At 43.3% G+C, this 72,089-nt stretch overlaps 1 protein-coding gene across 1 annotated transcript; it reads right to left on the reverse strand.

Annotated features, from left to right (window-relative positions):
• Positions 1 to 21,436: 21,436 nt before the first annotated feature.
• Positions 21,437 to 54,112, reverse strand: VLDLR (very low density lipoprotein receptor). Its single transcript, XM_088476589.1, has 19 exons — positions 53,707 to 54,112; positions 43,834 to 43,953; positions 42,700 to 42,822; positions 39,952 to 40,074; positions 38,936 to 39,307; positions 37,661 to 37,783; positions 37,445 to 37,567; positions 36,817 to 36,936; positions 36,589 to 36,714; positions 34,215 to 34,386; positions 28,912 to 29,136; positions 28,395 to 28,513; positions 27,517 to 27,656; positions 27,257 to 27,398; positions 26,972 to 27,115; positions 24,568 to 24,636; positions 23,480 to 23,557; positions 23,119 to 23,288; positions 21,437 to 22,192 (listed from the first exon to the last, which is right to left on the reverse strand). The coding sequence occupies exons 1-19, from the start codon at positions 53,786 to 53,788 to the stop codon at positions 22,157 to 22,159; spliced, it is 2,607 nt and encodes an 868-aa protein (XP_088332715.1). The 5' UTR covers positions 53,789 to 54,112; the 3' UTR covers positions 21,437 to 22,156.
• Positions 54,113 to 72,089: the final 17,977 nt, after the last annotated feature.

Raw genomic sequence — 72,089 nt, forward strand, 5'->3', positions numbered from 1 at the left:
AGCAAGCCATCATTAGGCTGAAAAATCAAAACAAACCCATCAGAGAGATAGCAAAAACATTAGGTGTGGCCAAATCAACTGTTTGGAACATTCTTAAAAAGAAAGAAGGCACCGGAGAGCTCAGCAACACCAAAGGACCCGGAAGACCACGGAAAACAACTGTGGTGGATGACAGAAGAATTATTTCCCTGGTGAAGAAAAACCCCTTCACAACAGTTGGCCAAATCAAGAACACTCTCCAGGAGGTAGGTGTATATGTGTCAAAGTCAACAATCAAGAGAAGACTTCACAAGAGTGAATATAGAGGGTTCACCACAAGATGTAAACCATTGGTGAGCCTCAAAAACAGGAAGACCAGATTAGAGTTTGCCAAACAACATCTAAAAAAGCCATTACAGTTCTGGAACAACATCCTATGGACAGATGAGACAAAGATCAACTTGTACCAGAGTGATGGGAAGAGAAGAGTATGGAGAAGGAAAGGAACTGCTCATGATCCAAAACATACCACCTCATCAGTGAAGCATGGTGGTGGTAGTGCCATGGCGTGGGCATGTATGGCTGCCAATGTAGCTGGTTCCCTTGCATTTATTGATGATGTGACTGCTGACAAAAGCAGCAGAATGAATTCTGAAGTGTTTTGGGCAATATTATATGCTTATATTCAGTCAAATGCTTCAGAACTCATTGGACGACGCTTCACAGTGTACAATGACCCGAAGCATACTGCAAAAGCAACCAAAGAGTTTTTTAAGGCTAAAAAGTGGAATGTTATGCAATGGCCAAGTCAATCCCCTGACCTGAATCCGATTGAGCATGCATTTCACTTGATGAAGACAAAACTGAAGGGAAAATGTCCCAAGAACAAGCAGAAACTGAAGACATTTGCAGTAGAGGCCTGGCAGAGCATCACCAGGGATGAAACCCAGCGTATGGTGATGTCTATGCGTTCCAGACTTCAGGCTGTAATTGCCTGCAAAGGATTTGCAACAAAGTATTAAAAAGTGAAACTTAGATTTAGGATTGTTTAGTTTGTCCCATTACTTTTGGCCCCTTAAAAAGTGGGAGGCACATATAGAAACCGTGGTAATTCCTACACTGTTCACCTGATTTGGATGTAATTACCCTCAAATTAAATCTGAAAGTCTGCAGTTAAAGCACATCTTGTTTGTTTCATTTCAAAGCCATTGTGGTGGTGAATAGAGGCCAAAATATGAAAATTCTGTCAATGTCCCAATATTTATGCACCTGACTGTATGTCTTTAAAGGAATTATCAGTAATAGCTAAATAATAGTCTGAGTTCAGCAAGTTGCTTAAGGATAAATATCCATTGGCATTTGAGATGCATTTTTTAAAGTTAGTAAGAACAAATATCAAATGCATAGGTATTTGATATGTTTTTTTTACCTGTGAATCAAGTAGTGATGAGCGGGTTCAGTTCTTAGAGAACCGAACCCACCCGAATTTATCACATCCGAGTCCGATCCGAGCCGGGACTCAAATCTCCTCACCAACTCCGGACTCCAAAACGAGGGAAAACATCAAAGTCTCATTGATTTCAATTTGCTAACCGCTGAATGGCTGAGAGCGGTCTCTCAGCCAATCATCGTTCAGCTTATTGATTTCAAAAGGCTGACCACTGACTGGCTGAGAGAGCCGTCTCTCATAGCTCTCAGTAAATGGATCCCTGCATTCTCATCCATTGAGAAGCTGCTGTTGCGCTGACACAAGGCAAGGCAGGCATGATAGCCACTGAGAGAGTGTCGTGTACACTGCAGTGCTCAGATCATCATCACCCTCACAGACACCACTGGGGGCATTTACCATCGGGGGTCTCTCTTACCTACAGTCACAGTAAGTGCACTATTGGTGTATCCAACGCACATTGTGGGCCTGATTCAGACCCGCTCGCAAGCAGATCGATGGTCGGGCAGTGTGCATGCGCGAGCGAGAAATCACTCGCTACGGGGCTCGCAACAAAACGGGGTGGCTGTCGATGTTGTAGGCGGGGAGGGGGGGTGGCTGACCAAACGGAGGCGTTCCCGAAGGAACGCCTGCTGTTTGAGGGTGGCCCTACTGACATCACTCGTGATGTCAGTAGTAGAGCTGCCTGCTCTATTAGAGCAGGAAGCTCACTGGGGCTTGCGGGAACGAGACCCTACCACAAGGGCCTCGTCGCAAGCCCGATGGTCACGACCATCACATGGCCGCTCGCAAAAGCTGTGGGTGGTCACCCACAGCTTAGCGAGCGGCCAGCTTAAAAAAAAAAAAAAAAAACACCGTGATTCAGAGCAAGCGCTCGGCTCTGAATCAGGGCCTGTATTCACTATCCGTACTGAACTGTATCTGACCCACACTGTATCCACTATCCGACCTGAACTGTATCTAACCCGCACTGTAACCTGTACTGTATCCCACACTGTATCCGACCCGCACTCTAACCAGCACTGTATCCAATCCGCACTGTAACCTGCACCATATCCGACCCACACTGTATCAGACTTGCACTGTGTGTTCTGCATTGTAACCGGCTCAATATTTACCTTTGTGTCCCAAAGTATTCTGCACTGTACCCCGCAGGTACGGAATGCTGTTTTTATGGTTAGGAGATTTTGGGGAGCTGCTCAACAAAAAGGCTGATTGATCGGGGCTTTACATGGGCACAGAGTGCCAGTCATCCATGGCCCAGGGCCCCCAGGAGGGAGGTACAGATTGGGCACTGAGAATAGGCATGTGCTGGGGGCATGTGCACTTGTGTAGGGGGCATCCACATCTGATGTTGCTATTTTACTCATGGTTTAGGTTTTTTTTTTTTGCTTTTTATTAACTACTACTGTACTACTTTTGAGCAATGATATTGCACACAGGATTCTTAGTAAATTTCTGTGTTGGATTGTTTGCTATTGAAATTACTTGTGAGTTGGTTTGATTGGTTATTGCTGTTACATTGCTAATTTGCAAAACATTTTTAACAGAAATAACTGCCGTGTGTTTGTGCCACTGCTCTGTCACTTAGTGTAGCCAGCCAGCCTTTGGCCTATGATGGTGAACAATATTATGAGCTGTGAGGTGGTCAAAATTGACTGGAAAATACTGGAAATTGATGTTATTGAGGTTAATAATACTATAGGAGCGAAAATAGTCCCAAATTATGTGATTTTAGCTGTTTTTATTATTTTTTGGGAAAATATACAGATCCAAAACCAAAACCTGTGAGTTCAGTTTTGGCAAAACCAAAACACGGGGGTCGGTGCACATCTCTAGTTTCTACTAGTGTTGCTCTAGAGCAAACTGTGCGCCACGGCACCCTGGAGTGCCTCACGACACTTGCATGGGTGCCTTAGGTTGGTGGTCCACCACCAAATCAAATTCTTTATGTAATTTAAATATGTGCACAAAAAGAAGCACAAACCTGTCCGACACTATATAACCAAACCTAAGGATGACAGATAAGCACAATTTACTTCACTGTACTACTTCACTACATTTCTTTCTGAATTTCTCAATGACAAACTTTTGGCCTAGGGGTGACATGAAGACATTGCTGATACTCTATGGTGCTGTGATACAAAAGAGTTTGGGAAACTCTACTCTAGAGATAACTGCATAGTTTCAAATGCAATGATACAAGGAGGTTGCATGCTGCATCCTGCAGTAATTTTCAAGATCAGATGAGACTAGCTACATCTCAGCATCAGGATCAGAAGATAATTATGAGTATTGCAGATTTTGAAAGAGAGATAGGGGCATATTCAGTTAGGTGCGAAAAGTCCCGTACTTTTTGCATGCCGGACTTTTCCATGCCGAAAAGTATCGCGCTCGTCCCCTCTTATCCCTGTATTCAATTAGAAATTGGCGAAAACGGGACCCGGCAAATTCGGACCTGGTGAAAAGTACTGACACATTTGGGGTAATCAGCCTGACACCCCCCAAAAGATGCAGTGACATTGGGGATCACTATAGAAACCTCCGAATAGCCCTGCTGAAGGTATTGGGGTACTTAAATGATCTCAATAGCTGCTAATTAGCATCTTTGCATAAGTGGTGAAGAATAGCATTTAGCACTTTTTTGCAGAAAATAACTAGTCCCAGCAAATTTGGGGTACACAAAAATGGGTGCTAGCATATTTTAAAGTTGCTAAAGTGAAGTTTAAAAAAAATGTAAAAAAAATCCACCTTCCGCAAGCACCTGCAATTTTAAAAACACCTGGGGCAAACTTGGGGACCCCCCTGGAGTCTATTTTACTAGTTTTTAAGTTTGTCCACCAACTTTGTACTTTTTCGCCCCCTTTTTCAGAGTAATTTTTTGGGGAGTTAAGTATTTTTAAACTTTTTTTGACACAGTTTACCTTTGGGGGGGCTGTCCCAAGGGTGCAGGGTGGTTTCTGCAAGTTTGCACCCCAAAACCCCAAATCTGCACTTTTGTTCGACCGTTTCATAGGTGAATCTTTTTCGCCTATTCCAGTGCATTGACTTTCCGCACCAGCAAAAAGTCTTTGGAACTGAATACGGGGATAAGTTTTCGCCTGGCGAAATGATGTCACTGGCGCTACTTTTCCGCAAAAACTGACTTTTTACACCTATTTGAATATGCCACTTAGAGGTACATGTCTCTACATTTGTGGGTTTCTGGTTGTCCTTGTTCTGGGGAGCTTGTTCAGATATGACATGTTGTTTAAGTCAAGTCCAAGCCCATTAATGTAGCCTAGTATCCTTTACTTATAAAGTTCTAACATATAACTGAGTGATGTAAACTGAGGAGATCATAACTCAAACAAAGGAATATAGTAGCATGAAACAGAAAGTATGCATGGCCCTGCCCAAATGAAAATACTTGATACATAGGGGGTGATTGATTCAGAGGTAGACGCAGGGAAACAATCGGGCATAAGTGGAGATCCATGCACTTAAGATGGGTATTTCTGGGTGGTAAGTGGGGGGTGGTGGCTACCAGTTGTAGGCATGTCAATGTCTGCGACTAGAAACGCAGTGCCACTGACACCGGTTCAACTTTGTACACACATCATCAGAATCACACCACTGCCATTGGGCATTTCAATAGGACGCCCATCGGCCACAGCATTAGCATAAAAACACCATTGTGGCTTCATCAAAAAATGCAGATGCTAATGCAACTGCATCCACCTCTGAAACGCCCCCAGTATGTAACATAACCATTGTAGCTGATGGTGATAAAAGTGTATGTCTATTGCAAGGCCACAGGATTATCAGCCACTAATAATAAATCAGCTGTGGCATCTGGCATTTCTGTGCAGCTACATAAGGTGTGGCACACTTGTAATGAGGAGGCATAGTGTGAGGTGGAGGCATAACACATTAGTTAGTAACTATAGAGACTGTAGTAATTGCAGCTGTTGGCAACTATCACTGTTCTTAGAAGGCTGACACTTCTGCTGCACAGACACTGGACGCAAATGTTGCTGCTGCTTTATCTTTGTATGCAGCGGCTGGCTGAAAATATGCAAAAGTCGCATGAGATGTTTCGTTTTGTGTACAAAGGTGCCCACTGCCGGCTTCTCTAATCCGCTCCATGTCCGAAGAATCAGCATTGCGATCATCGGTCACAGCATTGGATCGCTGAGTAACCCTCGTGTTACTTAGGATGCCCGGAAAAAACTATGCTGCCAGGGCTAGAGGTATAGGCAGTGAAGACTGGAGTCTAAAGCCTGATACCTGTATTGTGCAATATTCTTACCTCTATTGAGAGGGCCAAGGAAAAGTAAGCTGCAGAGGATGATAGCTTAGAGGTCAAGAGAAAGTGACAATCATCCTCTTGGTGAGTGTCAGCTGTCATGCAGCACTAGATTACTGTTGTGTATTTAGGAGGCAGTTGAATAAAATTCCACACAGCGATGTCTGTTTAGGCAAAAATGTGAATTTCCCTGGTATTTCCTTTTAAGCAGGAAAAACACTCACATTTATAGCAGACACAAATCCCCTTCCCAGACAGCACATCTGCTTGTAGCAGGTACCATGAGGACACCTATTCCCAGTGTAAGGGGCAGTACCAGTTCTATAATTACGCATGGTACGCAGCCGAGTAGGGTGTCGCATAGTGGAGTGCACCCTGGCTGCAAAAATGCTAATTTATTATTTAACACAAGGCAGCGGACCGCCGACAGACTATCACTGTGACACAGCTGCACTGTGCTTGTAATGGGAGGCCCCGGCCCTTGCTTGTAAGGAGCGGTGTAACGTCATGACGTCACGTCACAGGCGCAGATAGGACTGGGGATGGACAATGCGGTGAGAGGAGAGTGGGAGTCGTGGCCCGCGTTTGAGGTAGAATTAAGAATCGACTGGCATATTCCTGCTGTGGTGTGTGAGAGAGAGAACGGGTGACTGGTGTGTGTGTGAGAGAATGGGTGACGTGTGTGTGTGAGAGAGAATGCGTGACTGCTGTGCAGGGTCATCATCAGGGGGGGGGGGACTGTCTGGACTGGAGGTGGGGGAGGCCCGCTCCTACCCCTGTAGTTTCTGGGTGGAAACACAAAGAAGGGGGTTTTGCTGCCTGGCTGGACATAAGGGGGCTGGCTGGACACACAAGGGGGCTAAGCTACATACATACATCCCGACACGAGCTGCACAGTGCACTCCGCAGCTGTCTCGGGCAAGTCTGCTGGCAGACTCCCAACATTTCGGGGCACTCTAGGATCGCTACATGGACCAAGAGAAGGATCACACCAGAAGAAAAAGGTATTTGCACACCGGGGAAGGGGACTCTGGAGGATAGACTCTCCTATCACACAGGACCGGAACCCTTACCATCTCGGCAGTTGATACATACCACACGCATAGGATAAACATCCTGTGTGCAGTGGGGATCACAGGTTCACAGTGATATCAGCCATACAATCCCAGTCCGTTCAGGATACAAAAGAGCATTGACTATTTACATATCCATAATACCACCAGGCAGAGGGAGTAAAACACTTCCAGCGTATCACTCTGCACACCACTTTATTGTGGTTTTTTTACCATTATTTATATGTAACGTTTAAATGTTGTCCTAAGTGTTGTATACCAGTATTAGCCTCCCCTTACATTTATTGAACATCTAATGCACATTCATTATGAGGCAATTCTATTGATATTGTAATTTTGACATTCCGTTTTATTCTGAACACTTTTAATAAATTCATTTGTACCTACAATGCTATGCATGTTTACATTATTTTAATGCCCTCATAAGATTTTGGCTATCCACCATACAATTGGTCCTATATTTAAATCCTCTCATTATATAGCACATGCATCATTTCAAGTCTATTGTATTGACTTTGGCTCCTTAATTGTCTATATTTATTTAACACAACATCCAGTCCTCCAGTTAGAGGTCTAAGGTAATTATATGCGCTTGGTGTCCAATTCCATTGTTTACACAGAGAAGGGGGGCTGGCTGGAAACACAAGGGGAGATAATAAGTTAAATAGTAGTATCCAGCGCTAACCTACTCTAATGGTGTATGGGAAAGTTTTATGTCCAGTGGTGTAGTAGTCAATACAAGAAATATCAATGACTATATAATTAATGATTTATTAAAATGAGTATAAAGAGTTCAAGGAGTCGCTATTACTCCTATATAGTCTTAAAATATGTGATATTAGGCAGGTATCCAATTGCAACACAATAAGTGGGGATCAAAGTTCCTGAGCAGTGACACTAGTAGATGGATAAGAGAGCTCCTTTAGGGTGCCTCTTTCCGTAGACCACCAATGGGTGTCTACGTGTTCCTAGGCAAAAACTGCAGGGTCCTTAATATGAAAAGATGTCAAGGTGCAGGTAACATAAGGTAACTCCTGTATAGGGTCCCTTTCCGTATAGCTCCCCGTGCCTACGTTTCCCTGATATCACCTCTCTGGTAGTCTGTGGTAAAAATGATGGTGCTTATATGCACTGACGATACTGGATCAGAACCTCTATATACCCCTGCCTATACCTTCTAATATCCTACCTATAATCCTCTAAGGATTATGCTAATTTGCGTACGCAGTCATACAGTAAATAAAGACTTAAGACCTGAAATCTGTGGTTCCAAAGCAGAAGTATTATTCAGGTAAAAGTACAGTCAGTTACACGCTATTGATCCAGACACAATTCGGCGCAAAGGAATTATACAGACCCAAGTACAGTATACATACGCAGCGCTTTCTGGTCCAGATGTTAGGCATCAGCAAGAAACCCCTCGTCCCTCAGCGTTCAGCAAGAAGACTAAGAATCCAGTGTTGGAGCACCCATATTTATACCCCCCAGAATAGACAGGACAATAGAGAAGTTTGTTGCTGATGCTATTGGGTCCCAGGGGGGAAGCATCTGTTACAGAGCGTTTAACAGAGGCTGGGTTGAGTCTATGTGAACCAGCCTAACAACTGGGGGTCTCTGCCCTCCCACCCCCTGCAATATCCTAACAGTTGTTCATATTATACATTTTGTTGCTTGAAGTCTCTGCGGTCCATAAGTTGAGAATGCATGATGCGATCTCCACACCGACAATACCGGAATTCTGTTGAAAGAGTACGCATCAGTACGAACCCAAACACGGCTTTAGCATGTATAAAACCTTAGTTATCAAATATCTTTATTTCACAGCATTTATACTAACTGAACCAACTTAAATCTTATACTTTAAAGCTTATTAAACCTTATGTGTAAATATGTAATGTGTGAGTATGCGGGTGTGATGTAAAGACGCTAGTTAGCTTCATGCGCATGCATCTGCCCCAAGTTAACAACCAGCGTTTTCATACAGGATCTTATGCATTCGCTAATATGCGATTAGTTACCAGCGCAATTGTGCGTATTAATGTGTGTATGAGGAATGGTGCACTTAAATCTCACTTACTAAGTGAATACCTAGCAGTGTTGAATGCTGAGCCTTATAGTTCCACATGCCCCCTCTCTCAGCAGCCCCCACCTTTCCCAGGCTCAAAACAAAAGCCCTTTATTCTCCCAGACACTTGTGTGGATGCAAATTAGCCCAGCTACAAGACCCAAACCTAAGATAACCCTCTTGGCTTTGAAGTTATTTCATTGCAGGAAGCCTGCTAATGTAAGGTGTGTATTCTAGCCGGGCCACCTGGAGTGAGAGCAGACGTTATCCAGGAAGCTTCTCTACACAGGCTTGTTATCACGTGGCCATTTGCTCTGTTCTAGCTAAATGCAATATATAATAATATGCACTTTATCCAGAACACCCAAACTACGTAAAGTCATGAAATGGGCTTTTGGTGAATCGCCGTAACTTATGGCGATGGTCATGGATGCAATCGCATGATGCTAATAGTATTATCGCCATATGTACTAAAGTGTGAGTTTATCTAAAATGGCGCTTAGGCGGCCATTCGTAAAATGGCGTCTTGCGGCCAGTCGCAAGATGGTGTCGCTGCGATTCAATTTTAAACTGATCTTGTCTCAGCCAATAATCCAGTTTCGACAGCACATATGACGTGTCACATAGTTACTGTTATATCCCCAAGGGGTTAATGATGGTGTAGGTGTACCCTCATGCAGGGCTAACCTTCCGTATGAATAATCATACGTGCCCTCACTCAATGGGTAGCTGTGGTAGTAAAAAGGCACAGTGTAGAACAATGTTTAAATGGAGACAGGGGCGGCGTCCCGCACTCCTGCCCTTACCGTTGGCACAGTGGTGTTCTGGTCGTAATGCGTTCTCTCCAGTCTGGAACTGACTGCCGATCACCGCTCTCCTCCACAGAGTCTGTATGCCGGATGGGATGTCAGCGTGCACGATTCTGAGGTGCGCCGGTGGGCTGCAGGTGTTGCCAGGATCCTCTGTGATCCGTATAGGCAGCCTCCGGTGACTCCTCCTCTACAGCACCTGTTGTCACGAGGGGTGTGGGCAGGCAGGCAGGCGGGCGGACACGCAGCCAGATGAAGTTGATGATCTATTACTGATGCCCGGACTAATAGTCTGCTGAGTAGCTGTGTGGTGCACGTGTTATCAACAACAACGCGTTTCAGCCTAATGGCCTTTTTCAAGTTGATATTCATTAGTCTCAATATGGTATATATCCATGGATCCTCCAATCAGATCCTCAGTGGGCGTGTCCATCTGGCTCTCCTCCTTGGAAAAGCATCTTTAGTCTAAACGAATTTACCTGTTGTTGTTTAAAGTATTCTTACTTATAGGGCATGAGTATAGTTCTATATGTAAATGAAATGATATAAAGGCCTACAATGTTGTATATGTAGGTTGAACAATAAATAAAGCAATAAAACAAATGAATCAATACCATGTATCAATTTCTGTATAAGTGTGTAATTGGATCTTATGTTATATGCATATATTATTGATGCATGTAGTGTAAGGGGAGGGATAAACTAAGATAAGAAAGAAGAAAGGGTGAACACATTGTTGTTGATAACTCGTGCTCCACACAGCTACTCAGCGGACTATTAGAACAGTCTACGTCCGGGCATCAGTAATAGATCATCGACTTCATCTGGCTGCATGTCCGCCCGCCTGCCTGCCCACACCCCTCGTGACAACAGGTACTGTAGAGGAGAGGAGTCACCGGAGGCTGCCTATACACCTGCAGCCTGCCGGCGCACCTGAGAATCGTGCACGCTGACATCCCATCCGGCATACAGACTCTGTGGAGGAGAGCGGTGATCGGCAGTCAGTTCCAGATGGGAGAGAACGCATTACGACCAGAACACCACTGTGCCAACGGTAAGGGCAGGAGTGCGGGATGCCGCCCCTGTCTCCATTTAAACATTGTTCTACACTGTGCCTTTTTTCTACCACAGCTACCCATTGAGTGAGGGCACGTATGATTATTCATACGGAAGGTTAGCCCTGTATGAGGGTACACCTACACCCTGCACCATCATTAACCCCTTGGGGATATAACAGTAACTATGTGACACGTCATATGTGCATATAAGCACCATCCTTTTTACCACAGACTACCAGAGAGGTAGTATCAGGGAAACGTAGGCACGGGGAGCTATACGGAAAGGGACCCTATACAGGGGTTACCTTATGTTACCTGCACCTTGACATAGGTGTCCACACCTATCCAGAGACATCTTTTCATATTAAGGACCCTGCAGTTTTGGCCTAGGAACACGTAGACACCCATTGGTTGTCTACGGAAAGAGGCACCCTAAAGGAGCTCTCTTATCCATCTACTAGTGTCACTGCTCAGGAACTTTGATCCCCACTTAATGTGTTGCAATTGGATACCTGCCCAATATCACATATTTTAAGACTATATAGGATTAATAGCGACTCCTTGAACTCTTTATACTCCTTTTAATAAATCATTAATTATATAGTCATTGATATTTCTTGTATTCACTACTACACCACTGGACATAAAACTTTCCCATAGACCATTAGAATAGGTTAGCGCTGGATACTACTATTTAACTTATTATCTCCTCTTTTGAGTTTGGACAACTCTGTGCCCAGCTGCATCCGAGAACATTGGTAGGCATACGGTAGCGCTGGTATCCACATTCTGTATAACACATGGACACATAAGGGGGCCTGGCTGGATACACAGAGAAGGGGGTTGGCTGGACACACCAGGGGGCCTGGCTGGACACATAGAGAAAGGGGACTGGCTGGACACACAATGGGGCTGGCTGGATACACAGAGAAGGGAGCTAGCTGGACACATAAGGCGGGTTGGCTGGACACAGATAAGGGGCTGGCTGGACACATAGAGAAGGGGGGCTGGCTGGACACAATGGGGCTGGCTGGATACACAGAGAAGGGAGCTGGCTGGACACATAAGGCGGTTTGGCTGGACACAGAGGAAGGGGGTTTGGCTGGACACATAAGGGGGTGGGCTGGCTGGACACATAAGGGGGTGGGCTTGATGCACATAAGGGGGGGCTGGTTGGACAGACATAAGGGGGGGCTGGTTGGACAGACATAAGGGGGGGCTGGTTGGACAGACATAAGGGGGGGCTGGTTGGACAGACATAAGGGGGGGCTGGTTGGACAGACATAAGGGTGGGGGGCTGGCTGGACACAGAAGAGGGCAGGCATGATATTTTTTGCCCAATTTTTTTTTGTAGGAATAAGTTAGCGGTGGACCGGAGGGGGGGGGAGTGCCTGGCGATTTTGTCAGTCCTGGGCCCCACAATTTCTGATGGCAGCCATGCTGGTGTGTGTAAGAGGATGGGTGACTGTGTGTGTGTGAGAGAGAGAGAGAATGGGTGACTGCTGTGTGTGTGAGAGAGAATGAGTGACTGCTGTGCATGAGAGACAATGGGTGACTGCTGTGCATGAGAGAGACAATGGGTGACTGCTGTGCATGAGAGAGACAATGGGGGACTGCTGTGCATGAGAGAGACAATGGGGGACTGCTGTGTGCGAGAGAGACAATGGGTGACTGCTGTGCGTGAGAGAATGGGTTACTGGTGTGTGTGTGATATGCTGTCAGGATCCCCGTCAAAATACCGATAGCAGCATCCCGATGGTTACTTACCCTTCTCCCACAAAACCTCCCTTCTTGTAGCCTAACCCTCCCCTTTAAGGACTTACCTCGTTCGGGCTGGCGTCCTTCTGTGTTCCGGTGTCGGGAATTCCAAAGGTAAGTAGCGAGGTTAGACATTATGGGGGGAGGTTTAGGGTGTGGGGAGTGGGAGGTTAGGTTTAGGCACTAGGGGGGAGGTTAGGTTTAGGCACCAGTGAGTGAAGGGTAGGGTGATGATACTTACATATAGCCGTCGGGATGGTAAGCTAGTCGGGATGCTGGCGTCTGGATTCTGACCGCCGGCATCCCTTACCCAACCCATGTGAGAAAATGGCTGACTGCTGTGTGAGAGAGAGAATGGATGACAGCTGTTTTTGAGACAATGGCTAACTGGTGTGTATGAGAGGGAGAATGGGTGGCTAAAGTGTGTGTGTGTGTGTGCATGTGAGACAATGGATGACTTCTGTGGGTATGCAAGACAATATCTGACTGGTGTGTGTGACAATGGGTGACTTTTATACACCTGCATAGTAGCCATATCTATCCTCAGTAAAAAAAAACAAAAACAAAAAGGCGTGTAGCTGCTTTGAGCAAGTGGTGAATAAATGCCGTCCACAAGCACGCCGCATCTATTCACTGGAGAGAGGGACTGGAGGCATGCCCAGCAGCTTCGGGAGTGCTGGGCATGCATCCAGTGTGACAAAAGTGGGATGTGGCTAATGGGTATAGCTTTTTCTATGAGACCACGGCCCCTTATTTTTTTCAGGTGCACGCAACAATATGCCTGGGGGCGCCAAAAAATCTATTCCCTTACCAAAACATTTGTGTTAGGACCCACCCTGGTAAAGGGTACCAGCATCAGACATCACTGTTCAATTACAAATATTCCAACTCCAACATCAGGGGCCTTCTTCTGTTGACAGGGAGGTATAGGAATTTATGAGGTTCGCATCCTCCTTGAGAAGAATATAGGAAAATACAGATGAAAAGAGTGACATTAGTGGGCAATCCTCAACTCCCCCACCCCTCCCCCCCCCACTCCCACTAAATTACACTCCTCGCACTGGGTAAAATCGGTGTATAAATTTGCCCAGCAGGCCTTTAAATCAGGATCGCCGGTTCAAATCCCAACAGGAGATCCCGACGCCAGCTGGTGAGTACCCTAACCCTCCCTTAGGGGTACCTAACCCTAAAACTCCTGGGGTGGTGCCTAACCCTAACACCCCTTCCCGCACCCTAAACCTAACCCACCCCCCAAAACCTTACCCTAACCCCGCTACACTCCTTAAACCTAACCCTCCCCCCCACAGCTAACGCTAAGGACGCCCCAGACTTACCTTGTTCGGGCTGGCATCCTTCGGTGTTCCGGCGTCGGAATTAAAATAGGCATCAAAATATCAACGCCTATCTTAAATCCCCCATCGGGCTTCTCCTGTCGGGATATAGACCGGCGGCATTTAGTCCACCGGTCTATAAACTGCATCCCCTTTAAATCCACCTTCGTTAAAGACAAGTGTGTTTGGGGGAGCTATTCAAGGCTCCTAATGTTCCAGCTATATTTGCCCTTGAGGTGGATTCTGCCTTAAATTCCCTGGGCGTGAAAAAAATCCCATAATGATCTCATGGACAATATTTAAAGAAACATCAGATTAAAATCGCATCTGTGGCTAGCCCACTATTATTCATACTGGACAAGGCTGAAAAATAGGGTGAATCAATCACTTCTCTAGAATCCTTGGGGGTATATGACTAAAGGTCGATTTTTATGTTGATTTTAATCATCTGAAATCGGCTGTATAAATCACTGGCCAAATCTCTCATAACATTCGATTTTGAAATCGATTTGGAATGTAAACTTCAAAATCGACAAACACTTCCTTATGTATTATATTGACCAAAACATACCACATGCATGCACACAGAAACCCATTATAAAAAGGCTGGCACACACTGAAGGAAATTGAAAAGGTGTTTTGTGGAGATAGCGGAGTGAAGAACATACATGCCTACTTTTGAAAAATAGTTTTAGGGAGATTGTAGGTGGTAGCATAATGCGCTGTGCATATCTATTGCAGTGGCAGGTAAAAAACTACAGTACGAACAGCTCCCTGGAATGAATATACTGCCCCCTGGAATAAATATACTTCTGCTTTACATAAAATATGCTGCTTTTTGTTGTTGTTTGTTTTTAATGAGGGATGCAAGACTATGGCCCGTATTCAATTAGGGAGCGAAAAGTCCATGCTGGACTTTTCGCTGTACATTGGAGCTTTTCTGGGGATAAAGTATCGGGCGCGTGCTTGCTTTATCCCCGTATTCAATTTGGAGCCGGCAAAAATAGGAGCCTGTGTAAAAGTATAGGGAAAAATAGGGGAATTTTCGGGAATTCATCCAGGGAGCCCCCTAATGATGTCCAGACATGGGGAATCACTGTGGGTACCCCCGTATAGCCCTGCAGAATGTGTTCTGCATTTTTAAATAGCCATGACAGGTGTTTTTTTCCAGACATTGAAGAAGTGATGCAGAAGAGCACTTCGCTTTCTTTTTTCGTTTGTAAAATTTGTCCTGTCAAATTTGGGGTACATGAAAATGGGTACTAGCATATTTTTATGTCCCTAAACTAATTTTTTTTTTTAGTTCTGCAAAAATGCACCTGCCGCTAATAGCCTATTCTAGAAAACACCTGCCGCATACTTACAGAATACCCCAAACCTATTTCGCCATTTTTAAACACTGTTCCCCATTATTTTTTTTTTACCCCAAATTTGAAATAATTTTTTTGGGGTGTCCCTATTTAACAGTTTGTTTTTTAAGGCCATTCCCAGGGGTGCAGGCTATTTCTTTTAAGCCTGCACCCCTAAACCTCAATTCTGCACTTTTTTTTACCATGTAAAAAACATGGTGAAAACTTATCCCCATTTTGAATACAGGGATAATTGAAACATGCAAAAATGACATCACCGACTTTTCGCAGCCTAATTGAATATGGCCCATTGTATGCATAGGACTAACAGCAACAGCTGGTTCATCCATGAATAAGGTTACTAGTTTTTGCATTTACAGAAGATGACCAGCAGAGGTCCCCACTAATCATTCCATGAGCTGTTGGACTCAGTATCTGGGTGGGCTCCAGTGCAGGTAGTACCAGCAATATGGAAGGTTTGTGGGCAAAATCCCCATGGACCCTTTGCTCCCACATGTAACTGTCTTCATAACACGTACACACACACACACATATATATACATATACATATATGCCACAAATAACATGGAGTGCCCTTTTTCAGAGTACAATTAATGCCTGTGACACTCAGCCAGCCACCATGAAGCAGTTCAGGTTTATTTAATTCCCTTACATTTTGAAAGGCCCCTGTGGGGGGATAAATGGTTACCACTGCTGCTGATGCAAAGTACGCTAGCCTCAGATCAGACTGCCTCCCCGAGTGTGTGTCTGCTAGGCGGCCACCACTACCCACAACCCCACGGTGGCCGACCTTTAAGTAACATGATGTCACACATTAATTAGTAATGTCTCCTGTGCAAGCCCCGCCCCCGCGACATTCCAGGACTCACGCATGTGCAGTATGGATTCTTACTGAGAAAGTGTGAAAAACCAGGAGGACTAGTAAGATTTGCTGAATGGGGGAGGATAGGCAAGCCTGAGAAGGAGTGTTTAGCAGGAGACTGGTGCTTAAGTGTGATTTTTTTTTTTGAATTTAGTCTTTGCCAGTGTTTGTGTCTGTGCTGAGGAGTGCATGTATTTTGTGTTAGTTTTTAATTGTGGTTTGTGTGGAATCGGTTCAAATGCCGACACCGGAAGCCTGATCGTCCAGGATCCCAACAGGAGTGGTACGTATCCTAACCATCCTCCCCCCTCACCCTCCCTTTGTGGTGCCTAACCCGAACCTCCCACCGGTGGTGCCTAGTATTTGCTCTCATGCAGTCTTGTCTTTATGGTAGACTTGGCCAATGATATGCCTACCTCCTCATGAAAGGAGGTTTTTTATCTACCATGGACAGTATCCTGCAATCATCCACCACTCTAGTCTTTCATGGATGCCCAGGCCTTTGTAATACTGAGCTCAGTGTATTTTATCAGAATGTACCAAACTATTGCTTTGGCAACTCTTAAGTTTCTTGCTACTTGACAGATTTTTTTTTTTTTTTTTTTGCAGCCTTAAGATGGGCATACACTATACAATGTTCTGTCAGATATCTGTCCAATCTGGCTGGTTGGAACAAAAACCAGGTACTGTATGGGAGCAAATGAGTCATCCATTAGCTCAAACACTTCAAAATAGCCAAAAATGGTTGTTCAGACAAATTGGTTGAAACACAAATTTAACCTATTTGAATAATTGTTTGTCATTTTTTCAGTTTTTAAAACCACATGATCGACTCATTTGCTCCCATACATTACCAGGTTTTCATTCCAACCAGCCAGATTGGACAGATATCCGACAGGAAATTGTATAGTGGATGGCCTGCGTCACCTTTTGCCCACTTAACTGAGAAATGAAGGAATAGCCCACACCTCTCCATGAAACAGCTTGAGTCAATTGACCAGTTTATTTTGGTGCCTTGAAAATGAGTAGGCTACATACTAAACAGTGTTAATTCCTAAACCCTTCCTCCACATTAAAGGTGAATACCCTCAAATTAAAGCAGATATTCATTATTTGACTATGGCTTTAAAGTGCAGACTAACTTGAATAAAAGTTTTGGTAGAAAAAAAACAAAATTTATATATATATCAGGCAGGTCCCCAACACTCCTATGGAACAAATACAGGGCACAGCTCCCCCCAAGCCAACCCAGCAGAACCATCCCCATAAATATCACACTAGTGTGATATTTAAAGTGAGGGGTAGAGATTAAAGAAAGCCTATGTGTTAAGTCCTATAAGTAGGAGGTTATAATAAAGTGTATAAAGTGCTACATATACATATTTGTTCCATAGGAGTGTTAAGGACCTGCCTGAGAGGTCACCTGGATGAGGTGGGCAGGCCCATAATTATGGCCATTATTATGCAAAGAATCTTTTGGATGCAATTTAGCATTATTATTAGGTTCAGCATAGTTAGAGTGTGCACTTGCATCTGTCCTTTTCTGCTTGCAGCACTACAAGTCTCAACAAGTTGCACCTCACATTGTGCTTAGGGTGTGCAACCTAGGGCCCCTCCCCCTATATATTTTATTAGACCTACAGATGTGTCCACACACATCTTACCACCATGCTCTACAAGTCACATTAAACATGTGAGCGCTGTGAGACTCAGTAGCACAGAGAAACTCTTTACAGATGACTCATTTGAAGATAGTGATGGGCAAGCAGCTTCTGCTTATTGAAATTATAAACGACATTCTATATTCTGTGTGCATCTGAAATGCAACATTACTATAGCAACAGCTGTGATACTGAAGCATTCTGCATGGATACAACTGCAGTTGCACATAGAATATAGGCATGTTGCATACCATTTTAAACATCAGAAGCCACTTATTCACACAGTGCAAATAGGATGCATAAGACATTTGAAGGTAAAAGGATGCTCATCCCTGCAAAGTCACACCATGACAGAACTAGGGCTGTTTAACGCACAAGCAAATTGTGGACACATCCATAACTGACACTAATGTAGTACTATATTGTTTACTGTGGTTTAAAGATTTAGAACACAGCTACAGTAAGCCATATGTCAGTGTAAAGCAGGTGCATATACACCGCTTTATCCTAGCAACACATACTACAATTTCCCATGATTAGCACTGGCACATCTGCCAACATTACAAAGCTGGATACATCTCTGCAAGCAGCACAATTTTTTTTAAGTCGCAGGTTATACCTGCGTTTTGTACACATGGTGTCCAACTCTACAGTAGATGGCGTAAATCAGTGTTGGCTAACCTTGACACTCCAGCTGTTATGGAACTACATAACCCAGCATGCCCTGCTACAGTTTTGCCATTAGGGCATGCTAAAACTGTGGCAGGGCATGCTGGGATATATAGTTCCATAACAGCTGGAGTGTCAAAGGTTAGCCAACACTGGTGTAAATACATGTGCAAGTGTTTGGATACAAAGGGGCATATTTAATTTGGAGCGAAAAGTCCATTGCCGGACTTTTCACCACTATCAGAGGTTATGCTGAACTTCACGCGCATCCCCGCTTATCCAATTCCAAATAGTCTAAAATGGGACCTGGTGAAAAGTCGTGTCGTTTTTGGGGAAATCAGCCTGACACCCCCTAAAGAAGCCCTGACATGGGTGTTCACTATGGGTACCCCCGAGTAGCCCTGCTATAGGGTTTTTAAACGGTCTCAATAGGTGCTATTTAGCATCTGAGCAAGTGATGAATAGCATCTTGCAACTTTTTTGGGGGAAAAATTAATCAAAGCTTGGGGTACATGAAAATTGGTGCAAGCATAGTTCAAACACACTAAAAATTCAAGCTTTAAAGTGCACCAAAAACACACCTTCAGCAAGAACCTGCAATCAAAAGCCTTCCGCATACTTGCAGACCTCCCAAAGGCTAGTTCACTAGTTAAGTTGTACCCCCATTTTGGAATTTTCCACCCACTTTTTCAAAGTGTTTTTTTTGTAAAACCAAGCGAACATGTGGACAGAGGGCCAGGTAGATGCGCAGACCTGTTCAGCCGAGCACCCACAGCGTGCCACCCCGGAGGTGGCCACTGCCCAAGTAGAATGAGCCACCATCTTGGCAGGTGCAGTCGCCCCACATCTGAATAGGCCCGAGAGATGACAGCAGATCCATCGTGCAATTGTTGCTTCGTGACCGGCCAGCCACATTGAGTTGTAGAGAAACATTAGGGAGTCTCTACGACGGAGGGCAGAAGTTCTGTCCAAGTATATCCGCATGGCCCAGAAGTCCCAACAGAGCTCGTCCCGGTAAGTCTCAGATGGGGAAAACAGGAAAGAATCTTCTGGTTCAAGTGAAAAGCTGAAACCACCTTTGGTTGGAACAGAGGAAGTTTGGAGAACAGCCCCATCATCAAGGAATGCAATGAACGGCAGCATGCAAGACAAGGCCCCTAACTCAGAGACCCGCCGAGCTGAGGCAATGGCCATAAGCAAAACCAATTTCCACGTGACAAATCTAAGTTCCACGGAAACCAAAGGCTCAAAAGGAGCCTGCTTAAGAAAAACAAATAAAATATGGGCTGCAGAGCAGCACTTACCCATACCAAACTCCTCAGGGACTTAAAATCACACTGAAGTCACTGGGTTGCAGAGGGGAGGAGTTAGAGCTAAAGTTACAGGTTTAGTTTAAGTGCCAGCTTCTGCAGTCCCATCTACAAACCCATGGTCCAGTGTCCCCCAGCCTTGAAGGAGAAATTATATTTTAGTTTGAACAACTGAGCCCCTACTGTCACAGGCCCACAGCAAGTGTTCCTTAAAACATAGAATTGATGCTGCAAAAAAACTAACATTTACAATCAGCCTGCCATTTTGTTAAACTTTTCATAATGGAATAGCATTGTCAGATAGGTAGATACTAGAAGCAGTGGCATCAATGACCACCTGATAATCAGCATGGACTATTTGGTCAATTCACACAAGAGTCATCTATACTCATTTACTGTACCTTTAAAATCTCTTAAGCACCTTAAATTATGCAGAACAGAATTTATGGGAACACAAGTATTGCTCAGGCTATAACATTCTTTTAGATCTCTAATGAAATGATAGAATGGGTTCCTGAAACAATTTGCTTCATTAGCCACATAAAAAAATACATATATACATACATACTTTAGCTCTATGTTAGGAGGTGCCCAATCACCACCATTACAGTCCAGGTTTAGGATATCCATGCAGATTGTTAAGTGAACTTGACTGTGGTACTAATTAAATCACCTCTGCTCAAGCTTGGATATCCTTAAAACAAGGACTGTGATGGCAGAGCTTGGGAACCATCAGTTCTATGTAAACTTAAATTAATATCTTGTTACGAAAATGCAAGTCTAGACCACATGTAAAATGATATTGCTTTATAGTCCAGGCTAATGTGTTTAGATTGCAATTTATTTAGTAACAAATACTGACAAAGTTTATTGTAAACATAATTAAACAGTGCTCTGACAGGACTGGGAGACAGATACTGGCACTACTCAGGGGGTGGGGAAACTGTAGCTTGAACAGCATAAGGAAAGACAGTTATGCGCTGGGCACCTACTAATGACAGAAGAGACAGTCTTTTAAAACAGCACAAAACTAGGTCCAACTTTTAGGTTTGGACAGATTCCTTACAGAATGGGAATTTGGTTTTGCAAAGGTTATGGTTGTCCATGAAACAGTGTAACTGGCATTTTGGAAACTACCTTCCCCTGTGAGCACTAGTATGAGATAGGTTGCCAATGGGATGAAGGGCAAGTCCAATGCTGCAAGGAGATGGGCTCCATTACTAAAACCTATGACAAAGGTGATGTGATACCACCACACAGGCCTAATAGACATGTCCCCAGGGTGGTCCTAGTCATCCCCTAGTCATATTTTCCACCTTCTAAATTTGCTAAATAATTTTAGACATTCTTCTTACATTGACGACATTTTTGTACAGACTTCTAGTTACCAACGATGATATTGGCTTCAATTGAAGAATCCATTTGTTCGTATAAAGTCTGATTAAAGGGTTTCTACCAAGTTCTGCAGAAGTTCTATTACATAAAAATCTCAGCACTTCTTACAAGTTTAACTTTTGATTATATTTAAAATTTTTGAAACGTCATACATCTTAAATGTACTGATAAACCTTCTGCAAAGACCAAATCCATTCCAGCTGCCTTTGTACTCTTCATACAACATAAAAGACTCGCAAATACAGATTAGTCTGTGGCGGACAATTGCTGAAGGAGATTCCAGTTTATATATGTCAGTATTTTATATTAGCAATCCTCTGTAAGGCAACAATCAAATGTTTAAATAAATCCAGACAACATCTGTAAATCCATGTTTTCTTTTTAATTCTGAAAAGATCTCCAGTGGTTCTCTGATAGGGAGCTCACTCTGCACACCTCTAGAAAAAGGTCAGTCAAGACAGATTTACATTTGCATTCACACATACAAAAGTCGGTTTCAGGTTAAGAAGTTATTTGGCAATTTGATATTAATAACCCGTTTTGTTTAGTCTATTGCCATTGCCCCAACCATATGAAAAAAAAAAAAAAAAAAAAAGTATACAGAAACTTATTTACAAATCAAAATAGACTTCAAAGTGCTTCAGAATAGTGATTGAGTTCTTAGAGATATGTACAACTGCCTATACAAGTATGTACAGGTGACTTCACTATATATAGCACAAGGTTTAATTGCTGGGATATGGCTTTTTATGGAAAGTGCTTTTTACAGTACTTGGCAAGAGGGGAGGTGAGCAGTTGCTAATACTGAAAAAAAAAAAAATAAATAGAGGGAATTGTGGGGCCATAGAATAAATGGCAACCATATCAAGAGCTGAACAAGCTTATTAAGAAATATATACAAGGGGTTTTCATTGTAGCATCCCATTCATAAGAGCTGTATTGCACACTTCATACTTCCATAACTAGTGGGGTGGGAGGTGTTCAGCTTCTGGCCTGGTTACCATCCAGAACTCAAGATAAATCCAGTTGAAGCATTGTAGACTGAAGGAGGATGGTGAATGCCAACCATATACAGTCAACCTCAAGATAGGTCATCCTCTGTGTTAACTACTGATATCTGGAGGGGAAAATAAATAAAAATATAAAATAAATAGATTATCTATCTATCCAATTTGTAAAAAAATTAGCACTCACAGGCAGTGTTTATAGGAGTTTCTTGGCTACAACAATAGACATGAGGCTTGAGATACATGCCATTACAGTTCCTCTGTAGGTTTCTACAAGTAAACATTTTAAACCCACTAGGTCATATGTGGCTAGGGTAATACAAGACACTAAACTACTATAGAATTGACAGATTGGCGGCAGGAATTAATTTCGTGCAGCAGGAAGAGGGGGGATTTGGGGGAACAACCAGCACAAACCCTCAGTTTGAACATTTTGCTGGTATGATGAACAGAGTCTAGAATAAGAGTCTCTACATAACATCCGAGCTACATTTGATTTTCTTCTGTGACTAAACAGTAGTAGAAAGCAGTTACATTTGCTGAAGTTGGTAACCTGCTGGCCTTAAAAGTTGCGGTTCTTGAAAAGCTGTAACATTTGGAAATCTCTTGTTAAGCACATGAGGCTTTATTGCTGTACAAGTTCCTTTAATAATGGCAACACTGTATAGCAGCAGCATTTATGCCCCCATGTGGAAGCCCTGCAGCCAGTGCTTCAACTAAAAAGGTTCACTTTGTATGGAGAAATGCCGATCACCTAGTATAAGCAGTTTTTCCATTCATGGCATTATTTAATTTTGAAGAGCTACTACACATTAAGTAGGAATTATAGTGTGCAAGTCGTCCCCTCCCCAAATTAATAAGTGAAAGCTACGCAGACTCTAATTTGGATGACAGTCTGCTACCCAGAGACTTGCCTGTGCCACCAAAGTAGCGTTGTATTTCAGGAGTGGGGCAAAGTGCACTGTACATAATGATACACTTCTCAGTGAATAGGTTATAAAGTTAGCACAAAAGGCCTGTAATGTCAGATACTTACTGCTGGATACGTGTGTCCCACATTGGCACCATGTCTACCAATATCTATTGTGAGGTCCTCTTCTGTGGTTTTCAAGTACACAGGATTGTCAAAATTCATACTTTTCATGTTCTTCCGCTGCCAGTTGCGCCACATCAGGTAAGCGCCAATTGCCACCATGACTAGTAACACTAACAGAAGAAGTTCCAAGTTACCATCCATAGGGTTATGGATAATTTGTGACCTTTCCCCCCCATGTAAATAGCACCCATACCCTGTAGCTCAGGTCTTTATCCTTAGTTACATTTTATAGAAAGACATGACCAATGACATTAGAAAATCTAAACAACCTTTTGTAATGTACTTTCACTTATGTACTTACAGAGAGGAAGAATAGCCCATGCCGCAGATGTGTCTTTGGTTGCATTTGCCTCAAACACAGACATGCTACCATTGCCTCCTACAAAAGAAACAAAGTGCCATTTGCATACCTCTGCAGATAAGACGGTTTGTGATAGCAGCAACCAGCCAAGTGATCCTAGGTTTTAACACAGTCTGAGTCTAAGTGATCTAGTGGTAGGGAGTGAACACTAATGGGAACTACCACCTAGCAGAAGACAGGTCTTTCCACCTAGTCCCATGTGAGACGTGCAACATTAAGGGAGCATGAATTAACTGACATGTGAGAACTTCAGTCTAGACAATTTAGATATGAGAGAATCCACCACTATGTAAATGTATACACCAACAGACTTGTAAAACAACCATACACTGACAATTTGGAAGAACAGGTTCTACTTATGTTATGTACACAGACATTGACAACAGCTACATTACAATATGTTAGTTTCTTTAAACCAAAGTACTTTCCAGATATCTATAGGAAATTATGTGCACCGTTATTGCTGTAGTCCATGAGAAGAAATTCTTACCATCTATTCAGATATAAACCTAGGAACAATGTCCCCTAAATAAGCAGAGCAAAAAAAAAAAAAAAAAGCCACACCTAGCAATACTACTAAGTGAACATAATCTGAACTAGAACTATGGTGGATACAGCTGCAGTAGATAAAGTCAAAACTATACTAGATATTAAGTGGGCGATTAAATGGTTTTATAGGGTGCATAAACTTAATGGCGCCTGACGGAGCAATTAAATTGTTGATTTGATTGGGCATGCATAGCCGCGGTTACACATTTCTGCTTGCGGCCTCCTGAGGCGGTGAGCAGAAACGTGCGGTAATTCGGCTGTTTGGGCGCACAAGGCAGTACTTTTAGACGAGGCTAGCTGCTATATATTGCTCAACTCCATGCTTTTGGGCGCGCGCATGTGGAAAGTGTGCCCAACAATTGAACTGAACAGTTGGTGCCCAAAAATAATTGTATTGCACCTTGGGTATGGTCAGCTGCACTGCTTTATTGTTTAATTGGAATAAGGTTCTTTATCAAATACTCAAATTAAGCACTTACCCCCTGGAAGTGCTTTGTCAGGATGTAATCCTGTAGGGATGGTATGGTCTTCAGCTAAAACAGAACTACCTTAAAACAGACAAAATAATAAAAATTTGTTTCATCTATAAATCAGGGTTGGACATATTCAAGGAGTCAGGTGACATTGCCTGGTGAGTGGGTACTGAGACATCCTGCCACCTGCACTATTTTGTGTGCCCCTGACTACTGTACATATATGAAGAGTCACATGTGCTAGATGGAAGGTGGCGATTTTGAAACAGTTGGAAGTACAGTAAACAGTACAGTATGTAGAAGGGCAGTTTCTAGATCATGAGCAACATGACAGTGAGCACATTACAATAATGTAGTTATACACAGTAATTTTGACAGCACACAGTGTTAGACAAGATGTGACTCATGACAAACTGTTACAAATTACTTCTGCAGAAATGTTGTGCAAACAATTGAATCTCAATTTTGTGATGTGTCACAATGTTGAGCTGCCATAGTCAGTGATCTGCACAGATTAACATTGCCAATTTCCCTACAGACTTCTGGAGTGCATGGAAAAGTTAGGCGTCATCATTCACCTATAGGTTTAGCACAGAGGTTAACAAACTGTCCTCAGGACGCCAAACAGTGCACATTTTTCAGGTCACCCAGCAGGTTCACAGGTGTATTCATTACACAGACATTTAAAAAAATAAATAAATTCCACAGTTGGAGCCATTTCACTTGTGATTCCGTGAGGAGACTGGAAAGACATGCACTGTTTGGGGTTCTGAGGACAGAGGGCCCGATTCAGAGCTGGACGCTCTGACCAGAGCGCTCGCTCTGAATCAGGGCCCTCCTACCTAAAAATGGAGTGGCCTCTTGGATGCTTGCATAGCTGTGGGTTACCACCCACAGCTATAGCGAGCTTCCCTGATGGTCAAGACCATCGGGCTTGCGGCAACGAGACCCTACCGCAGGGTCTCGTCGCCGCAAGCCCTGGAGTGATTTTGGCTCTATCAGAGCCAAAATCACTCCCACTGACATCACTAGTGATGTCAGAGGGGCCGGACCCATGGGAACGCCTCCGTCTGGCAGCCACACCCCCGGCACGCCCTCCAAAGGGGGCATGCTGTCACTCACCATCGACAGCAGGCCCCCTTTGGTGCGAGACGCCGAGCGACGGCTTCCTCGTCGCTTGCTGGTCACTTAGAATTCGTACTTTTGTTTCAAATCACACCTCAGTTGCTGCATGCAAAGCCAACGGCAGTGTCCAGGGTTACTCATGCACTGGCCAAGTTGCAGAGTACATGGCATGCCAAATGGGGCTATTTGAGTCAAGTTCAGAGTAAGTCAACCACCAAGTAAAGCTTAGCCACTTAACTATTCTTGCATACAGGACACTTCTCATGGCAGCAATTTCATCTTGCCACAGCCCTCTGCATCTCAACCCATGCCATCTCACCACAGCCTCCTGTATCAGAGTCACCACAACCCCCCTGCTCCTGCTGGGACCTGGCCACTGGATTATGCTGGGAAGGGCAGGAGGATCATGGCTGATTTGTGTTGCAGCTACCGTAAGCATTAGCAGCAGCATTTTCCCACAGCTGGGGCACCTGTGCATATTTCTGCACCCCTCCCCAGCTGCTGAACATGAGCAATGTCCTCTGCACAGTATATCCTGGTCTTCTTGTGGAGCCTCCTTGCCTTGGTGCCCGTCTGAGAACAGCACTGACTTCCATGGAAGGTGCCTCCTGTTCACCAAGGGCGTATGGCTGAACAGAAGTATCATACTTGAGAGGGATCACTTCAGTGGAGGAGTGGTGGCTGGAGTCAGTCTGCAGGTTCAGCGTAGGAATGGACATCGGAATCCATGGGTTACTTAGCACTTTTGTTCAAATGGTAGTGTTTACCATTTGAGGGTGGCGGTCCAATGTTTGTCACCATCGAATGGAAATAGTTTGGTGTTAGATGTTTTTTTAATTCCAGATAGCTATGCCTCCCCTGGTTCCTTCCTTGCTATTGTGTCTGCATCAAGGCATCTTCATATGTTCGTTGGCAGTCTGTTTGCCTTAGATATGCCCTTACTCAGCAGCAGCCTAGAGAAGGGAGGGAGTCTTGAGCCAAGCAATAGAGCACATCTCCAATTGCTGTCAGAGCAAAGCCTTCACCCTGCAGCAATTAAACACTCACAGCACAAGTTTTTTCTGTGACTTGCTTCACTAATAGTCACTGCTCAGCTCCTTTTGTCAGATGAATGTTCAAACACCTAAACCTTCCTCAACCAATGCTGTATAGAATAGTGAAAACCCCATCAAGATCTGTTGAGTGGTTCGAGATTAGCCCGAACAGACCTCTAAACCAGATAGGTGCATGATATATAGACTACAACACATCTATAAATACACAAATATTTAACAGATTCCCATACCTCCTCTGCAGGTTCGGCCAAAGCGTTCCAACCCATTAGGGCACAGACAGGTATATTTTGGTGAACGATCATTTATCTGTGGAGCAGGTAAACAGAGATACTCACAGCCTCCATTTTCTAGCCTCTCATTACACCAATTTCTTCCTGTTGGCAGAGTATTTAAATTAATTATCTTGACTGTAGCTAGGATACAATCCCCTTTCAAAATTATACCACACTGGTGTGTCATTTTTTCCTAGTCTCAAAAGCCAGTTCATACAGTGAGTCCACAAACCCATATCTTACCAGTTGGCTGCACGAGTTCATGGTAGACAATAATATCTTGTGCATCATTTAAGTTGTTAATTAATGTTGCCAGCTCTTGCCCTGTAAATTTGTTTGCACCATAGATCGCTTCATTCTCGCCATCAATCCAGTAGACCCGATCCTAAAGTACAAGGAAGACCAGCTATGTGCAAGCACTAAGAATGTCAAACATTCAACGTTTACAACAAATTTGATACCAACCCAGTTTGGCAATAAAAGACCCAAGAAATAAATCCTACCTGAAATATAGTAAGTGCGAGAGGGTGAGCCAGAAATTCAGGAGACTTCAAGATTATACGACGGTCCTGTCCATTTAGGTCCACACTACAGAGATGGTGCAGCTTCAGATCAAGCCAGTAAAGGCGGCTTTTCACCAAATCTAAACAGTTAAAACATGGTAAAACCGCTGCAGGATCACATGCCACACTGGTTTATTCAAAGAGCCAGAGGGAAGATAAAGCCATAACGAACACTGAAGTCAGCCAGCATACAAAGAGCTTCTTACAAGTACTAGAGCAGTGGTCAGGGAACAGGGGTAAATTACCCCACATGGGGTAAAATGAAATTCCTGGGGGTAATAGACAGACAGCTGGGCATGCATACGAATCATTCATATGCATACCCGGCTGTGCCGCAGGGAGGCTCCAGCAGGATGCCCGCTGAGATGTTACCAGCGGGCGACCGGCTCCTTCCCTGCAGTGCCACATTAGCTGGAGGCTGGAGTTCTCTTCTGAACTCGAGCTTCCGGCTCTCTCCATGCGCACTATGGGAGAGATGTCATGACGTCTCCCATAGTTCCGAGGAGCAGCCGGGCGGACAGGACGGTGGCGGATGCAGGAGCGGGGATCAAGGTAAGGGTTTTTCTTGTACAAGTGGCATTCTATTGGGGCACTACTATATGATTTCTTTCAATTCAAGGGGGTAACATGGGCATATCTAAATATATTTTGGGGTAAAAGTTAAGGGTTCCCTGACCCCTGTACTAGAGCAATAGAAACACACACACACACTTCATGCACATCTGAGCTAGTAAGCAAAGTATTTAACAGTATATTTTACACACCCTCATAGGCCTAGTTTCCCCCCCCCAATTTAAGAACTGCAAAATCTTGTCTACCTAACACAATGCCACTGGGTCGCTTGATGTCAGTCGTCACCAGTTCCTGTCTGTCTATTCCATTCATTCCAGCCTTCTCAATTTTGGCAGGTTCTCCCCAGTCTGACCAGTAGATAAATCTTAAATTAAAAAAAGTCATAATTATAGTCTAAAGTCACAGAAATCAATTATGCAATATGGACCTCCTACATATTTAACTAACTAAATATAACAAAGATGCCATTTAAATACATTTGTCAGCATCTCAGAAAGTACACCTTCCAATATTACATTATGGTGTTTCACAGCAAGTCATTTAGTGATTAATTCTAAAACTCATAGGAATCAGATTATATTTTTTTTATATCACAGCTTATGGTCAATTGGCTGCCTTGGGTTACAGTAACTTCTATACTGGTACCCAAGGATCAGTTTTATAAGTGTATGGTACAATTTCCTCAAGAACAGATAACAGACCACCACATGTAGCCGGGTTTGATACTGCTGGAAAGCATGCTGTCCTAAAGCAAATAATTACCCAGATATGGGATCAACAGCAATAGAAGTGGGATCTTCCAAGCCTGTGTTAAACAGAACCTTCTTTTTGGAACCATCGAAGTTTGAAACAGAGATAGTCTTTTGACCAATGTCTGCCCAATAGAAGTTCTTGTACACCCAATCAACAGCAATGGCTATAGGATTGTGCAGTCCTTCTATGACCTTGATATGGTTTCCTACTCTGTCACGGCTATCCACGGAGGCTCTAGGAGGAAAAACAAACAAACATTTTGAGCTATAAAAATACCACTATGAAGTCAGTTACTTTTGACAGTTTTATTGCAATCTAATAAAACTCAATACAAGGAAGAATTAGGGCCTCATCTATCAACGACCGATTAACACTCTTTACTAATCTTAAAATGGTGCTCGAACCAATCAGCTCCTGTCATTTTTTCGATTTGTGGGAGCACCATTTAAGATTTGTAACAAGTGACAAGATTACTACTAGTCAATTTCTCATTTATGTTACATCGACACTTTCCAGACCGCTGAAATCTTTGTGCTAGTATAAATAATTTATTTAGTTTTCCCACTCACAGCTGCTAATCTGATCAGCCAGTACCAGCTAGCTAGTTAATTCTCAAAACCAAATAAACCCAAAAGATTGTTGGATTGTGCTTCAGAGTGAAGCTTATTAAAAACTACTACAATATAATAACCACTTGACTTTGAAACAATATTTAGACAAGGCTTCTTGGTAAAATATAACAAATTTAATATACAGTCAAAGTTAGCAATTTTGACATATAACAAATCTACCACATAGTAAAACATACATGTATAAAATGGTGTCCCCTGGATTTAAATCAGTCCTTGTATAAAACTATGTAAAATATGAAACAGGTAACTAGAGTATAAATTCCAATTAGTCAGGTCTCCTGTATAGTTTAGTTGTGTACATATAGTGTGCAATGCTCACCGGCAAGTTGAAAAAGCACAAACTGAGTTTCCTTTATCTTAAGTGCACAGGATCCAGAGGAAATGCTTTAACTCAATATTAGTGTCTTCCCGCCTGTATAACTTGAGGATGGCGGGAGTGCGTCTCTTCTGTATGGCTCTCCTCCAGAGTCTGGGGAACCACGATGTCTGTTTACAGCGGCTGGTGCGGTAATCCGGCACTCCTCGCACCGGGTCCTCCCTGTGGGGATCACTTGCCTATGGTTAGAGCCAGTGATAGTCTTACCAAGGTCCATCATCCATTGCCAGTGGCTTATGTTGCCCATCCACTACTAGATGCGGGGACGACGGCACGATTATGACGCAGTCATCTCCCGCGGGGTGAAGTGCCTACACTGAACGTTCAGTGTATGCAGATCAATCATCCCCGAACATGGCAACCTGATGAAGGTAGTTATCGCTCAATCGCTAGGTTTATTCGCCTATTGAATGGGCAGCTTAAGCCCTCCAAGTTGTACAGGTCCACACAATGTGACAAAGCTGGTATATCTGGAATGCCTGGAGTCTGAGCACCATTATCCCTTTTGTCGACCGGTTTTGCTTCCTTCAGGGAGCTTTATAAAGACCATGTGGTAGATATGTTATATCTCGTGTGTCAAAATTGATAACTGACTATGTATATTAAATTTGTTATATTTTACCAAGAAAAGCCTTGTCTATTTTGTTTGTCAAGTGGTTATTATGTAGTAATTTTTAATAAGCTTCACTCTGAAGCACAATCCAATCTTTTGGGTTTATTTGATCAATAAATGAGAATTTAGCCCCTACAGGAGGACAGTATGCATCGTGGAAAGAAAAAAAAAAAATAATCCTTTGCAGACACTGATCACTGTGGCAGTTTTTGTATTGAGGATGCAACACTTGTCTTGTTAGACATTAAAGAGGATAACCAAATAAAAGTTAAAGGGCCAATAGGCGCCTTGCTTCACCCCCCCTTTCATTCCTGCATTTTTAGGGGCAATCCAATTAGCCACGAGTCTTGCTGTTGCCACAGTGCTCAAATACTGCCATCGGCACTGCATCTCACACCCCTTTTAGGCTGAATTCAAGCTGCAGATTCCCTTTCCCCCAGCTCTACAGTCACTTCCAGGGAGTGACTGCAATGTGTCCACCATAATCACACGTACAAAACACAGATGTGTCCTTATACATCTAGCCTACTTGCGTGTGACAACCCTTCTATTCACACCATGCTGTGGTGTGACTCGCTGAGCATCTTTTCTTGCAGATTTCTCAAAGTGATGCTAATAGGGGACACAAGCAGCTTATGGTGCTTAAAATTATATGCGGCATGACTATTGTTTGTGTCTGTAGCTGCATAAGTAGTGCTACATTAGTGTCACAGCCACTGACAACATCGCATTTCGCACGGATACAGCTGCATATAGGTTTACTGCATATTTTAATCAGCACAAGTGGTTTGTGTATCCTATTTAGAATGCTTTCCAAATAAGATGCATTTGCAGTGAAAGGGAGGGGGGGGGGGGGGGGAACTCAGCGCTAGAGTTGCACACGTTTTATAACGTGACTTGTAGTGCACCAGGATAAAATGGACGCATAGTTATATACACATTGAGTTAAACTTTCCAAAACTTGTGAATTAAAAAAACAAAACAAAAAACTGTTGATATCTATTTAATGCTCATTTGGTATACTTAATGAATCTGCATATTTGCTAAATTATACTGCATCATGAATAGCTACTTAATCAGATTTATAAAAAAAAATAAAAATTTGGGGGTAGTCTTAAAAATGTAGCCAGTTAAGTGGTCAAAAGACTGTCGAAAAATTTAATTATATATTACACAAAGAAAGTTCAGTAAGGTAACAAGGCCTCACATGTGTAACGTACGCCATCAATTTTCCCGCCAGAGCAGGTAGATCGCCGCTTCCCCTCATGGCCATTAGACTGCCTCGGTCACTGACCAACATCAGTTGTAAGCTGGTGGAAATCGTCAAAATTGAGGCGCATATTGTGATCAGATTTCTGTAACTTAAGCTACATACACAGGTAAAGATTGTCTTACCATCCAACTAGTTGATTGGTTTGAATGAAAATCTGGTAACGTATGGGAGTAACTGATTATCAGCAATTTGCTCCTAAATGCCAGAAAACTGATGAAAATGGTCGTCGGACAAGTTTGTTAAATGTTTGCTCTAAACAATTTGTTCAAACAGTTTGTCCATTTTCCGGCATTTGGGAGCAAATTGCTGATTGTCATTTGCTTTCATACCTTACCAGATTTTCATTCCAATCAATCAACTAGTTGGATGGTTGGGCAGAAAGTCTTTACGTGTGTATGCACCTTAGAGGGCGCATCGGCAATTGAAATTAAATTGCCAACTAGTTAGAAGGTTTACTGTGGCAACGTCATGTAACAGACAGATTCGGGCTTTGTGCACTGCCTTTGACAAGGGCAAGACAGACGTTCAAGTTGAGCAGTGATCAGGCCAGCCAAGCACATCCACAGATGACAATTTGTGCTGCATTGAAGGCAGATTCAGAAGGACAGACGCATTTGAGTTAGTGATACTGTTGACAAACTGAACATCTGAGTGGGTAATGTGCACATCATTCGTAAGGAACTGGGGTACAGGAAAGCGTTCATGCTGGGTACTGATGCAAGATGGGATGGTCTCATGCACTTGATGCGGTACCATGAGGAGGGAGTGCAGTTCCTGCAGCATACTGTTGTAGGCGATGAAACATGGGAGACAAAGCAGGCATCTATGACGTGGGAACTAATCGTCCCCACCTTCAAAGAAATTCAAAACTCCTCCATCAGCAAAGGTCACCATGTTTTAGGACCACAATGACATTCTTCTTGTTTTCCTCACTAAGGGAGATACTGTGAATGCTGCCTGCTACTGTGACAGAGCCAGTTGCTGAGTGTAATTAGTTAAAAACTACCTTGGTTGCTGTGAACAGGTTTCGTATTGCTGCACGATAATGCCAGGCCACACAGTGCCATAAAAACCAGCACCTTCTATAGGCTACCATTGGGAGGTACTGGACCATCCTCCCTACAGCCTTGCCATAGTAGGGCTTGGGGGGGGAAATGAGTTAGAGGCTGTTCTCAAATGACCGAGAAGTTCAGCAAGCCATCATGTCCTGCTTCAGGCGCTTCTATGTCAGGATAGATGCCTTTGTACAGTTGGAACAAACACTTAGATAAGTATGGGGAAAACTAATCTGTACCATAATATTATGCGTATATGTACAAGTTAAATAAATCTACACAATAAGGCTAAGCCTTATTTATTGAGCCACCCACACAATTAGATGTCAGAATCTGGAATGACTGTTGTAATATTACAATTAAAGCACACAATCCTCCTTGATCACAAGGCTTATTTGTAAGAGCAAACTGACAGTGTTCTAGTAGCACCATACCACAGTATCATGTGGAAAGGAGAAACAGATGTAAAACCATGAGCCAGTAGGAGTGACCTCCGTCATAACAGGGTTCTACAACTATTTTGCTCTGAAATCTTGTCTGACAAAGTTTCAGGACCCCCAGCAAGTTACTTCGGAATGACTGCTACACGTGTGTGGTCAGCAGATTGCATGCACTGCACAGGCACAAAACAGAAGTAAAGTGAACACAAAGAAAATAACCAAAAAAACTACAGAAGATTAGTTTAGGAGCCTCTATCCCTGCATGTGTTTTAATTTATGCCATGTCTTCCCCACCCCACATCTTCAAGTAGTCACTGTGGGTCAGAAGAGGCGGCCAGTCTGACTCACCAGATCACTCAAGATAGTGGGGCCGACCACACTCCCTGCCTAGCCAAGATATGCTTTTTACCCTGGGCCCGACCATTGAGATTAGTCGGACTGGAGAAAAATATATATTGTTTTCCAGGCCAGCCAATGATCCTAGTCCCCTGGGGAGGAGGAGCGAGGAGCCAGAGGGCTGTGTCAAGGCACTGTGGTGATGGCTTGTCCTGCCTGCCCATGGCACAGCACTCATGACTCCAAGCAGAGACTTACAACCTGAGGTTTGAGAACCACTGTGGTAGTGTATTTCAGGAAGAACTGATTGTCTGAAAAACGAAGCAATTGGCTGACATGTGTTGCTGTTCTCTATGGGAACCTTATTGACATATAACAAGAGTAAGGTATATTAAACTGTCTATTCACCCCAACCATACACTGAATAGGTACCACATATTTAATGTATATTAGTACAACCTTTGCATTTCAGTAGCTGCCTTTTGCAGGCAAGGGATATATTACACTGAGCATATTATGTAGACACTACTTTAGCCACAATAGTGCCAAATAGAGGCATCCATATACAATTATAAGCATGGTCATACCTAAATATTGCTTTCTGAATGGTGTCAGCCCAGAACAGACTCTGTCCTGCAATATCTGCATCCAGTGCCACCGTATTCCGCAGCTGCTCCACCAACTGGATGTATTCCTTCCTTTCAAGTCCAAACTTCCGGATATCCCTGCGGTTTGTGAATATCAGACATGGTTCCCTTCCTTCAAAGGAGGTCAACATTTATATATAAGTAAAAGATTCACCCTGCACAGCATCCCCTTATTTATTTTCCTTAGTTGTGTCTATTAGGTGAATCAGCAGTGTAGGGCAATAGAAAGAGGGCTAGGGGCCTGTAGGGGAACACTAGACTGCTACTTTTCCTATAGGCTGCACAATTTTCCACTTGAAGGAATTATAGCAATAGCAAAAACTATGTTTAGAAATGGAAAATGTGAACAGCGCTCAACAAGATGTTTATTGTTTTAGGGGGCTGCTTGGTACTGGAGATGTCCTGTCTCCAACAAAATTATACTAATAAAAATAGATTTTGTACCATGCGCTCACCTTGTCTATATATCATATTATAGAAAATGTAGCTAAGGTAAAAAATGTGGAGATGACAACAGATCTAATGAATGTTATAAACAATCTTTTATTTATATAGACACCATATACCAATGCGTCTAGTGATATGGATGGCTATTTTAGACTCTTATATGTCTCCTTTCTGGTAGTAGGAGTATGATGGTAAAATAATCTAATAAAAATTATATATGATGATTAAGTCCTATATGGAAGGATCAAGGTATGTCTGGGTGGCAGGTGTGCCCTTTGAGGGGGTTACCTTTCCGTAAATATATACGGTACCCTTATGTTATAATATCAGCTCAGTATTTGTCCATACCGACTAGTAGCCAAGAAAAAGTCAGCCAATAGGACTGATCCCAAGTGGGTAAATAATGTCCGGGTGGTAGGTGTGCCCTTTGAGGGGGTTACCTTCCCGTAAATATATACGGTACCCTATGTCTAAAAAGACAAGTATGTGTATGTCCCTTTGGCTACTTGCAATGTGCTAGGGAAGTGAGGGTAACCTTACGTAGAAAGGTAGCTCTCCGTATGTGGATATCCACGTACGTGTCCCTGCACTGTCTGAAGCAATGTCCCGGTGATAGAGTGAGCCGTGCAAAGTGTGACTGCAGCGTCCCGCTAGCGGGGCTTACCGGTCGGCGTCTTCACTGAATGTCACGTGTTGCACTGTCCATGTGGTGTGTGGAGGAGGGGAGCAGTGCGGTATGATTTCAATTGCCGCAGTCAGTCCAGCCGGACCACTCGCTCAACCCTCTGCTTCTAATGCACGCTGCTCTGTAGTATGGCAGAGGAGGGTGCTGTTTCCTGCTGTTTCCTGTTAGGAGGATAAGGAGTAGCAGCGTGAGGCTGTGCACAAGGCTCTCTGCACAGCCTCACGCTGCTACTCCTTATCCTCCTAACAGGAAACAGCAGGAAACAGCACCCTCCTCTGCCATACTACAGAGCAGCGTGCATTAGAAGCAGAGGGTTGAGCGAGTGGTCCGGCTGGACTGACTGCGGCAATTGAAATCATACTGCACTGCTCCCCTCCTCCACACACCACATGGACAGTGCAACACGTGACATTCAGTGAAGACGCCGACCGGTAAGCCCCGCTAGCGGGACGCTGCAGTCACACTTTGCACGGCTCACTCTATCACCGGGACATTGCTTCAGACAGTGCAGGGACACGTACGTGGATATCCACATACGGAGAGCTACCTTTCTACATAAGGTTACCCTCACTTCCCTAGCACATTGCAAGTAGCCAAAGGGACATACACATACTTGTCTTTTTAGACATAGGGTACCGTATATATTTACGGGAAGGTAACCCCCTCAAAGGGCACACCTACCACCCGGACATTATTTACCCACTTGGGATCAGTCCTATTGGCTGACTTTTTCTTGGCTACTAGTCGGTATGGACAAATACTGAGCTGATATTATAACATAAGGGTACCGTATATATTTACGGAAAGGTAACCCCCTCAAAGGGCACACCTGCCACCCAGACATACCTTGATCCTTCCATATAGGACTTAATCATCATATATAATTTTTATTAGATTATTTTACCATCATACTCCTACTACCAGAAAGGAGACATATAAGAGTCTAAAATAGCCATCCATATCACTAGACGCATTGGTATATGGTGTCTATATAAATAAAAGATTGTTTATAACATTCATTAGATCTGTTGTCATCTCCACATTTTTTACCTTAGCTACATTTTCTATAATATGATATATAGACAAGGTGAGCGCATGGTACAAAATCTATTTTTATTAATAGCAAAAACTACTTTGCTACATTACTGCTCTCTAAAGCACATTGCAGCCTCCTATACTTACCTACTGCCTTACACACTCCTGTTGACAGATCCATTTGATACCCTCTACTGCATTCACACTTGTAGCCTCCCTTAAGGTTGACACAGATCTGACTGCAGATGCCTGGATTTTGACATTCGTCTATATCTGAAAGAAGATAAAAGCTAGATTTTACAAAGATCCTGAATGAAGCAAGCATATTACTTATGGTGTCAAGAAGCTGTACCCTCTCCACAGAGGAAAACGTACCACCACAGGTTCTTCTGTCAATCAGTTCAAAGCCAGCAGGACAGTCACATTCATAGCTGATAATCTTGTCCCGGCATAAGTGAGAGCAGCCACCGTTATTCAGCAAACACTCATTGACATCTAGAAAGAACAGCATACAGATGGTGTCTTGACAAATTTAATTTTGAAACCAAACCAGTGCACAGCATACTGTATCTATTATTGGAGTTAAAATGCCAACTAAAGAGGCTTGTTTGTGGTAAAACCCGAAGACCAACATACACAATGAAAAGGAATGACTCCTATTAAAAGGAGCACAGACAGTGTAATGGTTAGCATTACTGCCTCACAACACTGAGGTCGTGGGTTCGATTTCCCACTACAACCCTAACTGTGGAGTTTGTATATTCGCCCTATGCTTGCATGGGCTTCCTCTGGGAACTAGTTTCCTCCCACATATACAGGCAATTGGCTCCCAAAAAAAAAAAAAAAGTTAACCCTGGGGAATATAGATTATAAGTTCCACTGGGGCAGGGACTGATGTGACTGCCCAAGTATCTTCTGTAAAGCGCTGTGGAATGTGTGACACACACACACAATGAAGGAAATTATATCCAAATGGTCAGTAGTAAAGAAACATGTTACTTACCGCAGTCCTTTGCAGGCTCATCACTTCCATCTTTACAGTCATTCTGCATATTGCACACCTTATGCAAGTCTATGCATTCCCCAGAGCTGCACTTGAATTTACCAGGTCCTGTGCACTGATTGACTGGAGGAGCAAGTACAGAGGAAGTGAGTAAGCCATGAGTAGCACTTCTCGCCATTTTAGCACAAACAATCACTGCAAATAGTTTGTGCCCACCATTTTTACAGCGCAGTTCATCAGTTCCATCAAGGCAGTCTCTCACACCATCACATTGTCTAGTGCCATGTATGCAGTTGCCATCTTCGCATTTAAATTGGTCAGGTTGGCATGTACGGGAGGCTGGAGTTTAAGGGAAAAAAAAAAAGTTATACAATAAATGAGAAGACAAATTAGACCCATCTCTGCACTCCCACCCACTCAAGGTTAGCTTGGCTACCAGTCAGTACATGTTTTTAAGACTCTGCAACACTGGTTTGCAGCAGGTGATAAATTGTCTGGTTAAGATTCTGGTAAATGTGGTCATTGGGTTTCACCTAGATTGCCTAATGTTTTAGTATTGCCTGGTAATGTATTAACTGAACTATATTGAAAGGCATTTCTGATCAGTAATCATACATTGCTCCTTCAGATCAATTTGGTCTCAGCATGATAGCCAAATTCCCAAATTGGCTCTGATGCAACATTAGACACCATTACAAAGTGATCACTTTGTGAGCAAGCCAACTTGGAGGCCATTGTGTGCTGGCATTAAAAGTTACCTTTTTGTTAACAAACAGTGATGAGCTGCAGCATTTACTATGTAGCACATAAGAGCAAGACATAACTAATGGACCTAGCTGTTGTGCAAGACACTGCTTCAGTCATTGATAGTATAGAGCTATCATGCCATTACAGCAGAAGTTCCCAAAGGTCCTCAAGGCACCCCAATAGTTCAGGTTTTAGAGATATTCATGATTGAGCATAAGTGGTTAAATTAGATTGGCTGAGTTACTAATTAAGTCATCTGTGGTCAAGCATGGATATCCTTAAAAGCTGGACTGTTACAGTGCCATGAGGACAGAGCTTGGGAACCCCTGCACTAGAGTATTGTTTCATAAAGTTAGATAAAGTTAAAGACCTCTAGTGCTTTGTATTGTCTTGCAAGTCATTTGACAGCAGGTAGTGTACAGATTTCTCATCTAAACCCATTGAACACCCACTTTAAATACATTTGTGGAACATTCTTTGCATCACAGAACAGCCCACGCCGAGATACTGTAACAGGTCTACAGTATATAGTGCACCAACATTTTTATTTTACAAGTTGGAGTAGAATGTTATCTTAACCTCCCTAAAAAACGTTGATGCCCACTTTCTCAAATTATAGAATGGTAAGCAGAATTATTTTCACCAAGTCTTCTAAAAGCCATTAGTAGCACAACCATAATTTGCATGTTCCAATACATTACAAGTGCAAAAAAAACCCATTTGGATTTGAAAGACTGAACTTACGGCAATTCATTTCATCACTTTTGTCCTTGCAGTCTGCATCCCCATCACAGCGCCACTTCTTGTGGATGCATTCCCCAGAGCCACAAGGAATCTCACTGGGGGAGCACCTCTGAGGTGAAATGGGTTGGCGCCCACACTGCTCCAGAGACTCGTCCGAGTGGTCGGCACAATCTGCATCGTCATCACAAACCCAGGTCAGGGGTATACAGGTAGAGTTTTTGCACTGGAATTCATGGGCCCCACATGTGGGAGGTGTGCAATTCACTTCATCACTACCATCACTGCAGTCTTTGTGACCATTGCAATAAAAGTTTATGGAAATACAGTGACCACTGGAGCAAGTGAACTCAGCTGGACTACAGGTCACATTCCCTGGAAGCAGAACAGACCATAGTACAAACATTATGGCATTACATGGCACATCAGCAGACAGTTACACCTTCACACTGAATCAGGTGGCACAAGTGAATTAGTATACCAATCCTGAACAGTTTGATTACGCGTTTGTGGCATTCTAACCATTAGCCTCACATGTTTTTCTCCCCCACCCCATATAATCCATAGAACAGTTTAGCAAAATAATTTTAGAATAAGGGTCTAACAGAAGATGGCATAAACCTGCTGAGACAACTCAGCATATTGTTTCCACATGCTTTACGTGTAGTAATTGTGACCCCAGATGGCTGTAGCATGCTATAGATCACATGCTACCTAGTCAGCTGAGGAAACTGAAATATTTAAAAAGCCCTGTCAGCAAAGTCATTTTACACTTCAATGCCATGCTGTGACCTCGCTGCCAGCAAGACAGCTAAATAAATTATGCCCAGTTAGAGCGATTTGTAGTTTGCAGAAAACAGTTTCTGCTACTCCAACCCAAGCTGCTTACCCTTGTTCCATCAGAACTGCTGAGGAGTTACCATTCTGCTTCACAGTATTTATTCACAGTGCTAGGAACCTATTCATTTGTAGCCAAATCTACACAAAGCTCAGTAAGATATACATCAGGTCATACTTACGACAGTTCTCTTCATCCTCTGCACTGTCACAGTCAGCTTCGCCATCACATAGCCAAGAGAGGGGAACACATTGTAATGAACGAGCCCCACAGCTGATTTCAGTCTCTCTGCAAGTTCTCAAATCTAAGAAAGTTTCAGTATTAGACTTTGTACAAGAGCTGGCCAACATGGTTATTCCTATATAGACAAGACTAATTCTAAGAACACAAAATCAGACTTATTGCAATGGTTGACAATCAAGTGAGGGGAGGATAAATGAAAAAAAAATAAAATGGTCGTCAACTCAGCCCTTCCAAGTACTAAAAACACAAGTAGAACACATTTTAGTTATCAAATATCACTAAATAGTAGAAACCAATCAGCCTAAAAAGGACATTGGCTCAGACAAAAAGAATCATCCAATGTGAAGTCTGGTAACCTCATTTATCATGTGTGGAATTTACTGTACTGTAAAGCTTCAGCTTTTTTTCTAAAAAAAAAAAAAAAAAATATGATAAAAAAAATTGTTGTTAGGAGTCTTCTGGAAAAACTCCATTATGAAGAGGTCCACCGTGTAGATTGGAACACCAAAAAGTGTGTCATCTAAACCTATATTTTTGGATTTCTTACATTATGCAGCCCCTAACGTATGGAATTTAACAAAGTGTGGCAGCAATTATACATTGTAAAGCATACCAGCATTAAGGCTAAAAACAGAAGGATTTTATGTTTGAAGAATGGAAACATTGTCTACTGGATGTTTCCTACATAACACTCATGCCTTTTTGGATCCCATTCAACAGACTGAGGTTTTTAGACCAGAGGTTCCCAAACTCTGCCCTCAAGACACCCCATCAGTCCAGGTTTTAAGGATAACTATGCTTGGGCACAGGTGACTTAGCACCTGTTTTTTTTTAATAAACCATCTCTACTCATCCACGGAAATCCTGAACCTGGACCGTTAGGGTGCTTTGAGGACAGGTTGGGAACCTCCTTTAGATTTAGAACAGGTTTCATACACTACAGATGTGCCCCTATACATCTTTGCTGCAGTCGCGCTAAAAAGATAGTTCGCCAGGTCCTGTAAGACTCTAGCTCTGGGTGTCTTATTGCTAAAAATGCATCTTACGCTGGGCATAGACAGTGTATTTGGCCGCAACTACCCTCTACCAGGAAGGGTGGGGGGGGGGATAGGGGGGAGGAGACATTTCCCTGTTCACAGGAAATGTCGGTCTGTCGGCCACAGCCGGGCATACTCCGCCTGAAGCAGCCAACAGGTTACCCCCTAAATATTGCATCGGACTGGCATGCTGGACAATCCGGCATGCCCGACCGAGCAATATTTAACCCTCGGTTGGCTGCTCACACTACAATTATCGGGGTGATCCGCAGATATCAGGCAGATCACCCCAATAATTGTAGCATGTACCGCCAGCTTAAGTCGCAATGCCACTAGGATGCACCAGGGGACTGCACTGATCAATTTAATATGGAAGTTGTATCTGTGTGCGACTGAGTCTCAGATTACGAAGTGCTACAATGTAGCGGCCAAAGCTTTTTTCATTCCAAGTTCCATTGTGCTTCATATATCCTTTATCTATGGCGCCACAAGGGTTCCACAGTGCCTTATAAAGTACAGAAATAAATTAGCACAGAAGAAAAAAAAAAAAGTTAAACCATACAAACAAAAGCAGGAAAAATACCAGATTTATAAACCTTGCTACATAAAACACTTAAGCAGCAGGGTGTCAGCAACCAAGTGTTAGGTGCCATTGTAAATGACAGTATAAGTAAGGCAAGGAGAAGCATGTGACTCAGGTGCACACAGATATACAAGTGTCGCATATCAGCTCAATCAGTACCATCTACTGGTGTGTCCTAGTCGCATTGCAACTCTGCTTTTTTTTGCCAAAAATGTGTCCAACGCTAGCAGAGTAGCACAGGACCTTGAGGCTCACTCACCAGGCAACTTGCGCAGTGTGGTGGCTAGATTTAGGAGGACAAATCTGTATATGATACAGTACATTTTAACTCATCTCTTATAGATTTATATCTGCTGATCCAACAGCTTGAGGCAGCAGTGTGAAACCAGTTTTGCAGCGATTCACCACTATTCATTATGGGGACATCAGGTACGCCAAATACAATTTAGCATCTTTTGCCTAACTACTATACAGAGTCAGTGATTGATTCAAATGAAGATCCAATATGGCCTACCTCCCATATCATTACCAGGGAATATCAATATATGCAATCTTGGTGGCTTGCATTGCTTTATTTTACAGAGCCAAGCCAGATTCTCATTAATACATTGCTCAGAGCATGCTATTTTTTTTATGTGGGCACCTGGCATTGTCCCATGTAGGACTATAGCAACGCACCAGTTTTTTCCTCCTCTTTAGATTAGGCTTTATACTCAACTCTGCACTTGACTTTTAAATCTAATAGAACAGAGGTTCTCAAACTGTCCTCAGGACCCCACGCAGATCATGTTTTCACCCAGCAGGAACACAGGTGTACCCATTACTCACTGACACTTTCAAAGATCCACAGGTGGAGATAATTTTTTCACTTGTGATTCTGTGAGGACACCTGCAAAACATGCACTGTTTGGGGTCCTGAGGACTGAGTTTGAGAACCTGTAATAGAATTACTACAATAGCTATACTAGTATCTGAAAATACAGGATATGATTAGGACAGTAGTTTGAGATACTATGAGTAAAACAATTCCTGTAATCCAATAATACATAGGAAGGTTATAACTTACGGCACAGCTCCGGTGTTTCATCAGATCCATCTTCGCAGTCTGGGTCTCCATCACACTGCCATCGTTCTGGAACACACTGGCCATTGCTACAAACAAAGTCTGCCTCCGCACAGGTTTTCTTTTCTGCAAAATAGAAAATATATACAGACTAAGGGGAGGGAAGAAAAAACCCACTAGCTCTGCAGAGATCATGCTGCTTTGAAAAATTTGACAACCAGCCTATTGGAGAGCAGTATGAAATGCTAGGGTTTCTGGGAAAATAATAGTCACTGCTAACTAGAGTCTAAGTTGTAGAGTTATTAAACCAGCAGTACACTTTACCACAAGAAAAAACCCTGAACCATATTAATAGTCTATTAACAAGTCGTGTAATATTCTTAACCTACATGATTGGTGACAAGAGTCAGTGGGTGGCTTGGCACACTACAAGTCCTAGAAGCAACAGCTTCAGATCTCCTGGTTGTCCAAGCATGTGGTTCAGTAATGCATATGGCTTTGGTATCCTGTATTCTAGCATAACACTTATAATGGTATGCAGAGTCTTTAAGAGGCTGCTAGAGTAGAATACACCATGAAACATGCAAGTTTGATATTTATGATAAATTATATAGCACAAGGACAACTGGTAACAAAACTAACATTCTATTTGCATGGCTTTTCTAATATATGAATACAATACGGTTTGAACAAAAAACTACAGATAATCTCTGCATTTAGAATAAATCTAGTTCTTGTGACAATACTTGCAGATTAGTTTCTAATGCATAGAACAGTTTCCCTACGCTACTGGCTCTAATAACCCTTTGTCTAACACCAGAACCATGTTTGTACAGTTTTAGCAGCTGAAGAAAGAATTTCAGTTAACATGGAAACTTTGTAGAGTTTAAAAGTGAAGTTATAGGGTGATGTTGCTGGCCTTCAGATGCTATCCCAACAGCACATTGCAGGTAATCGATTTGCCTCCATAGATAAACACTTAACATTAAGTTCTAGAATAAAGTTCCTCTTTAATTTATGTATTAAAGCAGTTTGCATGGCATACATGCTGAATTCAGAGTATCAACCAAATACAGACCATGCTAATGTAGAATTTATGGATACATTTGACATTACTACATTGACAGTGGAACTTACCACATGAATTTTCATCAGACCCATCAGCACAGTCTTCATCGCCATCACACTGCCACAATGAAGTAATGCAACGTCCATTACCACACTCAAACTGCGATTCTTCACACAATGTCTTTGTGCCTAGAAGGAAATTATATCTCAAAGCAAGACTATTGCAATACAGGGGGATGTATAGTCAAGTGTTACATGAATTGCTGGTTTAAAAAAGGGATACTAGACTTCCTACTGCATCTACAGTAAGCATTGGTAAGCAGGCATTTAGATAAGAGTCCATACATTTTTTTTTAAAAATAAGATATTTAAGCAACAAGTTATCAGCATAATGGTCCTACAGCCTGGATTAAATGCTCAAGTATTCTGCACAATGCATAGAGCAAACAAACGTTGACCAAAGTCCACTATAAGCCTGACAAAAATAGTTAGTGAAACTATATTTAGTCAAACTGTAGTTTGATACCTTTATACTTAGATTTACCTACTATTGGCCACAAACAATTTCCCATTATTTTACAGTGTGGAAACAGGAGATATTGTGGGGAGACTCAGTTCAGTATTTCCCCTATTGTCAACACATGTAGGTCACCTAAAATTAAGAGTAAACATTTGCACACATCACTGCATCATTTCAGATAGAGTAATGAGAATATATCATGCATCATAATTTACTATGGTCAGGTCATTGGAGAGAGAGTGATAGCTTCTATTAATCTGTTGCATATATGGCTTCTAGTGCTCTGGAGGAGGAATGGACAATGTATAGGTTCACCAAACATAGCTGAAAGCATTGAAAGTCCACCCAACTCAACGCCTCACCTCTATGTGGGGAATTAAATGCAATTGTTTGTATCACGCTGAGCTCTCAAGTCAGGAGATAGTTTACTGTGGCTAATGCTAGGTGTTTAGTTGTGGCAATTGCATTCTCCAACTTAAGTGCCTGGAGTGATGCTGTTAGTGCATATGGTAAGACTGCAACTAGCATGATGGCACTGGTTCAGTCTGGTTTCTGCTCATGCCTCAGGAGGGTCCAAGCAGAAATCCTTTAATCGCAGGTTTTCAGCATGAGCAATTGAATAGCCCTGGGAACTCATTCCTGGCACTATTAAACATAGAATTTAATAGAAATCCATCCAATGTTTGGTGCCCACAATCACACATCTCCATTTCTGCCTCTACCACCTCCCCCTAAATTCACATTATAGCTATATTATAAATTCAGTCATTGAATAGGTTAATACTTAATCAGCAGAGAGGAAACTATTTTCCACTGAAGGTACATAGTGTGGCTCCTTCACATAAATGGGATGGGGAATTCATTTCAGTTTGATGTGATATCACAGGTAAGAAGGTAATCTCAGCACAATCTTGAAATTCTATTCTGAACTCCCAGACAGGAGTGACAGCAAAATTGCATTTCTTCCCTTGTACCCCCCGAACATAAGAGTTAAAAAGGTGTCAGTACACCTCTGGTACCAACTACTCAGAACCTCTGGTACTGAATATTCAAGCACTGGGAGGCGTTTAAATAGCACAATATGGCCAATACTGACAAACCTGATTTTTGAGCATTTTAGAGATCATGAAGTGTCATGTGACAGGTACGTGGGGGCTGTTGCATTTATGGAAAATGGCTTTTGAACTTGCAGGTGTGAGTTAGTGTTTTTCTAGCAATCTGCAAATGAGTCACCAAAATAGCACAATATTCTTTACAGACTAACTTGCAGCCTACCCATTTTTCCACCAGTACTAAGGAAGAAAGACCCCACAATTTGACAACTTTTAAGAACATCTAATACTTTGCTTTACAGCCAATAATCACCTAATTCTGCTCTGCTATTTGGCCATTTTTTTTTTTTTTACGGGGCTGAAGGGAGAATTGAAGTCACCCCGATGGCTGACAAACTTCAACTACTCTATGAAAAAAAATCCAGCTACTTGAAATATTTCAAGCTAGGGAAATTAACAGCAAGAGATGCATCATCTCCTTTTCAAAGTTCATGTCAACTACCCTTAGTTGGTTTAGGGGTTAGTTCATTTGGGCTAATATCTTAACCCACTGGATGGAACTTGCACTATTCCATACAGCATCTGTGGCAAAAGGGAACAGAGCAGTGACTATTTTATTAAAGCAGGCACATAAAAAAAAAAAAAAAAAAAACAAACACCAAGCTGCTGTAGAGGAGCTGGCCATGGTGCTGAAAACAGCAAGACAGCATCTGAAACTGAGGCTTGGTATGAAGAAAGTCAGAATAAAAAACCTGTTGTGCTATGTGAGTGGCTGTGCTCTGATTGGCTCTCACTGTCTCAGAGCCAGTGTGCCCTGTTGCTTAGCAGCAGCCTAGAGAGGATGGAGTCAGGTACAAAGCAGGGTCATGTCCGAGCCACCATCGTAACACCAAATGATTTCCATTCAATGGTGGCAGCAATACACATTGATGGTTAGTCACCATCAGATTCCTGTGTCCATCCCTACATTGAACCGGCTGGAGTCTGCCTACAACCACTCCTCCACTGTGAAGTGATCCCTAAGCCATACGCCCATGGAGTCAGCGCTGTTCTGACAGGGGCACCACGGAGAGTTGCCTAGGAAATACATGGTGCAAAGAAAACATTGCTTATTGCCATGTTCAGTAGTCAGGAAGGGGTGCACATGGAGGCTGCAGAAACATTCAGCTGATGCTGCAATACAAGTCTCTCATCCATGATCCTCCTGCCTTCCCAGCACATCCCAGTGCCCAGGCCCCAGCAAGCTGCACAGCAGCAGCTTAGGATGTGGATACACACAGGGACAGCTGATAATGAGGAGCTCACCTAAGCAACTCATTCCTCCAGCCCCAACATTATTGTTGTACATGTGCGGTTAGCTTTGTTGCATTATGAACAGCATAGTCATCTATGTGGAAGGGTCTGACTTATTAACCTGCAGTTCACTCACTATTCACTGCCCTCCCTCCTTGTCTGCATATAACGGCAGCCCACCCCACATGGCCATGGCCTGGACAATGCGCCTGTGCAGGCTGGCACCTTCACTGTTGGTATCAGCCTGATTCTTATTGGCTCCTGCAGCAGACTGCAATTTACGTAACTTCAGGGGAAAAAAAAAAAAAAAATAAAATAAAAAAAGACCCACAACTAAAGCCTCCAACGCTAAAACTAGGTACACACTGGAGCAATGTGTACCTGGATGATATAGCAGCCGACATATTGTATCCACGGTACACATCAGGATGGAACGATTCCATGGCCATCTAGTGATCTTTGCTAAAGGCAAAGCCTGATGTCCAATTCTCTTCTATCCACAACATAATGGATACTTCTACCATTATGGTTCAGCTTGGAGGTTTATTCAAGCTACTACTGTTCTAACAATATGCAGAGCAGTTTGTCTTAAAAGATTGAAAATACAGAGTCATATACTGTAATTGCATTGACACTTTTATGGTAGTCATGGGGCAATTCAATTGTTTAATTGTGGCCACAGATCCCATCTAAAGTGATGGAAGATGTTCAATTGTTTTTGGGAAACCATTACTTAAGCCAGATTTCTGAGCAGAGAAATAAGTAGGGCTTTTGGGCACCTTAAACTGTCTCTTTAGGTGAATGCCCTGCATTTTGGGAAGACATTTGCAGTAGTGATTGGTGTCCAAAAACTACTAAAATAGCACATGTTACTTTCACGGGAGCTGCAGCAGCGATAAAACAATTGAATTCTCTCCATAGTTGCCTAAGTGACAGGCACTCAAAGAAAAAAAAAAAAAAAAAAAAGATTTACATATTTCTATACACCATTTGAAGAAGATAAATTCCTTGTCCCAATGCTGGAGATAGAGGATGTGTCTGCTGCTTCCATTGGAGGGAGCTGCTGGAAACAAATTGACACCATTTTGTTGCACAGGAAATTCAACATGGATGGCAGAGAGAAGCCAGAGGAGTGGCAGTACAGGAGGCTGCAGGAGAGGGCAAGGCAACGATTGGGGAATTGAGGTAGGCTCTTGCCTAGGGGGCCCTAACCTCTTATGAAAAGATGCTGGGATACCCAGGGAGTGGCCCTGCAGCTTGCTCAGTCATTCCTGGGCCAGATGTAGGGAATAGGTCCAATGCCTAGAAAATGCAATATGTACATGTGTCTTTTGGTCGCTGTCCCATTCGTGTGCATCTATGCAAGATTGTACTCTGAGCTGCCCTGCTACAGATTTGCCATTAGGGAATGCTAACTGTTGCAGGTCATGCTGGGACTTGCAGTTTCACAACAGTTGGAGAGCCACAGGTTGGCCAGGCCTGATCTAGTTAAGCTGTACTTGACCACTCCTATTCACAACCTTGCCTGGTTGATGTACAACTTTTAACAATGCAAATTACCTTTAGGTTTCATTATGGAAAATGATCTCCTTGTTGGCTAAAATACTCCTCAAAACTGGAAGCGTAGTGTTTTTGTAAAAGTAGTGACTACTGGTCATATGCCATACTGCTTATCTCCTATAGAAGATAATCCTCCATGTAGCAGTTTCTCCCAGGGCTTTAAGGAATATGTCAAGTTCACCCCCTGTAGTCATGTGTTGGCATGGCAGAGGGGTGGGTGAATTAGGAGAACCATAACTGTTTACCAATTGCAGAATTCAAGCAGTAGTTCTAACTGTTTCCGTGTTATCTTCTGATCATGCATGTATTAAAATCCATAAGTTTTCACTCCTCCAGCCCTCTGGGAGGCTGCTAGCATAAATAACAGGATGCATCTGCCATGAAAGGATTATACAACAAAAACACAAAACCCACATGAATCAGTTACCTTCCAGAGGAAAGAAATCATGCCTTTTCTAGCCTGCCATGTAATCCTCAAGGCCTATGTTTATTACGGGTTGGGTATGGGATCCTAAAACAGTCAGAATCCAGACCCACTCAGGCAAGCGTCCTAACTCACTTCCCACAGCCTAACCTTAACATTTACAGTCAGGATGCTCACGCTTGGGAGTCAGACACCAGGGGGGGGGGGGGTTCGGTGAACCTAACCCCCCCCCACCTAGCCTAAACCTAACCTCCCAGGGGGGGGGGGTGCCTAACCCTAAGTCCCCCCAGGAAGCCTAAACCTAACTATCCCTCTGCAGCTATCCACACCAGGCGTCCCTTCGATCGGGATGCCAGACGTCGGGCTCCCGGCATATGTCTAATGACAAGCGTAGGCATGTTGACGCCTGCCTTTAGACCCTTGCCGGGATATGATAGTCGGGATTAGGTCTGCCGGCTTCCCGACTGCATGCCATCTGTTCCCCCTGCAGCCCCAAACCTTCCTTCAGCTCTGGTAGTCTGGAGAAAGTCTTGCGAGATGGCAACGCAACATCTCCTGAGACTGAACTGCAGCCACCGCTGTACACAGAACAGCTGAGCCGCCGAGGGGGGACAGGAGACAGCGAAAGGCTATACTTCAGGATCTGGGTACCAATTGTGGTGATAGTGTGTGGGGTCCCTAGGGCCTGTTGCCCCCTTCTAATCCAGCCCTGCCAACACCAGCAACATTCTATTACATTGTAAGAATCTGCAGTAAGCAAGTGACTGTACAACTTAATGTTAAATAAGCCCTACATAATTGTCAAGAAGATACTTTCTAGGCCATCTACAAGGCAATTAATAAAAAGATTAATGACAGTGACTGATCCCTGTGGTACATCACAATACTGTAACCGGAGCCCAGTCTGAATAGATTCCATTTATGACTACCCTTTGTCTTCTCTCCCTCAATTAGGTCACTACAAATGTACATATTCTTGCTCCCCCTCCTAGACCCAATACTCATGAGAGCTTCCCCCACAACTAACACTAGTTCTGCCATCAGATTAATCTATGATTTTCCAGTTTGTTTACATTGCCATGAGTTATTACAGCACTACTAAAATTATATTGTCCATTGAGTAGAGTTGCATGCAGCGTTTAGAACTAAAGTGCAGATGCACACATGCTAGCTTGTGTTTGGTAGTCATTTACAGTCATGGTCCTAAAAATGGTTATTGTTTCACAGACCTGATCAGAGTTTGACAAAAATACATTTTCCTTTAAACGCAACCTTCTTCAGTACCAGAACAGCACACATGCTTTTAAGACAGTAAGGGCCTGCCACAGAAGTGACTCCCAGAGAACAACAGTCTACATTGTGCTTGTTGTACAGGGGATACCATCATGTTATTCAGCTTCCTCAAAGTGTATAGCCAAGTAGAAAGAAAAAAAAAAAACCCAGATCAGGCAAGTTCTTTCCTTAAATGTAATATGCATGCTAGACATTTTTCCATGTGTAGCACATGAAGTTTCACCATCTATTCCAATATAGAAAGCAAATTATTAAAGTCCTATAGGAAACTTGTGTACCCATAAAACAAAGGCCATAGTTTAGTTAACAATTTACCATTGCAGTGACAGATCTTTGTAAGGAACAATCTGTTCAAGGTTTAATATTACCATACGGGAACAAACTTAACATAGTGTAACCCATGCCCAGAAAAGTGCACAAACTCAGATTTGAGAGCTTCTGATCCTTGAGCATAAAATATAATACCACCCTCATTCAGCCTAATGTAGACTGAGAATTGTCATCAGCACCTGCTTGTGGTAGGATTTTGACAATCACTGTCAGAAAATTCTTTGCAGCTCAGGCATATATAATGCTTATGTATGTTTAAGCAAGGTTTTTCATACACAAGATGGGAGGCCATTTGTATGATTGCATTTGTGGCTTTTTAGTGACAATTTGCGCCTATGGTTTGGGGGCTCAGTTGCATACAACTCTGCATCAACTACATTACTGTTAGGCCACAAGCCAGGATCTTAGATTCCACAGATCTCAAACACCAAAAATAAGTTATCACCACTATGTCTCACTGAATAGCCTCAAATATGATTTCATGGTACTCCAGTACTTTGATACCAGAAAGTGTAGGTCATGTTATACCTATAATCAGACTTCAGGTAACAGATGTTAGCTACTGGTTTTAAAATAGGAGCCCTACACAAAATAAGGGATTTTAAACTAGCCTGTGAATAAAATGCACCAATGAGCTGAAATGATGTGCTGGCAGCTGATCATGCACGACAGGAACAATTGAATAGCTCCTCTCAGACAGAGGCAAAGCAACAGCCCATAACAGGCATAGGAAGTCTAGATTTTTTTGTAACAGGTGGTGAAGCATAGATTAATGGTTTACTGATCATATGATGGGTTACCTTTATCAACCAGGATATGTGAACACGCCATGCCAACAGTCATACAAAAAAAAAAAATAAAAAAAAATAGGGGTCTATTTACTAAGCTGTGTTAAGTTTATCTCCTAACAGATAAGGTACCAGCCAATCAGCTCCTGTCATCTCACAGGCTGTGTTTTTAAAAAAGGACAGTTAGGAGCAGATTGGTTGGTACCTTATCTCCGTTCACTTAGGAGATTAAGTGAACGGAGAAAAGGTACAGCCAATCGGCTCCCAACTGTCCTTTTTCAAACAGCCTGTGAGATGGCAGTTAGGAGCTGATTAGCTGGTACCTTATCTGTTAAGTTTATCTCCTAACACAGCTTAATAGACCCCTAAGCCACTGTGGTTTAACACGTTAATACACTGCAACTTGGTCAAAGGAAAAAAGTCCCAATGTTAAGCATTGAGTGTTCTAGGTGTTAGTTTCCACATGTAAGACAAGAAAAAAAAACACAGAAGTTTGTATTAAGATTACAGGTGTAAGCAGCAGACCAAAAGCTGACTGAAAGTTGGTGGGATAAAGACTGAGGAGTCACTGACAAGAATCCAATACAAGCATCAGGGAATCTGTATGATTTACTGCCGGACCCATGCCCGGTGGTTGGAATCCCGACAGCAGCATCCCGGCAGAGGAGAAAATCCTAATCGTTCAAGGTAAGTATTCTCCAACCTAATTCTACCCCCTAACCCTCCCATAGTGGTGCCTAACCCTAACCCCCCCCTTCCGCCTAAACCCAAGTCCCCCAGGGGGTGCCCAACCCTAACCTCCCCCCGAGGAGGCCTAACCCCCCTTACCCCTAGCTTAAACCTAACCTCCCAGAGGGCAGGGGGGGTGCCTATCCCTAAGGTGCCCCCCCCCCCCAGAACCTTAAACATACCACACCACCACCCCCCCCCCCCGTGGCTATCAGCGCCACTTTGATCGGGATGCAAAGCACACAGTTTCCCAGCATCGGTAAAATGACAAGCGTCAACTGTCAAGTACAATAGGTTGTACTTGACAGTTTATGAAATATACCAAACAGTACCTCTATGGTACAACTTCAGTTACACCAAAATCCAGGATTAACATAACTACAATGTTCTCTAACACTCGCCAACCTTTTACAGGCAACTGGCCTCACTGCAAGAACCATGTGAACACAACACATTGTGTTAGCTAGTAGAAGATATACACCTCCTACACCAGAGGTTCCCAAACTCCACTACCGACAGCCGGGATCCTGGCGGTCAGAATCCCGACAGGGTTAACATACCGACACTTGTTGGTCAGTATGCTAACCCTCCCTAGTGCCTAAACCTTACCACCCCCCCCCCTAAACCTAACCCTCCCCCTTTAGAGCCCAACCCTAACCCCATTACTTACCTTCAGTATTCCGGCACCAGGTTTCTGACCAGCGTCTATTCTGGCACCAGTAAAGCAAGCAACAGAATCACGGCCTCTAGGATGTGGTATGCATACCGGTTTAAGGATATCAATGCTTCAGTCCAGATGGGTAAATCAAAGAGACTGCGGTAGCAATTCAGTCCCCAGAGTGAAGCATGGTTATCCTTCAAACTAGACTAATGGCATAGTTTGGGAAACTCTGCCCTACACATTACATTTGTACAGCTATTGTCTACCATAACAAGTGATAAGCCTTCACTACAGAAAGTCACTGTTACACTATAATTAGAGAAACACCTAGTTTAGCAGGTAAGCTTACTGTAGTCAGAGAAGCACCTGTGAGGTTTTTGATCAGACACCAAGGACTACTTTGGTCTATACAAGTTCTGTTTTGATTAGTGTTTCTCTATTTAAGTACCAACAGTGTTACAAAGGGAGGCAGCTCAGAACACCACAACTTCATAGGTTCGACAGCTCACTTGGAGGTCAAGTGAAATGACTTTCACCAACAGAAGCACAAACAAAAACACAAGAGGCTGTCACTCACTTGCAGGGCAGGGATATATATTCCAGTCAGAGGACATGGCCAAGCTACAGTAGTTACTGGGGAGAAAGAAAGCAGCCACTTTTCTACAGCTCTGTATCCAAACAAATCAAAGTGCTGCCAGGTAATCATGGCATTTCATTGCATGTGCTGGTGACAAAGGAAGTCTAGCACTAAGAATGAATTAAAGCAGACCGACTGGAGCATAGTCTCCTTCTCTGCCCTTTAAACACTTCGTTAACCCCTTACTTGGAACAGGCATATGCAAGTATAACCAGCTTTATTTATTACTGCTTTGATTGCCTGCCCCAATGCTGTACCTTGTTAGCCATGATAACAATGAATGAGGGGTTTGGCAAATCTATACAGAAAGAAACAATGGGCTAAACATTAAATACAGTTTCGAGAGACCTACTATAGTACCTATACTGACAGGAAACCATGATAAAGAACGCACTGGAGGAAGAAAAAAAAAAACCAAACCAGCAGCTATGCCAGTGATACAATAACCAGCAAGACATGCGACTAGTCATAGGGATCAACTGGCTAATGTCATTTATTTGCCAGATCAAGTTGCTATGGACCCTCACTGACCCCCCAAACACCTTCAATTACCCCCATCTGCAGCAGCAGGCATTAATGGCAATTATACGACAGAGACAGACAGACCTACACAGCAGCAGCACTGACAGGAGAGGAGATGTCTGAGAACACTCACCATGAACCCAGCTGAGCTCCGGGTGCAGACAGCAAGTAAGCAACAAGAGCAGCAGCACAGCCCCCCGACAGAGCCTGCTCATCTCGCTGCGCCCCGCAGCAGCCCCCCGGAGAGCCAGCTGGAAGGGGAGGACACCCAGTGAAACACCACCCTCTCTCTGTGATCCCGGATAGCAGGTTGCTTCCAGTCCTCGCTGCAAATGGCACCTCTAGCTTCCACGGAGGGGGAAAAATTCGGCAGTGCGGGCCGCTGTGTGGCTGCTGACCCCCCCGGGCTGCTCCCTGGCAGGGTGAGTGTGGGGAGAGAGAGGAGACGTGCAGTTACAAGCGACTACACAGACGCTCCGCTTATAATAGCGGCGGCAGCTGGATGTGCAGCAGGCGCTGGGAAGATGAGGCGCTGGATCGGCAGGCGGCGCCCCCGAGCACACACTCTCCCCAGCAGCACACGTCTCTGTGATCCGGAGTGGCGGCAGCGGATTGCATGATCCGGGAAAACGTGTAGCCTGCACTGCCGCCGGTGCTGGGGATGAGTGGGACTGAGTATATCACCTGACACTGCTGGGAGGAGGGCAGGTAATGACAGGAGAGCACATGGCTTCAGGATGGGCCGGCCCTGTGCACACTGCTGTGGTAGCTAAAGAGATCTCCCAAGTCAGGCAGGCTACTTGCACTCACCAGAGACGGATTATTGCCCTAGGGCCATGGGGCCCTAGGAAAGATGCTGAATTGCCCCCCCCCCCTTCCCAGTCAGTTCAATCCATACCACTATTCATTTACCCTCTCATGCCACATTAAACTACCTCCATTAGACACACATGACCATAATATCAACCCACATGTCATCAGACCTCTCCACATGCCATCCTACCCCCTTCTCTTGTGTCAGCTGATGCTAAGTATGATTGACAGCTAATAAACCAGCCACACAACGTGTCTCTTCAGCTTCCCAAGGTTACTAGTACTATATAGTGAAGTGTAATGGTGCGTACACACTGGGCGATTAAAGTGGACGACTGAACGATATCGTTATCGTTCAGTCGTCCACTTTATCGGCCATTTTTAACACAAAAACGATGAACGATGACGCGCGTTCCCGCTGGTCGTTCGTCATCATCGTTCATCGGGTTAACATGCAGGGCAACCTGACGATGTTGTCAGGTTGCTGCATGTTGGGGAATGGGGGAGAGAGCCCGGCGCTGAACGATATCGTTAATGATATCATTCAGCGGGTGTGCTCAATGTCATGGACGACATTGAGCACAGCCTGCCGGGGACACACTAGACGATATCACACAGGGAGCATATTGTCTAGTGTGTATGCACCATAAAGGTGCGTACACACACAATAATTTTTTGAAAGATTAAACTATAACGACGTCGGTATCGTTCACTCGTTCAAAAAATTGTTCAGTGTAAAACGATGAACGATTAACGTTCATGCGTGCTCACATTTGTCGATTGAAGTTTGAAGTTCAATCAGACTGGCCAACATCAACTAGTTGGATGGTTGGACAGATAATCTTTACGTGTGTACCCAGCTTTAGGCTTTGTAGCTGTTACCCGGGAAGGGTTGAGTGCCATGTGTGGCCTCTCCAGAGAAAAACAAAATGATTTGCACCCAGAACAACTGAAATCCTATTTCTCAGTTTTCTGTCAAGTGAGGGGCATATTTATAAAACAGTAAAAAAACTATTTTTGCCAGCTATACTGATGTGCCCTCATACAACTATCCTTTTTGTGCCATATGGCGTGATCTAGACGCTCCGACACAGGTAGCAAATTCCTGTACTTTAAGTACTTTTTCCAGAATTTTGCATTTTATTCACATTATAGCCACATACAAATTTGCTTATAGTGTACAAGGTGCATATAATTACTGTAGTATTCTTGTAGCAAAGAAATTGGTAAAAAGTCGCAGATTAAGTATAAAGATATATGGTGAGAGGCATGGAATGTACCACTTTTATCAGACCTCTGTCTTCCGCCTTTCTATGCAGATTAGTGGCTAAAGGCACATATCCACTGCATGATAAATGAACGATTACAACATTGTTATCGTTCAATTGTTCATTAATCGTGCAGTGAATATGCCAGCAATGACCAGCGATGCGCGCTCCCACTGGTCGTTGCCGGCATCTGTCATCGCCTGAACATGCAGGACAACCTGCCGATATCAACAGGTTGTGCATGTTCGGGGATGAGAGAGGCCGCTTGCACTGGACGACATATCGTTCAGTGTGGGCACAATATCCACTGCACAGGATGATGAACGATTACGATGTAAGTCATTCTACACTCGTGTAGTGTATATGCACCATAAGTCGCAAAGAGAAGTTACATGAAATACCATTATAGCATTCATGGTACAATTGCATTGTACTTTTATTGCATTAGTGATGGGACTATTATAAGACGAATATTTTGTGAAAAAGCCTTTGGCGGAACCCTTGGTGCGGGTAAGTCGCAAAGTTCGTGGTACACCATGAATCATAAAAATTGACTGAGATAATCAGAACATTAATAGGCCACTAGTCAAGTGAAATCTACTGTTTTACAATCACATACAATTGGGAGTGGTGATCCCCGAAGATTCCTCTCTCTGCAGGATCCGGGTCCCTGCTGATCTGTGGTATAAGCCGCTATTACACACCCATCGCCCTTGGCTCCTCTGCCACACATTAGTTCCTACTGTGATGTGAAATTCACCGCCATGACCTGCCTGCCCGAGTATCTAATGGCAGCTCCGCCACTGGTGCTGCTCCCCACCCTTCCATCACCAAGTGCTCCTGCAATAGACAGCCAGCAGCCTCTGATGAATCATTTCCATGAGGCTGGTGAACACAGGTGTCAGAGGAGCGTGTGCTGAGCTTCTCCAATGGGTGCTCAGCACATGATCCTGTGACCCCCTCAAATTTAACATAGTATTGGTAGCTGTTCAGTCTTCTCTCCAGAATTATTATTTGCCGGGTGGTATTATGAGGCAGCTGGGGTGGATGTGCACAAACTAGGGAGTGGGGCGTGGTAGGTGGGCGACCAACAGATTGAGCCAGGGTCAAGGTGGATGGGGTGGCTGGTATCCTCCTTCCGGTGGGGCGGTCCAGAGTAGAGATCTGCACTGTGTCAAGGCCAATAAGTCTCGCTATGCTGATGTTCTATATGTAACGATAGTGCCGCGCAGCTTTCAACCATGTCACAATGCTGAGAGGCAGGGAAATTTCGTCCGAGAAATATAGCATGGGCAAGACACTGCTGTTAACCAAATCCATGAAGAGCCAAAATGTTTCCAGTCGTACTTCATTGCGGACAAGCTAGATCAGGCATAATGTATGCTGTAATAACAAACCACAATAGAATGTGAGAGGTTGCTACTGTATATATATATATATATATATATATATATATATATATATATATATAAACCAGTCAACACTCAGGGCAGCCGAGTACATTTAAGAAATGCTGTTGCTGCAGATGGAAATACCTGTAATATTGGATAGTATATGTTACAAATATGTAATAAAGGGAGTGATCAAGCAGTGTTTCAATGGTAACCCATATAGAGATGAGCTTTTTTTTAATTTCCCCATAAATGAATGTTATCTGTCTGTTGTCCATTTGAGTGTACATCTTCATAATGGTCAATATGTATTTTACTGAAGGTAATCTACACCAAAGACTGGAGACTCTGCCACAAACAACTTTAACAATATTTTTAGAACAGTGCAAAGGGGGCACAATTGCCAAAACATTACTTTATGGTGAGGTGTCAAAGTCCTACCCCTGGAATAAAACTACAGGTTGAGTCTCCCATATCCAAAATGCTTGGGACCAAGGGTATTTTGGATATCGGAATATTCCGTATTTTAGAATATTTGTATAACATATTGAAATGTCTTAAGAATAGGGCCCAAATCTAAACACAGAATGCATTTATGTATTATATATACCTTATGCACACAGCCTGAAGGTTATTTTATACAATACTTTCAATAATTTTGTGGCTCAAACAAAGTTTGTGTACATACATGAAATTCATTTATGTTTCATATACACCTTATACACACAGCCTATAGGTCATTTTATACTTTATTATTTATAATTTTGTGCCTTAAACATAGTTTGTGTACATTGAACCATCAAAAATCAAAGGTTTCACTATTTCAATCATGCTAAAAATATTCCGTATTTCGGAATATTCCGTATTTCAAGACCATCGCGACCATCTTTTTGGCCGCTCGCTATAGCTGTGGATGGTCACCCGCAGCTATGCGAACGGCCAGGGGGCCGCTCTAAAAAACCAGAGGGCCGGCCCTGATTCAGAGCGAGCACAGTTCACCCTTCAAATTTTTATGTTATTAAGGTTGCTATTACATACATTGTATGACTACCTGAATACTGTGTTAATGGTGAAAAATGTGAAGCATGCCAAAGACTGGGGTCACTGGAAATGACAACCATTGGGATCATACTATGAAAGAAGCAGAACTCTTAAATCTATAGAAAATAAGAGATTTGTTTGCAATTTTACTTTTAAGTGGTGATCATTCTACATATAGAAATATATAAATAAAAAAGGATGGCTGAAGATAGTCTCTTTAAATGTAGCTATTTTCAAGATAAAAAAAACAAAAGAATTGCCTGGAAAAATATAAGTACAGTAATATGCTTTTGGCATCTTACAAATAAAGTAACAAAATTTGTGTAAAATGTTTAAATAGGTTTGCATGGTTCACATCCAAAAAGAACCAGTGTCACTGACTGAGCCTCGATAACATGCCAGCAATTTAGAAAACTATGTATATGTTCATGACTCATTACTTTGCAATGATCAAAAATGTGCTTATAATGTCATAAATGAAAGCACTACAGCTGGCAAGATTTTATTATTTTGCAGATGCGCAAAATAGCACAGGCAAATTTTTTTTAATTAAACTTGCTGATTGCTAAAACAAAATTATCGTCTAAACAGACTAGTAGATTCATCAGGAACATCGATAACTCTGTTATCTGGTGGTCATGCTGCCCCTTAAACTGCCCCTTGATCCCAATTAAAAGGAAAATGCCAAAGCAAAGGAACTAAGCTAACAATATGACTCCAAGGTGTGTATTTACTAAAGTGTGGGGTTTTAGCAGTGGAGTTGTTGCCCATAGCAACCAATCAGATTCTAGCTATTATCTGCTACAAGGTGCTAGAGAAATGATAAGCAGAATCTGGTTGCTATAGGCAACACCTCCACTTCTAAAAACCCGCACTTTAGTAGATATATCGCCAGGAGTGCAATCTTTTTGTGTTTCATGATTTAAAATGAAAATATTTATTTAATAGACAATAAGGTATTAACTTCAATATCTATATACATAGTGGTATACGAGTTAGACAATCAATGTCGCCATCAGCACGTCAGCACAAGAATGTTGACATGGTTTGTATGTCGACTTGGTCTAAAAGTTGACATCTATGTTGACACTGACATAATGTTGACTAGTTCAACATATATCGACATTATGCATGTCGACAGTGAGAATGTCGACCATACTATCTAACCCTAACTGCAGCCTAACCCTAACGCTGATATGTTCATAATGTAGACATGGATAATGTCTACATTTTGTCAATGTTGGCATTATAAACAATGTTGTAGACTTTCTGAGTCATTCGGCATTACAGTGTTGACATTCTAAATGTCGACAATATATAAATACCGATATACTGGTATAAATTAGATTTGGAAAAATTCTAACCAAACACATTAAATAACTGGGATAGCTGCAACCTGCTGATCGTGCTTATAAGTCAGTGAAAGCAGATCTATATCCCCCTGAAGGAAATCAGTACATTTTCAATATTCTCTGTAAAGCGCTGTGTAATGTGTGTTATATAACAGATAATAAGTGACCCACACTAGTGTATGTTAGAACTAATTCTAACTACTGTGTAAGCAAACAGCCCCTCATCTCATGCAACTTTGAGCATACAAAAAGACCCTGTCAGCTTTCAATAGAGAAACAGCCCTTCATTACCATGCCGCTCTGTGTAGAAAGCCAGGCCCTCATACAATGCTTTTCACAGGAGCAGTTGTCATCAAGCACTGCTGTGTAAACAAACAGCCCTTCACTATGAATAGCAATGCACACAGTCTACTCATCTAATTAAAAAAGTGTGCACATCATGTCAGTCACTACAATACATCTTAAAAATCTTGTATTAAATATAGAATTAATATGGAATGTGGACAGATTCATTAAATACCAGTGTTTTACATAAAGTATAGCCTTTTACACGGGATGTAGTTACTAAACCTGCGATTGGGATGCCGGCTGAAGAAATCCCGGCGCCGGAATCCTGAATTGCGGACAGAAGACCGGCGCTGGCCGGGATCCCGACAACCGGCATCCCGATCGGGGGGGTTAGGGTTAGGCTGCGGGAGGGGGAAGGCATAACATATTTATCCCCTGTGGGGATTCTCAGCATCGGGGTGCCGCTGTTGTTGTTTGGCAGCCGGCTTCCCAAGTGCCGGGATTCCATACACAACACCTTTTACACATTAGGTGTAGACATCTTGTAGAATTGAACACTGGCGTATCTAGGGGTGGTCAAGCAGGGCTCGTGCCCAGGGCACCGCCGGCCGCAGTCCAGGACAATGGTCAGTGTAGTAACAAACACAGTAACAAAAACGCCGGTGCCGGGTAGTACACTCATACTACCCAGCGGCAGTGTGTTTGTTTTGGCAGCCAATGAGAGTCAGACAGACTCATTGACTGCTGCGCTCACTGCCGGAGCCGTTCATGAGCTCCACCTTCCGGCTCCCGCAGTGGCTGATGGGAAAAATGTCATGACGTCCCTCCCATAGTGCAGCGCGGGCTAGCCGGGGAGGACAGAAGCGGACAGCGGCGGGTGTAGAAGAAGGAGTGGGGATTCAGGTAAGTGGTTTTTTTTTTGGGGTGTCTTTGTCCTTATATAGTAAGAGGCACTGCAAAGGGGGGACTACTACTGGGGGCACTGCATAGGGGGGACTATTTAAGGGGCACCACATAGGGGGGACCACTACTGGGGGCACTGCATAGGGGGGACTACTAGGGGCACTGCATAGGGGTGGACTACTACTGTGGGCACTGCATAGGGGGGGACCACTACTGGGAGCACTGCATAGGGGGACTACTACTGGGGGCACTGCATAGGGGGGACTACTATTGTGGGCACTATATAAGGGGCACTGCATAGGGGGCACTGCGTAGGGGGGCTACTACTCGGGGCACTGCATAGGGGAGACTGGCGGCACTACTGGGGACACTGCATAGGGAGGACTACTGGGGGCACTGCATAGGGGGGCTACTACTGGGGACACTGCATAGGGAGGACTACTACTGGGGGCACTGCATAGGGGGGACTATAATTGGTAAGAACAAACAAAGAAAGAAAAACTGATGTGAGCACTCTTGGAAATAAACTAATTAAAACATAACTTTTATTAGATAACCTTCAAATAAAATGCCTAGTACCAACAACTATATGTGGTTTATAAATGATAATACGGATGAGGCAGGGATATTAATTATATGAAAACACATGTCAGAACAACAAATGAAATACACAGAGACAATTATGTAGATGCTGAGATAAGGATATGCACTTGTAGATATGATCACCTTCTGCAGCTCGACATTAAATCATAAAAATAGAATAGTGTTACATAACTATTCTATTTCTCTGATTAATTGAATACTACCTTGTAAGGCGCTGTGGAACACTTGTGGCGCCATATAAGTAAACGATAATAATAATACTAACTCAGAAGATTGGCCTCCCCACGTATGTTCTATACATAAGCAAGCCGCTCAAGGGTAGGGATGTAATCCTGAGCAACGTACCAATCACTCTGTTGTTTCCAAGGAATTTTGCATGGAGACGGCTCTATAGTTTTCCCATAGATGACCTTAGGGTCAGGTGGGACGCAGCAGAGTTGCCGGCAGCATACTTACTTATTTTCCTGACTATTCTGTTACTTCTTCTTTTGAGGTAATTTAAGTGTGTGTTGTTTATTTCAATAATACCAACTTGCCCTTTATATATGACACCATGGAGGTTTCTGATATAGAGTTTATGTTTTTTCAATATTTCGACACATATTTATGTAACACTATTCTATTTTTATGATTTAATGTCGAGCTGCAGAAGGTGATCATATCTACAAGTGCATATCCTTATCTCAGCATCTACATAATTGTCTCTGTGTATTTCATTTGTTGTTCTGACATGTGTTTTCATATAATTAATATCCCTGCTTCATCAGTATTATCATTTATAAACCACATATAGTTGTTGGTACTAGGCATTTTATTTGAAGGTTATCTAATAAAAGTTATGTTTTAATTAGTTTATTTCCAAGAGTGCTCACATCACAGAGTTTTTCTTTCTTTCTTCTTATCACTCACTTCAACTCTAGTGAGCACCATTTTCCAGTGGCCATGCCCTTGTGGCATGTGACCAGGCCCATTTTTTCAGTGCGCACACTTATTTGGAGGGGAGGGGGGGGGGCTCCATTTTTTTATTTGCCCTTGCCTCCAAATACCCTAGTTACGCCACTGGAATTGAATGCACGCAATTACTCATCTTCTAAATATGTGCAGAGAGTAGTTCAGGCCCTCACACGTATAGCTAAAGAAGCCTTTTCTAAGCTTTGTTTTATTTTTCAATGGATCTGGGTTGACAAGGGGCAATTAAATTTGTATAAAGGAGGAAGAACAATTCCATGTAGCATAGAGATGAGCATTTTGAATATTTGGGATTGTATTTTGGTCTATGTACTGCCAATTCCATGTTTCCATAATTTGTCAGTGATATATTCCCTGGATGAATTATGGTCACATCTGAATGATATTTTAAATCTATCCTCACCAGGAAGTTAATTTTAGCAACTGTGTCAAGTTCATCCATACTTAAGAAAAGCATCTTTATGCCAAACTGTTAATTACTGTGGCAATATTGCCCAAATTCATTGTTAGTTAACTAACCATAACCTAAAGGTTACTCTACCTTTTAAGGAACGTGCATTATTAATATATTTTAAACATGGGCCAGACTATGCGTCAGATGCAGCGGCAGTGTTCGACGCAATAGAGCAATGCTTTTCACCTGCTCATGCAACTGAGTCATACCGCGCATGCATCCCAATATTGTTCATACAGAGTCGTACTAAAAATTTAGATGCACGGTAGCAAAAAGGTAAGGGGCGTTCCTGGACAGTGACTGGGAGGTATCAAGTGGCAGAAATTACCTAGGGGCTACAGGGTTGCCCCCCACCCAGTAAAATCTGCCACCACAGTGAGCCAGTTGCAGTCTGTGACTGGCTACAGTGTGACTGGCAGTAGCTTTCCATTAGAAGCGATACCGGCCATTCACACTAAGGACAGACAGGGGAGAGTTTTTTCTCCCCTGTGACTGCCAGTCCTGGCTGTGATTAACAGAGAGTGTGCTTCCAGTAGGAAGCCGCTCCTCTGTCTTGCGAGCAGCCCTAACCAGCTTTTAGGGGATGTTGCCAAAGCTGTCCCTGGAAGCCTGTTTTGCGCATGCATGGTCCCACCGCCGCTTGTGCACATGATGCCGGGACCCAGCTGGCACAGGAATGTTTCCTAGTGCAATGCAGGCAGCACGGGCAATGACAAAAAATGGAAATGCTGGGGAATAGATTTTAAGTTCCTCTATCTCCCCCACTGTGTAACATAGAAAGATGGAGACACCCTTGTTTGAAAGGGGGGACTCAACTTTCTACCACCATAGAAAATTATACCTGGTGATCAGACAATATTACCCTGTACTATGCAAAATAGTTGTTTTCCATAGGGGATAGGAGGGCACTACGACCCCTGTCACACCCATAATTACACCTGTAAATGTGGGGCCGCTCACATATGAAAGAGGTGAATCCCGTCTTTCAAATTATGCAGCCCACTTAACAGCTAATGTCTGGTGATCACCAGACAATATCGCCCAGTGCTACAGAAAAAAATAGATTCCATAGATGGGGGAAGGGTACATTGTGTCCCCATACTGGCCTGCACACACATGGGGGCACCCATCTTGAAAGAGGGGAGTTTCCTCTTTCAAACTGTTATCCCTTAGTAGTTATTGTTTGGTGATAACTTAAATAGTACACAAACCATTAGTTTGCAGGAATATATGACCTGCAAATTCTCTTTGTTCTAGGGAATGGGATTGCCACCTAGCAACAGCTGGTGGGTAGGTGTGCCAAGCCTCCCGAAAAGTGAAATAAACATTCACTTACCTTTTCTCCCAGAGCTGGCTGGCTGCTGTGGTTTGCACATGTGCGTCATGGACACATGTACACCACGTACCCAGTTGCACGTGCACTCTGGTAAAGTGCATACACGATTACATGAGAGCTAAGGCTGCCTCCTGCTTAGAGTTTTCAGAAGCTTACAGATAGCAATTCTTAATAGAACGAGAGGTGTAGTTATCAAAAATGCCTCTAGCATAAATAAAGAAAGGACCAGAGACAAATGGATCCAGAATGAATACATTTACTAGTAGTATTTGTACATACAACAGAATAAAATAGTGGGAAGAAACTGGGAAAGGATTGATAGTCTTAACTATAACGATTGTCTTGGAAGATGGAAAGTGAAGGAAAACTCGGGCAAGAATGCTGCAGCAGAGGGAAAAATGACTGAAGTCATTTATGTTTTATAGGTGGTTTCACACTCTGTTTCTTCTGACTTGGAGAGTCTGTAAGCAAAGGAAAGATTAGGTATTAGTAATAACTGAAGTCTAAGGGCTCAATCCAATTAGGTGCAAATGGCGAGTAGCGAGTTTGTTTCATGAAAATTGTACACTTGACAGCGAAGCACGCTCCCGAGATTTCTCCAATCCAATGAAAAATGCCTATTAGCAATACTCGCAGCGGAGGGGTGCGAACTGACTGCCAAATGAGATTTGCGAGAAATGCATGAAAATGTGGGGAGACCATCCTGGACCCTGCAAAATGGATAATTTTTTTAACAGGACCATATAGAAGGCTGGTTGTGGGCATTAGGAAGGTACTGTAGGTTTTTAAATGGTGTCAAATGGACGATTTGTGTGGGGTTTTTTAAATGCAAGGAAATTATAAAAAAAACTTCATTTAATCTCAAACGAATTAAATGAAAAATGCAAAAAAAAATTTTTAAAAAAATCTAAAAACAATTTTTTTTCAACTAAAAAATTATTGTAATTAAATTTGGGGTGCCTAAACTAACGAAAAAGTTGATTTTGGAGTAATTTGAGGCAATTTCTTTTTACCCAAAAACTATTGGACTAATTAAGCTAACTGGAAACTTCCAAATGCCTAATTAGTCATTAGGGGGGTGTCCAAGGGGTTCAGCACGGCGTCCCCACATTTTAACCTTACAATAAAAATTTTCCTTTCCATCTCTCACCCTCAGGGAGGTGCGAGTGAAAATTTGCAAATTCAGTCTGACTGATTCAGTGCGAGTTGCTAATTGGATTCCAATTCCAAGTCATACCTAATAGGATTGACCCCTAAGAGAGTAAAATCAACAGACCTAGCAAAGTATAGGGTGGATGCGGATGCTAGGTGGCAATCCTATCCCTAGAAAAGTGATTCCTGCAAACTAATTTTTGTTTGTCAGGAGACTTGCCACCTAGCAACAGCTGCTGGGCAGACAGAAGCCCGGCTACCTGGTGATTGCTCTAAGAAACTCAATCCTTATTGGGTCATAAGATAGTGTTTTAAAAATGTACGTGTGAAAGATCAACGAGCGACCTGCATTATGGATTGTAAAGACAATTGTTTAGCAGCTGCAGAAAAAAACAGCAGCCCCATGTAAGGTACAACTTTTAAATAGGTAAGTGTCTATCACTGAATTCTGCATAATGGAAACTATTCAACCTTGGATCATAGAAGATGTGACAGGGCGAAAAGGCTTATGGCATGTGCTGGAAAGCCAGGAAATGTTGCCTCTCAATGGGGCCATCGATAAACATTCAACTAGGCAAAGATTGTGATCTGATTGGTCTCTAGCCAGATCAAACTCCTTATATGGAGCTGGTCTTTGTGTGACCCATAAGAATGATATGGATACCCATTGGGGTGGGTCTCATCCATTGGTCAGATGTGTCTATTAGAGAGAGTTTGGCACCCTGGTCGCAAAGGCCAAAGCTAGTAGTGAAGCTAGTTCCATTGAAAAACAAAATGTCAGCAATGGAAGTAGCTAGGAAATTCATAAGAAAGTATAGTTGTTAGTTCTTACCCTGAGCACCACACCACATCATATCTATGCTGATGATACACAGTTCTATCTTTTCTCCCCAGTCCTCTCCCCCTCTTTCCTCACTCATATCTCCAACTGTCTCTCTGCTGTCTTCCTGAATGGGCTCTCAAAATCCACTTCTTCATCAAAGCAATCTAACTCTCATCCTAACACTCTGTCCCATGCTCTCTGTTTACCTTATCTGTGGCACCACTGTCTGTCTGCCTCTCCCCTTTAGAATGTAAGCTCTCACGAGCAGGGACCTCTTCCCTCATCTGCTTCTCCTTCCTTTACTTATATTATCATCTACTGCATACTCCCTACGAAGGCACCTCACCATTGATTTCTGCCACCCTGCTGCTTATTTGAGTGCTATGAGCGCTTAATGCAGCAATGTTTATAAACCATTTACTTGTCCTGCTATGTCTGGTGCTGTAATTTACTTTTTTAATTTTCTGCTTATTTGTTTATGTACTTTGTTAGGCACTGCGAAATGCTTGTGGCACATTATAATTAAAGAATAATAATAATAATATTAGTGGGTGAGGCTAAATTTCTAATTTAGCGGCAAGAAAATCTATTGCTAAGTTGAGTGCAGAACATGAACAAAAGGATGAGGCTTATGCAGTCTGCCAGGAATTACACTTTTCAATGACAGACTGGTATCTAGATTGAGTCCTGGGTTTTAGCCAATGCTCTTTCTGGCAGAGGGCACCAAAAAGTCTAGTTACGGCTCTGATCAAGGCCATGGAAGAAGCTGAGAGATTAGTGTTGGTTAGCAACCAGCATTGCCGCTATCTATATACAGGATCTGATGCAGAGGTGGACACAAACTGAATACAATGCTGATGTTGGTGAAGTTCAGCGATTATTTGCTACTACACATGTATGAAATATTCTGAAAACCCCCACAGCACATACACTGCATACAAGATCACCGGCATTAGGAACTGTGAGGCAAAACCATGGGCATTCTGGGGTGGTGACTGGAAGGTGGCCCAAAGTGTTTGCAAAAAAAGTCCATCTCAGGGGTGCTTTATGGGAGTGTCACAGATGTGTATATGGAAACAGCTGCATTTTCAATCGCAGAGCCACAGTCATATAGGCCATGATAATATGGAGTTGAGAAGGAGACACTGCACCTGCCATAGGCTGATGCAAGGGTCGAGGGCTTGCACTCGCAAATACACAAGGGGAAGGCTGAAAGTAGCACTTGCATATTACTGTCGCTGCTGCTCCAACAAAAATCGCAACCGTGGCTGCAACAGCATCCATCTCTGAATCAGCTCATATTGTGGTAGCTCCTGAAGTAAGTCTGGGGTCACCTGGTGTTAGGATCGTGACAGCGGATCATCTTGGTGGCAGGTCCCAGCTATACTTGTCACTGGGACACTGCATCTTGTGCTGATCCATGTTCCGGCTGTTGCAGGCAGCTGGATTCCTGTCCTGTCTGTGTTTAGCTCATAGCCTGTCATTCCTGTCTGTCTGTGTGTTTGTCTCAGGTACTCACTAATCACCATCTGTAGGTGTGTGGCTCAGGCGCACACTAGCATGTGATTAGGAATAGCTCTCTGCAGGAAATGGCTTTGATTGGATCCTGTATTCCTTAAGTTACAACCAGCCCTTCACTCCATGCCGGTTATATTGTCTGACATGCTATGTTTGTTGGTCTGTTCTCAGAAGCCTGAGTTCTAACCGGTCTTCCTAGTTCTGCAGTTCTGGTGTCCTGTACCTGCCAGTTGGATCTGTATCTGCCAGTGTGTTTTCCAGCCGTGTATCCATCTGTCTATGTTCTCACAGTTTGTACTCTCCACACTTACTCTGCAGTTGCAGTTAATCTTTCTGTTGCCCGCGGCATCTCCATACCACAGCCGCTTCTGCCGTGTTGGTCTGGTTCCAGCTATTCCTACTCACAGTGTTCTCTACCTCGCTGCCTTCAGTCTGTGTTCCTCCTGTGTCTGAATGCTCCTGTCTGCCATCTGGTTCATGCATCTCGGCCCACAAGGCCACATCACAGCTTGTACATCTATTAGCTCTCCAGCCGCATTTCGGCTCTCAAAGCCGCATCTCGGCCCTCAAGGCCGCTCAGTGTTGTTTCTGTTATACCTCGGCCCTCAAGGCCGCCTCTTGTACCTAGTCCTTGTTTGTTTTTGGTATGTCTGATTTATGTCTGTTATTGGCCTGTCTTATCCTTGTCCATTATCTTGCCTGTTTAGTCATTTCTTATTTGCCAGTCCTGTCTGGTCTACTCCTGTCTAAATCCTGCAATATCACAGTTCAGGTCACTCCTGCTGCGCAGCCTGTATTGTTTGTCACCTTGCTCCTTGTCTAAACAACTCAGCTGCACCATAGTCCCTAGACATTCCTGAGATCTTGTCATCTGTAGCTGCTTGAGTACTGAGTTCTTATTATTAGTTCTTGTACCATTCACCCGCAGTATCACTCCATTTAGTACCAGTAGTGGAAGGACTACCACTCCTTATTCCTGTCGTGTTCCTGGTGAGCAGTCCTGCAGTCTCTCGTCGGTTGCATAAGCTCTACTGCTGGAGGCGTAAATGCAGGTGACCATCTAAATACCTGTGTGTAAATAAATCCCTTAGGGAACAGTGGGTGACTGTTATTGGTGGAAGATCCTCTCCCTGCTCTAGAGGTCTTACACAACCATGCGAGAACCGTAACACCTGGAAGCAGTCCTTGAACTTTCCTAGTCCACTTTGATTGCTTGGGAGAAGATTGGTTCATTGGAAGGACTTGGCATCCATATGATAGGCCCCCTGGGTCTAGTTTCTGGAACCTATGCATTGGATGAGGTTGCAAACAGGTCCACTTGCGGCTGACGAATGTTGTCAGAATGCACAAGAAAGCTCTCTAGTTTCAGGCTCACTCGGTGTAATGTGAGGCTCTTCCAGAGAATCTGCAAGCTCATTCAGCTCTCCTGGCATATAGCAATATGAGTTGTTCTATCGCCCAACTCGATGTCTACTGCCACTTTACAGAGAAAGCGACATTGAGTGCCTCCCATTCTGTTGAGGTAGGAAACAGCAGTTTTGTTGTATATGCAGAGTTGAATAGAAACCTCTTGAAAATGTCAAGGAACTAAGGAAAGCAAGGCTAACTTGGCTGTTTTAGCTCCAGGAGGTTGATGTGAGCTGCCGATTCACGGCAAACCACTTCTCTATTAACACCTTGTTTTTATGTAACCACTCCACAGCCTGTGAAGGAAGCATCTGAGGTGATGACAATGTCCAGAGGATGGGGTATAAGGGGCTTGGGAGAAGTCAGAGGAAGAATTGTCCAACTCTGTATCACCCAATGTATTATAGGGGTTAGCAGGAACTTGTCTGACCAAGCAAACCCCTCTGGTGGAGATGCCAGAAAGTTCTGAGAGTGCCTGCATGTGGAGCATGTAGGAAACCTGCACCCAAAGTTCTAATTTTTTCGGTGACTTTGGCTAAATATCTCATAGAGAAAACTCCTGTAAGTGCTCTGAGGACACTTTGCTGGTCTCAGGTCAAACTGCTGACTCCGAAAGAACGACCCTCCTGGCGAAAGGGCTGTCCTGAAAACTGGCCCTTCAGGTCTGCAAAGGACTTGCGGGCCTCATAGGAAATCTTAACTTTGTCTATATATTCAGGGCCAAAAAGATCAGATTCTATAAGATTGGGAACATCTACTGGCTTGGGAGATAGATTAGTCAGACCTGCTCTAGCTAGCCAGTAATTTCTGTGGGTATGCAATATCAAATTGAAAGTCTGGCGAATCATCAAGGTAGCTCTGCTTATTAAAGGGATGTCTTGGAAGCTACCGTACCAGGGAGTTAATGGAGCTGCTAGAAAATCCCTTTTTTTCTGTGTTGTCTAGGACAAATAACAGTGGTCCGGCAGTATCTTAGACTTTTACTTGAATTTTTTCTTAGTAATTTATTCATGGTTTCCCTCTAGGCCATCCTCAAAGAGTGATTAAAGTGCCAAGGCAAAGAGGGCAGGGATGTCTGGAATGCCAATATGGTCACAGAGAACCATTTCATCCCTTTTAATGAGGGCAGTTCTGAAAGCATTCTGGGCAAATTTATATACGTGAGAGCACTTGCTCAGTGTCCAGTGCAATATGTACATTAGGAGGCATTCTGCCCGCCAATGCCACTTGGGCCATTTGCAGGTCACCATACTTTCCTCTGTAAGAGGACACACTGGTAACCTCCTTTGACTCCTAGAGGTATATTTCTAGAGTGCGGGTTTTTAGAAGTGGAGATGTTGCCGATCAAATTCTAGCTATTATCTTCTAGAAGGTGCTAAATAAGTGTTAAGTAGAATCTGATTGGTTGATATGGGCAACATCCCCACTTCTAAAAACCCACACTTTAGTAAATCAACCCCCAGAATGAGATGGGGCAACAAATGCCCATTATTGGAGTGCTGCGAACCTTGGAGGTATTCCAGCTATGGGCAGTAGTTTCGAATGAGAGGTTTCATATGGAGTCCATTCATTATGTTAATTATTGGGGTTTGGGCAGCCCCAATAATTAAGTATCTATCTCACTGCGAGTAGCAGCAGTTAACACAAGTTCACCAGAGCAATTCAACATTGTTTCGATGTGGAGTCAGCTGTCTCCACGATTCCCTTCACTGCTTTTTTCAGCACTGCTGAGTTTGACTCGGCAGTGCTAGTGCTCCTGCATGAACTGGGCTTCACGCAGGAGCACAAAGCCCTGGCGTCCGGCGGGAGTAGATAGCAGGGGCGGAGGTATCCGAAAGAATCCCTCTTCACAACCTGGGGGAAGGAGCAGTGATGCGGGAGCAAATACCATCTGAAGATGGCGAATGCTCCCTTGGTCAAGCTCTGCAAATATAATATTTTCTCTATATATAATACAATATTTTTGATGATGAATGGACCCCTATATGTTTCTTTTTGGAGGTGCACTTCTTCACAACCTTGTGGGAGAAGACAGGAGGTAAAGGTGTCTCTACAGCCCGTGGGACTCATTCAGCCTCAGAAATATCCCTGCTGTTGTCAGGCCTAGAAGGGTTAATAATTATTTTTCTTTTAAATGAAATTTCTTCGTCTGAAGAGGAATGTTTAGCAGAATCAGACAGTTCATGTGTAGATGCCTCTTGCTGTGAAATGGGGACATTATTAAAGAGTCTGTAGCAGACACAGGAGTCTATTTACTAAGCCTTGGATGGAGATAAAGTGAACATAAAGTACCAGCTAATCAGCTCCTAACTGCCATGTCACAGGCTGTGTTTGAAAAATGACAGGAGCTGGTTGGTTGCTACTTTATCTCAGTCCAATTTATCTCCATGCAAGGCTTAGTAAATTTACCCCACAGACACATCTCCAGCGCTGAGGTAATATCTGAGCAGGGGACAGGCTTGGTAACCACACAATTGCTTCTGAAATGTGCGAGTGTCTGTGATGTGGCCTGCTCCCCTGGCTGTGCGGAAAGTAAGCAAATGCACCCCTACCCACCTACTGTTACTAGGTGGCAAGCAGGGCCATAACTAGGGGTATGCAGCGGTACCATGGCACATAGTGCAGGGCTCTGTGGGCGGTACCGTCACTGCCCCGCGACCCTTGCTTATGACTAGCAGGTTGCCTGGAATGGCACCTTGCAGCCAGTATTGCTTTGGCAGTGCTGCCAAAGCAATTGGAGCAGTGCTGCACTCCATGGTTCTGGCGGCCAGATTGGGGCATCTAAAGCCCATATCTTCCCCATCTTGTGTCTAATCAAAAAGGGGTCCCTTATTTAATGCGGTAGGTTGTCTAATTTTTAATTAAATAATAAACCTTGTAAATATAGTAATAGTAATATACATATAGTAATAGTAATTACATATAGTAATAGTCTAACTTGAGATGGTAAAAACTATGGCCCTCATTCAGAGCCGTACGCTCTGAGCAGAGCGCACGCTCTGAATGAGGGCCGTCCTCCATAACTATGGAGCGTCCTCCTGGACGCTCGTATAGCTGTGGGTCACCACCCACAGCCTATACGAGCGTGCAGTTTGATGGCCGCGATGGTCTTGACCATCGCGACCATCGAAACTGCGAGCTGGAGCCTGCGGTTGAGGTTTTCAACCGCAAGGCCCGGAGTGATTTTGGCTCTATCAG

This window comes from Taudactylus pleione, unplaced genomic scaffold (genome assembly GCF_031769625.1).
Source record: "Taudactylus pleione unplaced genomic scaffold, aTauple2 ptg000190l, whole genome shotgun sequence".
NCBI classification, from domain to species: domain Eukaryota; kingdom Metazoa; phylum Chordata; class Amphibia; order Anura; family Myobatrachidae; genus Taudactylus; species Taudactylus pleione.

Excerpts from the sequence above, each read along its gene's own strand:
- VLDLR (XM_088476589.1), bottom strand. The coding sequence starts at position 53,788 with ATGAGCAGGCTCTGTCGGGGGGCTGTGCTGCTGCTCTTGTTGCTTACT. Across the intron at positions 36,715-36,816 it reads TGACAGAAGAACCTGTGGTG|ATATAGACGAATGTCAAAAT; the intron begins GTACGTTTTCCT and ends ATCTTCTTTCAG. Across the intron at positions 22,193-23,118 it reads TGGGACACACGTATCCAGCA|ATATCAGTAGTTAACACAGA; the intron begins GTAAGTATCTGA and ends TTTCCCCTCCAG.